Below are 72,089 nucleotides of genomic sequence, written 5' to 3'. Positions count from 1 at the left end.
CCCTAAATTAGACATCTAATGTAGATTCAATGAATGGTTTCCTAGTCTCCACATTGATTGTAACTGGAAGGTAGACATCTAAACTGATCTGAGTACATCATGTTTAGATGGCTAGTATTAGATGAGGTGAGTCTCATCCTTTGACTAGTTTCCATGGGAATGGGATAAGGTTGGGAATTTCTAAAATTTAATGCCAGCCAAACTGAGCCTGTCTGTGGCACTGGACAAGTGCTTCTTTGTTTAGAAAAAAATCTGTAAGTTTTTATCATTAAAATAATTGGTTTGGATTTTTTTTTATTCCATATATTACCTGTACTGAGAAGAGTTATTGAAGTTGATCTGTCTAGGGTCTAGTTTTTTCAGCAAAATTCTGATGATGTTGATAAATAGGACAAAATTGACCTATTCACAATATTTGGGGGGGAAAAAACAAAAGGTTACTTTCTGTGTAAAACTTTGCAATGCTTTTTTTTTTTTTTTTTTTTTTACTTCAGTTATTATGTAATTTGTGCAGTTTCAATGAGACCAGTGTAAGATTATTAATGTCATTCCTGTTGGCAGCATTCAAGCATCTAAATAGGTTGCATTCCTTCTTAGAGAAATAGCTGAAGATGAAAACTTGAGAATTTGATTTGGTTAAGCAAGATACTTTTTTGAATAGCTCATGTGATTATTCTTATTCTTTGTATCTCATAACATTTTGAATCTCTTTTGAGATGGTTATTGCATAAGTTCTGGTTAATATCTTTAAACATTATTAGTAGAATTCATGTGACTAAATACAGGTATCTACAATGAGATGCCTGCATCTGAGCTGGTCACCCTGTTCCCCCTTTGTAGTCAATGGAGAGCCAGCCAGTATAGTCAACAGAGCCCCGGGTGGAGCTGGGGACAAGTCATATCCTCCAGAGGTAGACATCTCTCACAAGTCAGATGAATCACATACCAAAATTGCATATTTCTCTTTGTTGACTCTGAAGAGAAGTGAGGGACATTAGCTTAGCTCCAAAGCTAACTAGGGCCAATCCTAACCTGTAAATCAAATTTTCTACAATTGCAATTTGGAAGAGCTTTACCAAATTCTGTGTAGCCACTCAGTTTTCCACAATCAGAGAGTTTCTCCCCATGCATTTTTTTGTGTCCATACACACCAGCTCTTCTTTAGGTGAGATTGAATGCTTAATTTTGCCTAAGAATGTCCACATTTTACCAGAAAACCCAATCTCATTTTATCCATCAGGGATGCCTTAAGTACATTCCATCAGAAAAGTCATCACTGAAATACCCTAAATCTCTTGACTTCAGATGTGGATGTCAGATGAGCACTAGTAGGGGGAAAAGTAATGGAGGTAGAAGGAATTGTAATATTTTATTGAAACATGGCACACTATGACCAGAATTCAACTTGAGATTATTCATTCACATTGTTTGCATAAATATGCCTTATTTGTATGCTTCTGTCCTCCAATTAAATGAAGTTTTTAATAGAGGGCCTTAAGGTCATCCCTTAGCTGCTTTCTCAAACATCACTTGGGTTTAATTACATGTGGGAGTAATCATACATGATAATAATTTAAAGCCCATCAGTTTATTCAGTAAATGTCAAGCTCAAGAGCTGTTATCACATATGAATGGAAACCTACTGCCCTTGAAAGTTTGTATTAAAATTTATAGTTGATTGTGGACTCTTAGGCTAAAGCTTTGTTTTCAAATATTATAAGAAAGGTTTAGCCACTCACCTGCAATTAATTTCAACCAAACTGACAATTCTATGAAAGATTTAATTTGTTTGAAGGAAGTTTGCTTTCAGGGGGGTGGCAATTCCCTGCCTCTTTTTAGTTTGCATTGGATGTAGGCAAGTTTTCAGTAGAAATTCTACCATTCCTATTCCTTATTTCAAACAACATTTCAGCAAAAAATAACCAGATTTTAAAAGTCTTTTTTCTTCTAATTAATGTTGGGAAATTCAGAAGTACCTACCCCAACAGAAATTATAATAGGTCCTTTAATTAGCCACCAGTAAGGAGAACCTTGATTAATATCCCAGCATCTGAGAAAATAACAGTAAATTCAGAAAAAGGCATGTATGAAATCATTGCAATCAATTAATATAGAATAATGTAGGAAACAATGACTTACGCCGTGTCTTCAAAGTAGAATTTTGCTAATATCCATATAAGGGTGAAAAGTGTTGGAAAACCTGTCAGACAATTAAACAAAATCTGTGGTTGTCTAGTTTTATCAATTAATCCAAATCTTGTCCACTAAAACTCTGCTATAATGATACAGATCACTCATTTTTGGAACTGGATTTAGTCTTTGTGGCCTATTGTTTATGTAACAGGAAGTGCTTTAAACTCCTAATACCCATGATGGAAACAAGTTATGGCATTGACTGTTTGGTGGTCGTGCATCACTATGATGAGCACAGAAACTACTTTGCGCATGATATAATTCTGTCACAAAGACCTAAACCTGCAACCTCTTACTAACATGAACACAATTCACCTGTGCGATCTCACCTGAAGTTAGCACTCGCATGTAGATAGCACATTTAAACCCAGGTTAATGTAATAAGGGTGTTTTTTGCATAACAAAATATTGGGCAATAGCATTTACCGAATCTTAAAATAATAGTAATATCATGTCCTGGTTTAGCCAGGATAGGGTTAAGTTTCCCCAGCAGTGGGGGGGAAGCTCTAGCCGGGTTATTCATATCTCATGCTGACGTCACATCCTGGCACAAGCGCGGGAAGATTCAGTGATCGCGTGGGTTGGCGCAGCCGGTTCTCTCACTGCTGTATCGGTAGATATTTTGCTCTGTTCATTGTTATCACTATTACTGCTATTGTTATTGTTGTTGTTTGTTGTGTTGCTGTTGCACTGTTGTATTAAACGTCTCCTTATTTCAGTCTCGGGGCTTTGTATTTCACTCCCTTTGTGGGGGAGGGGCAGCGGCCGCGTGGTCTCAGACCCCGGCAGGGGCTAAACCATCACATATCAGCATTTTACAAACACAGAATGTGATGCAGTCTACCCTAACCTTCCTAAAAAGGCACTTAAAATCTCCCTAAAACACCAAAAGTGATTCAGTTTGCTCAGCCATTTAGCCTACCTTAACCTTTGGTGGTACTATGCATGGATTGCCTCCCTGAACTGACCAAAAATTCCCTTGGGCAAGTGCACTCAACTATAGGAGTTCTCTGCTTTTTCTTTTACAAAGAAACTTTATGTGGGTGGCCACTTAGTTTCTGATTTCTAAGTCATCTCAAAGGTCTGAACAATTAAATTTGTTGAAGACTACAACAAAAAGGAGTGAGGATGTTGCTGTCTCATGCCTGCACTGTTATTTAGTGGATAGAGCTCCTTTAGTCATACAATTGCCCAATGCAAAAGATGGGCTATAGCAATATCAGGACTATAAAAATGCCTGCTGTGACTTCAGGTGGACCCAATCTCAGAAGACGACTATGTGGCTATATTCTGCATAAATAAGAGCAAGATACACCTAACTTTGGGGGTTTTTATAACTTCTTAAAGGTATCTGTGTTTTCAATAGGGAGAAGAAGGTTAAGTGGACAGATTCTCTCTCTCTCTGAGTTCCCAAATATACTGAATTTTACACTTATTTGTAGGGACTTTAGTGCTGCACTTTTAAAATGCTTGATTCCTCCTCACTAGTATGCATGTAAAAATAAAATCAAAGCAATGCCCAAGTTAGGCACTTCAATTAGGCAGACTAGATTCCACATCCAGTATTTTTAATGGGATGGATAAAGCCTTGTTTAAAATCTTGACTTGTATTAATTTTATGGAAAAGTCTTACTTTTACTTACCCCAGCCAAAGAGAACAAGCCACCAAAAATATCTTCTTCCATGAGAAAGGGATGAGAGAAGTAGACAGTTTAAGTAAAGAGCCTCTACTAGCAGCCATGTGAAATTGGTCATCATGAAGTAGTGACAGAAAACAACTGAGATCTTGCATTCAGTCTAGGGAACAGGAAGGTCATAGTTCAGGCATTACTTGTGGCTACAAGTGTTTGATTGGCAGATGTAGCAGGCATATGTAATCCTGGCTGAGATCTACCAAGAACAAGATCTCACAATTACATACATGTTTAAAGGGAGAGCTTCAAGAGTAATGTAGCTTTCTGAATAGCAACACTTTAACCGTCAAAATACCTTGGAATCTCCGCTGTGTTTTGCTTATATCTCTCTGTTAGAAATATAGTTTGGTCTCCTAAGCATGTGATTTCTCCCACAAATACACTGCCTTCAGTGTATTTTATACAAGTAGAGTCAAATGCTCCATAGCCCTTGGACAAATGTTCAAGGACCCACTTTCCTACTTGTGCTCAGTTTTAAATTCTTGTGTGGCCATGAGGAATGTAGAAGAATCATCCCATAAACCTGTGTTTGAAAACCATTGTCATATTACCGATATCTGTAGCTGGATCAAAGCTAAGTTGATTGCCTAGTACCTTGAGTGTCTTGTGGTTTACAATTCAGAACTTCCAGTCAGAACACGAAATCCAACATTTCCAGAAGAAACATCTTTTAAAAGTTGTGTTATGAGGTACTCAAAGATCTTCAATTTTAGGCTTCAGATTATAGAAGCGTTAACAGTGTAATGATACTACTTTTTTCTATGGCAAAGTCTATATCTGATTTAGAGTACTACAGGATCACAAATTGATGCATTCAGAATGTAGAAGGGCATGAGGTACACACTTATGGAGGTAAAACGTACTGAATAAAATAATTATATAATTTTCAATACCAGGTTAGAAGGAAAAAAAAGTAAGTAATAAAAAAAAAGCCATGAAATGTGAAACCATATATAGATTATATGCAAAAACATCAAGTGCCACAGTATCCTGCTTTTCATGTGCTTACTGTAGAGAAGTTGCAGTGATCAATGTCTTCCTCTTGGAAAAGGACAGCATCCTTAATGAAAATGGCAATAGCTTTTAAGATAAAAGTAAAAAAGAGCTGTACATGGATATAATTTCTGGGACAGCGAAGCCTCCTGGAAGGAAAGAAGAGAGGTCCTTCTGAGGTAATTGACTGACTTGTGCTGACAGTAATTAAAATATGCAATAAGCCCTTGTTTCATCTCAGCTACTTCCAGGCATGTATAGAAAGAACACTTTAATCCACTGAGCTCTCTCTGCAGGCAGAGATAGAAACCTTCCTCATGTAAAACAATTCACCTACAGTCTACATCTTAATCTCCTTCCTTGTTAGGTGGTGCCCTGGTCATGTTTCTGGTCTGCCAAAATTCAGGAATCTGTTTTATTTTGTGTTCAGTATACCTGAGCGTGGTACTTGTTGGCATTATATCTGGGCCAAGAGAAACCTGCATTTGAAGAATGATCTTTACTGATACAGTTCTGACTATGGCTAAATCACTCCCAAGAACAAGCATGCAGAGATATCCTGGAATAACTAGACAGTTTTCTCAATGAACAGAGTAATGATTACTTATCAAGGTTTTCTATATCCTATGCTGTGGGTGAGGTAAACTGCATTAAACACCTGTGTAGACAGCTTTATCCAGAATTAAAGAATTCTTTCTTAGTTTACCAAAGTTACTCTTATGAATTAAATTAATGCAGATAAGAGCTTTAAACCAATTTGGCAAATTTACTTTAAATTCTCAGTTAATTCAGATTAATTTTTGACTGTTATTAAATACAGGGTTTTGGAGGAGTTATACAGCTTCAACTTTATATTTTCCTTGCGAGATGAAAATTTTAGCTAATAAGCAAAGAGTTCCATTAAAAGCTGAATTCCACCCAGATCCAGTGATCTCAGGGTCACCTCATCCTAAAGCTCACTTAGAGCATGCAGAATTTTATTACTGAACTCAAATGACAACACCATTGTTAACTACAACTTTTTCCTCCCTATTGCTAAGTCTCTTTATTTCCATTGTTTCTTTCTTTCCCCTTATTTGGACTGGTTTGTTTCCCTGAGGTCAGAGTGGATATCAATAAACATATCTGTTGACTTCCAGACATGTGTTAAGAACCAAGAGAGGTCAAGAAACTTTCCCCAGAGAAACCTCATTCTCACAGCATAATAATAAAACTCTGTCTTGAAGAAATACAAGAAATAAACAAAGATTAATAAAATAAATCCTACATGGCAGCAAACATCAAATCTATGTTACATGAGAAAATAGACAATCAATTTTACTCTAGATACTCTAAATTATAACTGAAAATGCCTAACAGCTGGTTAGTTCAGTAAGAAAGAAATCTTATCAAATATAACCAAATTCAGAGCTTAACTTTCAAAACATGTATTTAATTGTAAATGTTTCAATAGTAATATACAGTGCCATAGGAACACTGATTCAGAATCAAGTTCTTTGTGTATATTCTTCTTGTAAATTCACTGAAGCCATAAAAGGCAAACACATATAGTTTATAAAAAATTACCTTCATTCCGTCTAAAACAAGCAAATTTATCTATTAGCTATTTAGGATCAAAGTGAGTTGCTGAGTTTTGCCAATAGAGAGACAGGGTTTATTTCCCAGTTCTGATTCTTCTTATACCTGGCTCAATCTGATCACTTTTAATTTCTAACCTCAACTTAATATTATTAAACCAATATGGCCTAAAATTTTTATTTTTACTCTTCTAGATTTCTACCTATACTACTTTATTATGTTTAATATTGTCTTAAACAGTCTAGGCTACTAAGAACTGTTAAAAGAACTGAGGTTAGAGGATAACTTTACCTACCTGAATGCAATAAGAACTGTCATGGCAATAATGAGTGAGGTGATTGATACACTGTATCCTACAGTGTAGATTATCTTTATAGTAGAAAAGTAGGATTGCTATAAAAGAAAAGAATTATTTGTTACATAACTTGCAGCCAAATGACAGCTGTTTTATGTATTCTGGCAGTTTTGCTTTGTTTGGTGTTTCCAATCTGTTCACATCCCTGACTGTCTTTTTTTCCCCTTTTAATCCCACAGAAAAATTCAACTGAAATCACTCATTATGTTTCTTTTGTGAAAACCCATTCCATAGCTATGTGGATACAGCCCAGTCTGATAAAGAAACATGTACTGATCAGTTTCAAGCTCATTCATAAAACCATAAAAAACCAAGCCAGTCTTCCACAAAGGCATTGTAAAAACTCTTATGCATTTTTATAAGCACTGCATTTTACACTGTGTTTTCTCCACAGCAGTAGCAGGACAGTCCTGCTGGCAGCTGGCTGCATGATGAATACAGAATTCTGTCAGCCTTTTCTCATGTTTCTCCACTTTCCTTTCTTACAATTTTGCCACCTATTCTTCCTTTCCATTTTTATTTTGTTGTGGGTTGGGTTTTTTTCTGTTATTTTTTTCCCCCTCTTTTTTTCTTGCTGCCAAAATCAATTATTGCTCAGTCAGAAAGTCAATCAAAATCCATTTCAATTTAAATGACATCTCTATCAAACATGATCTCTGAGTGAGAATAAGCTGACTTCAAGTAACACACATGGAAGCAGAAAATAGAATGAATAAGCTCTAGGCTGCAAATCTTTCCCTTCAGTCTAACATGGTCTGTCTCTTGGGTGTTTATTTAAATGTTTTTATATCCTAAAACCTACATAACTATACAGTGCATTGCTACAGTTCACTGTGGGGAAGGGCAGATACTTGTTTTGAACCTTAAATATAACTTAAGACATTATAAGCATGACATTGGGGAGGATGTTATTTCATTTATTTTAAGTGCTTAGAAATTAGCTGCCTACATATGAGCAGCTGAGTCTATAGTGAAACAAGCAGTGTGAGAGCATGGCTGCAGGACTGTACTGTTTAATTTTTAACACAATCCTGTTTCTTATGCTGATTCTTTTCTAGTTAATGAAGGGAAACAAGCACCCCGAAAAGACAATTCAACTCATTGTAAGATGAGACCTTATCACTTTCTGTTAGCAAGAAAAAGGATCTCTCACTACACCTGCCTTAACAAGTGCAGGTCGTTAGGTCTGGTTTAGTGGAGTGGAACATTTGGTACTGAGGACCCTACATCCATGTTGTGTGCATTTCTGAGTAGCCATAGTCTAACCCCGTGGGCTGAACTTTTATTATTGGTCAGAGCACACTAAGTGCACCCTGCATTTATCTTCCAGGTTAGTTTCATCCATAGAAAGCCAGATTATGCTTTCTGAGAGCATCCCTCAGTGTAAATGCAGTAAATGGTGATAACCAAGAGATTTCCTTGACAAGCTCACACCTGATTCTGACCAAAGCACTACTGTGTAGTAGTTAGTTTAGACTTACACAATAATTTTTTGAGATTGATGAAGTTAAATGATGTGGAAACCATGCATAGTGGCCTTTTATGTCTGATGGATGAACTGTGAATTATATACAATTATCCATGTAACTGATTATGCACAATTCCAGCCAGAGCTCAGAGAGGTCCCTCAGAGCTACAAAGCTAGTCAGTAAGCCAGTGAGTCTGGAAGGCACCACTCCATAAGAAACATACCAAAACCGTGTTAGGCTGACCTTAGTTGACAACTTCCACTTACAAATCAGCAATGAAAAACACAGAAAATAATCAAAATCTTAAGTGGAGAAACCTACAACTGAGGAGTTTACCTTGAGGTAAAATGTAGGCTACTACTAAAAAAATCCATAGACTCAATTAAGATTGTTTTTTCACCAGAAATGTAAGGAAGCAATAAAAGAGGGAAAGAAAGAAAAGAGTTACATTTCAGTGTAAGTATTTAATGCAGAGCAGCAGGTACTGTGGCTTAGATGCTGGAAAGGAAGTTTGAGATAAACAGCGTGATAGTAGTCAGTACAAACAGTAGTGGGAAGACAAGAGAAATCTCCCCATGATGCTGTAAAATAAATTCTTTCCAGCAAGCTGAATAGACTTCATCAACTATAGTACAAATGTTATTTTTATTCTCGCTATAATGGACAAAAAATGATAGTATTCACCAGACTTATACAAATAAACAAAAAAGTGCAGTGTTTAGCCTAAACAGAGGAAGGGCAGAGATCTACAGTTAGACTAGACAACAAATTTTTAATCACCTAAAGTGATTTCTACTTCCTTTCTCTCAGTTTTAACTTAGTGGAGATTTCTTCAGATTCTTTCCACTGAATTACTCCTCATTTTCTCTGCAGTAGATAATAAGATAGCAAAACTTGATCACAGAAGAGGCTTTATGTAACCATAATAATTTTCAGGATTGTGATATTTCCATTAAAATATGATGTAGTATTTTGGCTTGCTTCTTTTCTCTGGAAGAGGGTTTACAGGAAACTAAGCACATCTATATAATAACTTTGTATCCTTAATAGTTATAGATCAAGCACTATGTTTTCCCTGTACATATAACCTCTAAATAGCACCAATTGTGCAAATCTAGCTGAAGAAATATGTGAAATTCTGATCTATGTTACAGAGATTTTGTAACTTTTTTTTTTTCCTTGTTGAATTAAATATTTTATGCTGGGCAAGCTGAGAAACTAGAAAACTCTCTTGTCCTTAGATATTGCTGAGTTTGGAATAGTAGTGTTATAACAGCATGTTTGCTGTACTGATGCTGTGATGCCACAAAATTATCTTGCTGACTGATATTATTGAAATGCCTTAATTCATATTTTATGAACTTTTTGCAATATATCTCTAGCTGTTATGTCTGTGAGCAAGTTCAACAGAACTGCATGACTGAATGGAACTTGCAGCTGGCTTTGTTTTTATTACACTCTTACACCTTAATAATAAAATGTCCTTAGTAATTCTCCAAAATAAGTGACTAGAGTAAAATTTGAATTGCATTCCATATATGGTAAGAAATTTCAGCTTCAGCTGAGTTTCCCTTTGCAGAGGTCTTCAGGAATAGAAAGGAATCCTATAATGTCAGCAAACTACTCACATATATTTATTTAATTAAACTTACTTCTTCAAGTGGAACCTCATCTTCTACTGGACAGGCAATATGGTAAGGAGGGAATGGGACAGACCAGCCTTTCTTTGTGCAGTTCCTTCTTACTATCCCAGCTGAAACAGAAGCACCTACTTTTTCTAATGAAGAGACAAAAACACAGAAAACAAAAACCAGGAGAAGACCTCTTGCTGATAAAAAAGATATACCAAGAGGAGAGGATTATCTCCATTAGCATCTCACAGAGTTAATAGGACATTTTGTGTGTGTATGTACAGGTAGTCAGATACAAAATTTTTTACTTTATCTGGAGACAAACAATGGGAAGAAGTGAGAGAACTGAAGTGACAGTTAGAAGTGGAAAGGAGTAAGTAGGAAATCACATGAGGGACAAGGAAATCCACTGAAGAAGATTGGGAAGCACTGCTCCATCAGACTTCTGCCTCCTTCAGCTCTCACACCTCTAATGCATTCCTTCTCAGTCCCTCCTTCCTTTGGGGCTTACTCTTTCCTTACAGATCATAGGCTGGAATAAGCAGTTTATTCTATGAGGATAGCATGTTTCCATTAAAAGTTGTATGAGTCAGATGAAGGATAAGAGAATCCCAGGACAGGAAATGAATATACACAGATGAAAGGCATTTTTCTTATTCCACATTTATAACTAGCATGTGTTGGGTGAAGCAGAGGTTGGGCTTTGCAGGGTTTTTTTTCCTGTGGAATTGCCAAATCTAGGTCTTTCCTGGAAGGTTGCTTTCTCCTTATGGGCTTGCACTTTTTTCCTAGCCATATTCACCCAAAGAGTAGGCAGTCACAAAGGCATTAGTTTGCACAGTCTTGCTTTTGACCCAACACATATGTTACTTCAATGACAAAATTCTGCTTTGTATCGTCAGCTTTAGAACAATCACATTATTCATTCCTCTGTCTTTCATTTCATTCCACACTAATCAGAGTATAAATCTCATAAAGACCCATGCTTAAGTTCTGATCTAGACAGCCCCCATAGGAGCTCTGTAGAAAACTCACACAACAAGCTGATCCCAAAGCCTATGGAAACCAATGGAAATCACTCTATTGATTTCAGTGTTCTTTGGCTCAGAGCCTCATCACAGACAATGGGATTATATCCAGTTATGGATAATGCTTAAAATATGAGAAGAACTGCTAAGCTCCTTCAGAATCTACTGAAATCTTTGCATTAATGCTCTGATCCAACTAGAGAGCAGGAACTTGCAATGTTCTGTCTTCACCTCCCATTTTTAGAAATGTTTTTGCCAGGCATACAACACAACAATAGGAGTACAACCATGATAGTACATCACCTGGCTCCTTCATGAAGTGAAAGAGGATTTTTGGGCACGGTAAGGCAAGAGTGTCTCCAGCATCTGCCTCTGGCCAGCACAGTATTTTGTCCCAAGTTCTCTTGCAATCTCAAACAGAAAGTGAAATATATTTTTAAGCATACTTATATTTGAGGAAAATAAAAATTCAAACCTTTTTAAACTTTAACACTCCACCCCTTACATATCTTATAAAAATAGTTTAGCCACAATTTTTATTCTACAGTGAGAAATAAACACCTCCAGAGGACTACTTAATCTGCTTTAGTTAGACCCCTGTGTTAGACTGGGGTGGGTTTTCAGACATAATGAGTAAATGAAAATGTATTGTGGAAACAGGAGGGAGAGTGATGCTGGAATTAAGACCAGATTACAGTACTTGTTAAGGGGTTACCCTATTTTTAAAGATCAACACACCCTCACACAGCAAGCATGATGCCATGATAGCATCCAGTAGGGGAAGGAATAGGACAAGGACACAAGGATTCACTCAGATTGATTGACTGTTCATATTTGCATGTGAAAAAAATATTGAAAGAAAGAACTGAAAGGAATAGAAGTAGATGTAAGAAGAACTGACCAGAGAACAGGGATACGGGACAATGAGTAAAACACTCAAACATGCACATCGGCAGCATGGCTGTGTCCTGACTCTGGTAGGATGTTGCTTCTCTCTCACTTTTTTCATCCCTCACACATGGATACCTGCTGGTGTTGCATTTCCACTCTCTTCTGGGTCCTCCAGACATTCAGTCTCCTTTTTCTTCAGCTCTGTCATAAAATCACATTCTGGGTGGACATTCCCAGCAACCTACAGGGAGAGGAGTTTCATCTGATTACTAAGAAGGGGTTGGGTAGGATTTCATGAGACATTAAGTCCAGACCCACTTTTGCAACTAGAAAAGCTGTGGTAAGGACACAGAACACTAGCTTAGGGTTTAGCGGTCAAAGGGTGCCATTGTCTCTGCACAAATTACAAAGCTTTTGCCAAATGACCCTAGCTGAGCTCTGTCAAAGGCAGTTGAGCTGTGCTACTTTACATCAGAACAAATCATTAGGCTTGGAAAATGGTAGCTACAGCTCTGTACTTGAAAGTTTATAAGATTTCTCTGGCTATGTTCATAATGAAAGACCTCTTTGCTAAGGCCTGGGTTTGAGTGCAGGACTCATTTGTATGCTAACTTTAGCCCCTGCTAAATCTGGGCCCAGGGAGACAGAGTGCACTTGGACAGGCTCCTTTTCCTAACAGTGAAGGGCCCAGCACTGCAGAGTTTTGTTGCAGAACCCACCAACTCCTCAGCACAGACATGCCCCTTCCAACCTCTGAAAAAACAGCATCTTGAAGCCACATATAATTACTGCAAGATGGTCTTTTGAATAAGCTCTTCACTCCAAAAGGAATGAATCTGTTCTCTCCTTTCTGCCATCTGCCTTTCTTTACACAGGGTGGGAGGCAAAACTCCTGTCTCTGGGAAAAAAACTACACCAAAGTATTTGTTGGTTTGGTATGCTGGTGTAAAGAAAAAATTGGCACCCAGTGTTTTAACAGAAGGAACATTTTATTTATTTTATTCCTTATTTAGACTTGTACTTACATGGACACCACAAAAGAATGAGAATCCAGAATTCCTTGGCCACCAAAGGACAAAATCTTCATCAGGCTGTTACACACAACTTCTGTGGGTGTACCCACTGTGCAGAAGCACACACATCTATTTTTCACATAGAAAACAATATGTGCCTTGTCCAACCATAGCCATTGTCCCCAGTCCCAGAAGGCTAGTTGTCATCAGAGACACTCTCATCTTAGCTCTACGCCCTGGCCAATGATGCCAGAGTGCTCTGTATGTGTGAATATAGATATAAAGACACAGATACACACAACAGAAAATAAACTCAGGATGAGACTTGCATGATGAACAGGTGGCTGGCATATGGCTCAGTTTTGTTCCACCCGAGGAAGATTAATATTCAGGGAATTTGGAAAATAAAGAGCTGTCTTTCAGTTCATTCAGAGGGCAGATCTTATCCATTCCAATAAACTGGTGTTTCCCCTCCATGTTAATGTCCATTATCTCATGTTGGTCTGCAGAACATTTGAACTGTGTGTAAGCTAATGACTTGAGGCTCTCGGGTTGCTGGAGAATACTGGATTAATTGCACAGCCTTTGCTCTTCTGGGGTTTGGACCCTGGCAGTTGAAAATGGCACGTATCCACATGTGTGTCCTTCAAGGAGGTAGTCTTCTTCCTATTTACTGCGCTTTTAGGAGGATGTGGTTTTCCGGCCAAACTGACAGGCAGCAGTGCCATGGATCAGTTTAAGGCAGCAATGAAAAGGAGGGCCCCATATGCAAGGCTGGATGAAGTTTGGTGTATGTGAGAGGAAGGTAACTATGAATGGGTGAAGCAGAAGCCAGACATTGCCTTAGCCCCAGGAGGTGAAGATCTGATGGGTAGGATGCCTCAGTGATGTCGGCCCCAATCAGTAAAAATAAGTAGTCTAGAGAGCCCCTCAATTTCACTTCACTAAGATATGAAATACTAGTCACGATGACAGAAAATTGGCATCTGTCTTGAACATCTTTGCTCACTTGATATCTCTTCTCATGCCTACATATATTCTTCCCCCCTTATACTCACCCTGGGCAATGAAAGTCATCTATGCTGAAAAGCTCACTAGCCATCATGTACAGCAGCTATTGTAAAAAGTAGCTTTATTAGTCAGTAGAAAAAACAGTCAACCCATTTACTGAAAAACTATTTTACAACATTCTCTTGGTTCAGTGGACTGTGCCCAGAAAAACCTCAGTAGGCAGGAAATGTACCCATTTGCACAGTCCTAAATTATTTCTCCTGGCAAAAAAATGACTAGATTTTGCCTGTGAAAACTCTCTTTGCTCATTGAAATGTTCATGGCAAGAACAAAGCTTGTTTGCCTTATTCACCAGTCCAGGAAACCTTCATTTTCTTTTTTCTTTCTAAGTCTCCAAACTCATGAGAACACTTTACCACATGCATCTGAAATAAAAAAGTGAGGCTGATCAAGTGCCAGATATTTAAATTATTACCTCTTTCTTCAAGAAGACCTGACCTTAAGAGATGCTCTCACAGTTTATATTCAAGTCAGCACTAACCACTGTTTGAATAAACACTGAGAGCAAGATCTGTTATGACAGAAACTCAGGTAAAATAAACTAAAAAGATTTATTCCACTCCTAGGCTGTGTTCTAGATATATTCATCCCCCTAGAGAATTTGACTATATCTAGCAGACCTTTATACTTTCCAAACAGCTTTGAAAACCATTCCCAAACAAGGTGTAGAATCAGGTTCCAAACTACTCTGAAAACATCTATAGACTTGTTTAATCTCATTTCCTATCTCCTTCCCTTCTTTCCACTTCTGGAAACATCAAATAATGGGATAGAAGTATGAGCCATTCTTTAAGACAAGAATAAGTGTCTGTGTACATGATTCAGCTCCCATTGGTGACTACATCTACAGAGGCATCATTATCTGATCTAGTCATTTTAGGTTCCTTCAATGAGGATAACAGAGAGAAGCTAGCATCTTTGTGCGTAGAAAAACTTAATTACTTTATACATTTACTTTTGGACGGAATGAGCTATGGTTTAGACTCAATTCACTAGGATTGCCCTGACTGTTAAATCCATGGTGACTTTCTAAATTTGGGCTTCAGCACTGGTTACATGAACACCACTTACTACAGCCACTGACATTATGCAGGCTTGTGCACAGATCATTACAGCAGAGGTATTTTGCTTGCTGATAATAAGACAGTGGTTTTGGTTTATAGGATCCCTAAAGAAATGAAGGTCCATAAAATCTTTTAGTTTGCTGCTTTGGTAATTCACTTGTTTTAGTATCCTCCCTTCAGAAACTCCCTCTGTAGCTCACAGATCAGAGTCACAGAATGGTTGAGTCTAGCAGGAACATCTGGGGATCATCTAATGCAACTTCCTTGCTCAACACAAGGTCAAGTAGAGCAGGTTGCTCAGGGCTGCATTCAGTTGGGTTTTGTATATCAACAAGGATGGGGACAACCTCTCTGGGCAGCTTATTCCAGTGTTGGGCTACCCTCACAGTAAAAAGTGGTTTCTTGTGTTTAAATGCGATTTTCTGTATTTCAAGTTGTACCCATTGCCTCTTGTCTTTTCATTGCATACCACTGCTAAAGAACCATTCAGATTGCCTAGGAGTTGAGCTGTGCTCAGGAGAGATACCTCTCTCAATGGAGTAGAGGGAAAGTCCAGGATAACTGCCATCTTACTTTAGGGTCTTCAACAAAATATTTAATATTATAGTAGATGAACATGGGCTCCTCCACCACAGGCATCCTCTTGAGTTGGGTAGATGAGGCAAAACAGGAATCCAAACTCGGCTTCTTTCTTTTTCTGAATTCTGGTAAGTAGTAGAGGAAACATGAAGCAGAGTTTCTAGCACTTTTCATGGTCATTTACATCCATGAAGATGGACAGGTATAAAGTACCACTTCCCTGAGAACCACTTAACATATAGCAGGTGAGATCTGAAGACATGCCTGTTCCATAGATCTTGCTATGTAGCTACAACATTTTCACAAAGCTGAGCAGAACATACTTGCCTACTTTTAAAACTGTGCTCTCAACAATTGAATTGTTCACATTTTTAAGAGTCTATTGTTTAAAATGTTCATATGGAGTGCAGCAAACCTATATTCAATTCACTGCCAAACCTGAGAAGTTTCAAGTTTTTGTTTCTCATTTTTCAAGGGAACCAGTATCGCAATATGGCTTGTTTAGGGAGAAGGTTCCTAATCATGCAGAGTGAAACCTTTCTGAATCTGCACATGTATCTTTCAGGTAAAAAAATGGGATGTTCCTGATGAATTTTTGTAACTGTTAGCAGAACTTGAAAGAAGAAGAAATGGAGGGAGAAAAGAACAGATGGATGGCAATTTCAGAAAGCATCTTCCCAAGTCTATGCCAATCTGAAGATATCATTTTTGGATCAGCCTTTTAACTGATTCCGTGATAACTACTCTTTGTGGTTAGTGATGGGGAAACATAGGGCCTCTTAGTGGATCCAGATTTTCCAACAGTTTTGCATTGCCAGAACATCCATAATAATTCACTAAGGCAGAGTAAATTGGACAGTAAACTCACTAGATACCTTTAAAGGACTTTGACACGTGGAAGTCAGCTACACCTTGTGATGCTTCCACTACCATGAGAAAAATAAATGAATAATGGCTTAACTCCAAACTGATCAGCTGTCAGGGTCCTGAGGGGCCTTAGTGGCCCTGCTCAGCCTGCCCTTGGGCCTCCCCTTACTCTGCCTATGGGCCCATGACCACTTTTCAACTCACTGTCTGCCCTAAAATGCTGCAGGATGATGGTTGCAAGTTCCACCACACCCCTGCCCTGTCAAGTCATGGGCCCCGCAGATGTCTCAGCCTGTCCTCAGCCCATCCTTGTCCCCATGTTCCTGTCTGATTAATCTGGGCTATGTCTGAACCTGGGTCCCCTCACCAGGCCTGATTTTGACTCTGATCCTGACAGGCTGATATGCCCCCCAGTCTGTCCTGTCCTTTCACTAGAGATGGTGGGATGGACTCTGGCTGGCAAGGTCCTGCCCTGTCGGTCAGATTATCACTTATAAAATAAATACAGCTTAGAAAAAGAATTAATGCTTTTCTTGTAGTCATATTTGCACCCCATTTGGAGTTAAGATAAAGAAACAAGTATTTCCCCAATATTCTTTTTGGAAGGGTAAAAATTAGTAAAAAATCTTTTTGAGAGGACTACAGCTAGTATTTCAGGTTCTCTTCCTGAATAACTTTATACAAAAATTTTCCTGCTGATGAGGAAAACTAAACTACAAATTAAATAAACATTAATATGTTCCAAATAGAGTATGAATTTGCAGTTGCTATATTCATCAGTTAATGTATTAAATAAAACTGTGGGTTAGCACAACCACTGAAAATCAAGCAAATTTTTACTCTTGTTAGAGGGACCCTGCTGAAAGTCTTGTTAATGTGATAAAAGTAAAAATAAAAAAAACAACAAAAGAAAACCCTCTTCCAGACCAGGCTCTAAAGAGGGACATGAAATGCACATATAAGAAAGTAAACTTCTCTTTTTTTTTAATTATTGTCCACGTTTCCATAATATCATGTTAAATTTGCTGCTTGATTTATGCTTTTTCTCTGCTTTGTCTCATATACATCTGAACGAATCAATATTTGCATTCTTTTCGCATTACAGTAGGCACCACACAAACAATTACATCAAAAAAATCTCAGTTTAAGGAAGCTGAGAGTCAACCTCTTAAGCATTTAAAACATCTCCAAAAGTTGAGTACAACTCTTCCAGGGAAAGCATACTATCAAGTTACACCAACAATGAAACAGATGGTTGTTTTTCCACTATTTTCTACTCAAATAAGTGTTGTTTACTTATCATCTATTATAACTATCCTCTATTTTAACTAATTAGTACTGGTTCCTGTTACTCTACTTATAAGCAATAATACCTATTTGCTCCCACTACAGGGAAGCAGAGTTGTCACACAGATGGTACCAAGGAAACCATAGCTTCACATCAGTAAAAAGTTTTTGCAGTCATTTCACAGTGTTTTATTTCTCTTGACCCATAAAAAACAAGCTGTTGCGCTACCCCTCATGAAATGCTCCTTCAGAGAAGAGATTCTCAGGGAAGAGGAAAGCATATAGCAGAAGGATCAAAAAACCAAGATGCTGAAAATGTAATTACTCTCAAAAGCAAAGAAAATATCCTTCCCTCACTTTTCACAGACATTTCTTGATATCTGTGTGATCCTGAGTGCTAGTTTACTTATCATTGTCCAAAGCAAAATATCAGCAAGACCTCTAGACTTCTTAATGCATTTGGATATTTCTAATTCTACCATAAGCATTCTTGCTGGTTCAACTCATTTGTTACCTGTAGCATTTCAGATACTCACATATTAAATAAGGTTAATGCTACCAAAAAGACAGATGAAATTGTAACTTAATAAGACTGCGTAATCTGAAATTTAAGAAAATTCTATCAAAACTCAGCTGCTCTGATGTAACACCTCTCCTCCAGTTTCTTCTTCTTTGTCACAGTCTTTTAAAGCCTACACGCATAAAAAGGGGGCTTCTGCCAATTATGTTTTTTCTCCTTAGTAAGTGTGTGGTAAGAAAGCAGTGAAATGCAAGAATGTATAGATCCTACAACGTGTGTCCCTTCTGCCACTGTTCACACTTTTCATAGCATCTTGCCTTGTTTAACTGTAATCCAAAGCAAATAAAGAGAAAAGAGACTCATGCAAAATGTAAAGCTGTATCTGACCATCTGCTCCAAGAAGAAAATGAACAATTATTGAAAAACAATGAAGTAAAAGTTTTTTCATTCAATTACTTACAAGCACTGTCAGACTCAGGATGTGCAGAGCACAGTGGTATATAACACTAGGGTTCATGTTCCAAAGCAAGATTCAGACTTCACTTCTTTAGCCTTTCTTAGCCTCTTTCACCTGCTTTTTGACTTCCCTTTCTCCTGTCAGTTGCTGATTTGAAGCATTTATCTCTTTGCACAGAAGTGATGCAACAGTACAGTGAAATGGGAAATAAATATTAACTACTCTCTAAGCTGTATTTAACCTGCCTTCCACCTTTATAAAGACTGGGGTGGATGGATTGAGTGATTGATCCCAAGATTATAGGAATCCTGTACCTCCTGACAAGACCCCTGTTTCTTTCTTTGTAACACAAGATGATTTTAGGAGGGATAGACAGCTCTAAATGTTGCTAAACATGGCTGGCATAAGAGAAAGCCCCTCCTAACAGTTAATATCAATTTATTCTAATAAAACATATTTCATAGTGTGGCTTCAGTCTATGTGTGCATTGGTGTGTTTGTATGGAGTATAATGACCATGGCACTATATTTTAAAATACAGGATCAAAAATTAATCACAGGCATGTGAACACAAATTCTGTTGGATACCTGTTGGACATTGATTTGAAGGCACCATTCAAAAGGGATTTTTCTCATTTTGCTTCAGACTTCTGAAAGTTCAGTGTCTAAATCTGAACTAGTCAACTTCTCTAGTCAAAGTATAGAAATATGTACACTCAGCTCATGCATCTCATCCTAAGCTCTAAGTCAGGCCAGAAGAATCTCACTCTGGAAATATCCAGTCTCACTCAGAGCTAAATGCCTAATGTCTAGATGTTGTAAGGTCAGCTGTGCTCCAGACACACTGTGTGTATATGAAATTTGTCCATCAATTTATACTATCTTGAAGGACTGCAAATTCCATATCAGCATTAAGCAGATGTTAACATTGCAAAATCAGAGACACAAATATGAAATACCTTTAAAATATTGTTCTCCACTCTTCTTATATCATGTCATTCCTCAAAATCAATTCTTAACCCCAGGTCCCATCTTCCCACAATGGTCCATCCTACAACCCTGGTTTTGGCTCTGACACCGCTTTTTGTCCATCTTACCCACTCAGCTTTCTGCAGTTATATCAAATGACCTCTACATAGTTTGGGTAGGGGAATGCTGAGACCTTGGAAAGGAGCCTCCCAGCTCCTAGAATCACCACATCTATGAGGAACTAAAGTTGTACTTATACAGGGTGTGACTACAGTTGGAAAAATCTGTGGGGATGAAGCCCTCAGGACTTTGTTGTAGGTTGGATCTGTGAGGGAACTGAGTGTGTGCGGTGCAAGAAGGTGTCTTTGGAGAGCTGAAGTTGGCAAGCTTTCCTTTCAGTGTATGTATAAGGATTTATTTCATTTTTCCCCAAAGCCTTATACCTTGCCTAAATTAGGCAAGCTTTCACAGGGCTGTCTAAAACAAAATTAGAGCTATGTTGCTGCCAATTTTCATCACCTAGTTCCAGAGGATGAAGATACAGACCTTGTAAATGAACAGTTATAAGTGTATTTACCATGGGCAAATTCTCATATTTTTCCTAACATCATTTCAGAAGCTACAAAATCTCAAGAACTGAAACATTTCCTTGCAGAGGTGTAGCATGGAAAAATTTCAGCCCATTGTGTTAAATTTACCTTTTCATCTGGTAAAGTTATGAAAAAAGCGGGTAAGACAAACCTACAGAGTCTTAATTCACTATGCCATAAGCCTTCCAAATAACGTCTGGCAACAGTATTCAATACTTACTAGTGTTTGTTGATTACCTCATATTCCCATTTGAGGAGGTAGACAACCTGAATATTTACACTACTCAAAGTGCTTTCAGTAGTAAGACTACAACAGGGAGTTTTAACTATATTACAAATATTTAATATTGTTACATACCTTGAAAATCTTATAAAACCATAGTGACTGGTACTGCCATCACAAGCTTGTGCCAGCAGAGGCTGTGTTACAGCACTCAGACACATTCCCTCTCCTTTCCTTCCCAAAGAGGTTCCAGATTAAAAAAAAAAATCTTTGGCTGAGCATCCATCAGGTTTTCTGTAATGTATCAGTGCTACTGAGGTTAATAGTCTTTAGGCTATCCCACAAATGGCCTACAAATCATGCACCCTACAGCCATTTCAACTAGTGTTTGAAAAAGAATCACAAGCAGTCCTGTTTCAAATGAGTAACACCTCACTTTTCATGGGGATGCTTTTTTTTGTTCCACATATTAGAAAAATATGTTGCTTATGAGTCAGTTTTGGTGTACATATTAGAATTTTCCACTTAAGCCACCACATCTAAACCATTATATGTATTTATTCTGTGCTGTTGAAGTCATGCCTCGTAAAACCACAGAAGGCATTGCTTACCACTTTCCAACGTACCAGAGCACACAGAAAGCCCTATGTAAGACATTTGAAAAGTCTTTCATTTTTCAGGGAGAGTGAGCATTGGTATAGAGGGGTGTCATGCTGAAAACCACCACATAGGAACTCTGATCACCATGGGTCATTTTGGGAAACCTGGCTTTTCTGTATTTTCAGCCTTATTCTGCCAATCTGAAGCACAGACATTCCATTAAAATGAGTTCCTTCCTACTGTCGCTGTTCTGTGCAAATTTCCAGCTGTTTGTGGTTAAGGAGAAGGACATGTCTAAAAGAAAGTAATGGGTTTATGGGTCTTTTTTTTTTTTTCCTTAAAAATGACTATTTTTTCATTTAAATGGAAAGGTTTCCTCAGTACTTTACAGAACTTTAAACTTCTTAGTTTTACCATAAAATCATATCTGAAGGACTAGTATTCCACAGGCACAGACAAAGTTATCACTTCCTACCAGCTCTATCCAAGTTTTTCAGTCTTGAATACCACCACCCCTGCAAGTTCACTCCCACACTTCTGAGCAGAGGCGAGCATTTGATAGAACAGTAATTACTACATCTTCTCTCCACTCATCACCTCCATGATCAATGCACTCCCTATTGCATGCAGCTCCTCTGCCAAGTTGTTTCTAGTGGTGGCAGCTTGCCTTTAGGACAACATCACTGCAGAGGAGAGATTGAATATGCAGCAGGGGAAATGTGCTTCTCCCCATGGGCTTTCCAAAGGTGAAAGTCTGACATTTTCACAGTTCGCTCAGAGATTCTCTTGCTGCTCTTTGCAGAATGGTTTTAGATTGTGCTACCAACTTGTGTAGTTTGTAAGGTACTGGCTGATTTGACAACAGCTTTTTCCCTTCTCTCAGCCCTGCCACCCCTGTTTCAGCACTCTTCTCCCTACACATAGAACTACAGCCCAAAACTTATCTAAAACTCTTGGGTTTTTTCTGCCACTTTTTCTCTCTCTGCAAGATCCCCTCCATTATTGTAGCTCCAAGGACATTTACAGAGATTAATCCTGTACGGTTGAAATGTGGTAATTTTATTTAAACTATTTTTGAAAATGTCTGTGGAAATCTGCATTGTTTGGACTCAAATCTGATTTGATTTCTGGAGGTTGTCATACACTGAATAGCAGAAAGAATAAAAGTAAACTACCAAAGCTAGATGGACTCACTGAACAGAGTAGTTGGATTTCCCCAGGTAACAACGGCAAGGGTGTTATTTTTTTAGACTACCCTTGTCCTCTCTTCATAACCTTGAGAACTCAGTGTTTATATACACCCGATTTGCCTTAAGCAAGACTCAGGTTCATATCTTTTTTTACCTTAACCACCATGCTACTGCAGTTACATGTGAACAGAGGAGAGTAAATTGTGTCTTCCACCAACATGCATGGCTGGACACTGACTCCTAGAGTACAATGTGCTGGGGGGTGATGGTAGGGCTAAATTTCACCCATGGTATGAAACATTAACCAGCACAATATAGTCCAAAATTTATGAAGAACATTTCCACAGCAATTAATGATATATAATTGTCTTATGATGATGGAAAGCTGGAGGAAACCTTAGTATGATAAACAAATATTTCACAATCTTACAATTTACCTACAGAAAGATAATAACAACAACTTATTTTATTGACATAAAACCCCAGGGAACTTCCAAAGTTAAAAGTAAACAATTCAAGTTAAATAGTCAAGGCTTCTGAGACATTATTGCTAAACCTTCATATTTCATAAGGATCATGTCCAGAAAAAGGTATTAGAATTCAGCACTGAGAAAAGGACTAGAGTTAGCATTTTGTCTTGAACTTGTTAATCCAATCAACAGGGGCAAAAGTGAAAATGGAGTCAGGACAGTTTCTATGGTCTACCAAGGTCAGATCCACAGTCACACACTGTCATGATAAAGTTTGTAATAGTGAAGGCAAATCTACTGTGGAATAAAGAGAAATTTCAGGTTTTATTGTTGTCTCCCAGAGGCTCTTATTGCTATGACAATTCTTTAAAACTATTGAAATTTAGAGGAAAGGTGTGGGAGGAGAGGGGGGGAGGAAGGTTGGGTCCAAGTCATTTAACCACAGCTCCAGGAATAGGTAATTTTGTTGTGCAGACGTGACAGATAAATGTTCAGTTTCTGAGGAAAAGGGTATGTTTGAAACAGGGCAACTTTAGGCAATCCAGAGCTTCAAAAAGTTTTATAAATGGGGCCTTGAATTATCATTTAAACACTGAAGAGCAAAAATATACAGTCATAATTATGCAGTGGAATTAATTTTTCATTGCAACCTAGTGTAAAAGAGTGAGAATTTTTCTTACACCATGTATGAAATGAGCAGATGGATTTTAATTAAAGCTGTTTAAAACACAATGAAAAATGTAGAGTATTAACTCTTGATCACATTAAATTAGATTTAATTTGTTTAAGCACTTGCATACTAGGGGTTTGCACCAGTGTGCTTGATTGATTTGGTTTCCACTGGGATAAATTTTCTACCTTGGCAGTAGGGCTATGGCACAGTTACTTGACCACAGTGCTAGCTTCAGCACTTCTTTCCTTTCCCCTTTCAACGTTCTTTGGGCTGCTTACTCCCTGCCAGAGCTATTTGTGGGCATAGCAGGGAGCTGGAGCAGGGAGCTGATCCAGACTAGCAATAAACATTTTTTCCCCCCAGGAGAATCAGTTCCCCAGCCCACCTCACCATGTCTCGTAAATGCTGTCACTGTAATGGAGAAGGCAGCCCCTGGTAGAGGAGCTGGGGCCAGTTTTAGGAGAGGGAAGGCGCCACTGAAACAAACCTGAAACCATGTCTTGCGGCTACCTAGGGAACATCAGGTGATGTTTTCAGACACGCGTCTTGTCATTTGAATGCTGTATTTAAAACTGCTCTTAAGGGGGAAAAAAACCAAAAGTTTTTGCATGCAGAAATAGGAAAACATAAACTCATGCACATGATCTGTATGAATGATCAAAATAGGCTGCTTAGCTTTTTTTTGATGGCAGCCTGTTAGTGAAAAACTACAGATTGAAGTAGATTCTCATGCACACTTATTGCCTTCACCTCTGGTATCGTCAAAGGTTTAATCAGTGATATTTGACTTGATTTCTTTATTTACAGGTAAAAAGCATCTGCTTGTTACAAAAAGTTGAGGCTGCAATTCAATGGTAGGACTGTTAGTATACATATAGTAACATCACAAGAAGTTTTTTATTCTGCCAGGTAGTCTACAAATGTCCCCATTGATACAAGCACATTTCATAAATTTTATATATCAGATGTTCTACAATCACCCAGAGCTGAACAAAGTTTTCTATATTTTTTAATAGGGCCAACAGAAATTTTGGAGCATAGTTGTTTTCTATTTCACAGAAAAAGCAAAATAGAAAGAAAAAAAAAAAACCACAAAAACCAGAAAAAAGCCCAAACCAAACAAAAAAACACAAACAAAACCCAAGTTGAACATAAAATGAAAATGCTTTTTTTAAAATAAAAAAAATCTCTGAGTATAAACATAGAACAAAACTTCAGGTTTTCTTGTAATGATAAGTGAGAAAAATTAACATATTGTTCACCTTTAATAGGCTTATTTTCAATAATGAGGTGGGAAGACCATTATCCTCTGAAACAGTTTTGAATGGTCATTTCATTGACTTGTCCATTGATTAACTATTGTCTAATGTTCACCATGGGTTGTCTATCATGCCACAAAAATGACCAAAAAGCTTAATTTAAATTCTAATAAAAATAATTTTTTAATCAAAAAGGTCAATAAAAATGTTCTCTGAAGAATTTCCATGTATCTTATAAGTTCTACAGAAGATAATTTTTGAATCTCTGGTATTGTCCATGAAATATTTTCTGTCTTGAATTGTTTCCTGGTTTCCCTTGATTTCTGTTATTTGGGCTTGACGTCAGTAGATGAATGCAATAAACACTTATTTCCAAAGCTAGTTGTCATCTGGAATCAACATAAAAGGCTCTGAAAATTTTCAGTTGAAGAAATTTTTTTCCCTTTTTAAGTGAAAGGTTGTCTCAGCCAAACAGAACATTCCTTTCTAACACAAAATACATTGACTACTTTTCCCAGCTGTACAGAAACATGATTCCTGTGTGGTCCAAAATGGCTGTCTCTTTTGCTTCTCATTTAATCAGTTGCCAATTAAGACCTTACAAGATCTAAAAATGGTCCTTACATTCATCATCTGTCATTATCTGCTGGTTATACTCCACCAGTGCCTTACATCAGAGAAGGAAAGTAATCCACTTTTAACATTAATAATTTCAGGATATAGTATAACTGAAACAGCTGCAAAAAACCAATACAGGGCTGGAAAAAATCAAGCACACAAACACAATCTATGAAGCTGTTGTTTACAGAGCAGGCCCCCAGGAAATCATCTGAGGGTCAAGATAGCTAACAAAGTGAGTAAACTATGTCAGTGATGCTATAGTACTGAAGAAAGGCAAAATTATTTGGTATATAAATGAAGATATTACTTATTTCTTACATGAAGCAATATATCATGCTGGTAAGCAATTTGACTGATCTATGATGAGGACTATTTTTGAAGTGTTTTTCAAGAAAGTTTTGGATCTGATGGAAATAATCTAGAGGCAAGTAGAGGATTTGAGGAGAGGCCAGGGAACTGCAGCATAGGGGGAAAGGTCAGAAGGAAAGCAAAATGGTTTTGCCAGAAAAGAAGATGAAGGGGATATATGACACATCTTGTATTACAAAAAGACCTTTGGAAAGGAGACAGTAATAATTTTGCACATGTCAGATAGGACAAAAAGACACTAGCTGAAACTGCTAAAGGAAGATTGTGGATGGAATGTCAGGAAAAATCTTTCTGGCAGTAAAATTGTTAAAGCCTTTGATAAATCAAATGAAGAAAACATGGGGCCTCCATCTTTGAAGGGTTTTTGAAAAAGATCAGACAAACATCGATGGGAGTGGTGACTGAGACTGCCTTGTGGCTGGAGAATGGTTGATGTCTTGAAGTCTCTTCAAATCCTGTTCCTCTGTACTTTGATGGACTTCCAGCAGTCACAGGACATTGATTCTTGAAGCGCACTGCGGACAGAGCTGTCTTCAGGGGTGGGCAAAGTAAATGGCCTTTGAAACAAATGAGAATTTGAGGGGAGAAAACAAACAGTTTATAAAAGTGTGATATTTTCTTTTCCATACCAGTAGTCCATTTCCTGCTCAAACTGTCAAGAACAATGGATTTAATTCTTCTACTTTCTTTTTTTTTTTTTTTTTTTTTTTTTTAAGATGTTCAGAAGCTAATGGGAGAAAAGACCAAATTTTCTTTCCATTTTTTTCTAGAAAACAGATTAAAATCTGTCACTACCTCCCATGCCTTTGAGATGAACTTCACTATGAATTTCATTGTGCAAATGTTACAAACTTTGTAAATCACAAAACGTCTCAATGAAGAGAGGAAAAAGAGTAAGGTATAAACATGATACTACTCTTCTGAATTAATGGAGCAGTTCCTGGCAAAAAAAAAAGTGCTAGTCAGGGTGAACAAGAATGTCAGTCATGCTCTTAGTAAGGAGCAAGCCCACGTGTACTTGATGCGCAATAATTTGAAGAGTAGCAACCTGTCCTTAGTTTTTCCCTCTTTCAGAGTTGTTCTCCTATATGAATTCATCTAATCTCTTTGGTGTAGTGAATGTGTATAAGGGGACCTTGGCTGGAAAGGTTCAATGGGACAATATTGTTAATGAACACAGTAGATGGTGCTGTTCTTGGGTGAATTCTGCTTGTTTGGCCATGATAAGATGACTTTTCTGCATTCTAAGAAATCTTGTGAAAGCTCAGGTCAACATACTGACTGAATTTTCTCCTAGACCTTACACAGTGGACTCACGCAGCTATCAAAAATATCTGTGCCTCTGTTCTTCCTTTTAATGGTGAGAATAACAGTGAACACAAACAGTGTATAGGAGATATGATGTCACATTATGATGAAGAAATTTCTGTGCTAAAGTGACTTATTGAATCTGTATATACGTTATTAATAGAAAATGTGGAAAATAAGACCATTTTCCACAGATTTAAGACAGATTTAGGAAAAATGTAATTACATTAGGCTTTTCGGACTAATGTTAATACCAAATAATGGCAGAAGAGCGTGCAACAAAAGATGTCCTAGGTATTGAGTGCTAAAGCCTGATAAAGAATAGGACCATTATTAGTACAGTCACATACAATAGAGAGAATCATGTATAGCAAGCAGTAGGATGTTAATAATAAACTAAAAAACCCCATAGAAACAGTTATTAGTTGCCTTTATGTTTTCATGGAATATGCTAGTAGTGAGGTATTATTTTCCTAACTATGCTCTAATTAACTCCAGCTGTCCTGACCAGGTACTAAGCAAAAGTCACTGATGAAGGCCTTCAATTAAGCAGGTGGATAGTTATTTCATTACCAGACTTTAATCACTATTAAAGATTGTTATTACTCTTGACCAGGAAGAAGTTTTGGCAATTAAAGCTACGTTGGAAAATGTAACATAAAGTGTAGCCCATTCTTTTACAAAATTGCACTTATTTCTTCCGAGCCATTGCACAACATATTTTCACCTTGGGAAGGTCACTGTTCTTTTGATTGTATCATTGACCAAAGGTTAAGATAATAAGTAAATCCTGATCATCCTAATGATGGGAGAAGTTGAGAAAAAATGTACTAATAACCAACACCTGTAAGGGCCTTTTTTTTGTCTTTTTTTTTTTTTTTTTTTTCCCCTGACAAAAAGCAGAACGTGAGTACTATACATAAAAAGGGATTTAGTTAACCATGGTTGTTGGGAAAGGCAGGACTCCCTGGTTCTGATTTACTCTCTGTACTTCCCATTAAATCTTATTCTTTTTATTTTGAGCACACAGAGTACTGGTGTCTCATGACCTGGAGTGAACAGCAGTGTGATTGGACTCTTGCCTATTAGGGATGGCTGAATATCTTTTTTTGGCAGTGACTTTTTTTTTTTTTTTCCTTCCTAATGGAAAATTGCCTCCTCATACATTGAAAAGTTCTCCATGGAGTTTAATGTGAGTTCAGACATCTGGAACAGGATTCAGTTACCTGAACATACGTGGCTATTGATATCTGAGATGTTCTGGTTGACCCTACTTAACTTCCATCTGGATAGGAATAGTACAGGTGTTCCCTAGATCCATCGATGCGGGTGTCTTCAATACCCTGGGGTTTCTCAGATGTCAATAGACATCATGTTACAACAAGTAAAATAAGCACCTAGGCCAGAAATTTCTTCCCCTGCATACATATATTTAGATGCTGAAAATAAGGTGCCCAGATCTCAGTCTGGATCTTGTCTCTAACTGTATTGGGTCTTGCTGGGATTGAGTTAATTTTCCCCACAGCAGCCCTCATAATGTTGTGTTTTGTATTGATAGCTAGAAAGTTGTTGATAACACACCGGTGTTTTGGCTACTGCTGAGCAGTGCTCACACAGCATCAAGGCTGTCTCTACAATATCACCCCCTCACCAGTAGGCTGGGGGTGGGCAAGATCTTGGGAGACGACATAGCCAGGACAGCTGACCCCAACTGACCAAAGGCATTTTCCATACCATATGATGTCTGCTCAGCAATAAAAGCTAAGAGAAAGGAGGAAGAGTGGGGGTATTTGTTATTATGACATTTGTCTTCCGGAGCAACTGCTATGCATACTGAAGCCCTGATTCCCAGGAAGTGGTTAGACATCACCTGCTGATGCAAAGTAAAGAATAAATCTTTTGTCTTCCTTCGCTTCCACATGCGGCCTTTGTTTTTACTTTATTAATCTACCTTTACCTTGACCCACGAGTTTTTTCCCATCTTATTTTCTCCCCATTCTGTCCTGCTGAGGAGGGAAGTAATAGAGTGTCTTGGTGGGCACCTGGTGTCCAAAACATGGACTGAACACAGCTAGAGAGTGAAAAGTGGAATGATCATAGGGAATTTCTGTTGTTGTATTTGTGGTGAAGGGACAAGGTGTGGATTGTGTGTAAATTGTCCACTTTCATTCAGTGTTGTAATGCTGTTATTTTGATTTTGGTGTGAGGAATTATTTTTCACTGATATGAGTGAAGTTTTTGAAGGTTGTGTGATGAATGTGGATTTTAGTAATAATTCTTAAATATGTGATTCACAGAAGCAAGGGGTGGAATGCATTGGATTTGCATGGCAAGGTTTTGGTAATAGGGGGCTTCTGTGAGAAGCTGCTAGAAGCTTCCCCTATGTCAAATACAGCCAGTGCCAGCTGGGTCCAAGACTGACCCACCACTGGGCAAGGCCAAGCCCATCAGTGACAGTGGTAGTGCCTCTGTGATAACATATTTAAGAAGGGGGAAAAAAACCCTGCAAAACTGCAGACAAAGAGAGGAGTGAGAATATGTGAGAAACAACTCTGCAGACACGAAGGTCAGTGAAGAAGGAGAGGGAGGATGTGCTCCAGGTGCCGGAGCAGAGATTCCCCTAAAGCCTCTGATGAAGACCATGGTGTGCCCCTGCAGCCCACGGAAGTTACTGGTGGAGCGGATCTCCACCTGCAGTACAGGGGGAAACCCATGTCAGAGGCAGTAGATGCCTGAAGGAGGCTGTGACCCCATGGGAGGCCTTCACTGGAGCAGTCTTCTGGCAGAACCTGTGGACCATGGAGAGAGGAGCCCACGCTGGAGCAGGTTTGCTGGCAGGACTTGTGACCCCATGGGGGACCCACACTGGAGCAGTCTGTTCCTGAAGTACTGCACCCCGTGGGAGGGAACCACACTGTAGCAGTTCATGAAGAACTGCAGCCCATGGGAAGGACTCACATTGGAGAAGTTTGGGGAGGACTGTCTCCCATGGGAGGGATTTCATGCTGAAGCAGGGGAAGTGTGTGAGGAATCCTCCGCCTGAGGAGGAAGAAGCAGCAGAGACGATGTGTGATGAACTGACTGCAACCCCCATTCCCCATCCCCCTGTGTCGCTCGGGGAAAGGAGGTAGAGAAAATTGGGAGTAAAGTTAAGCCCGGGAAGAAGGGAGGGGTGGAGGGAAGTTGTTTTAAGATTTAGTTTTAATTTCTCATTATCCTGCTCTGATTTGATTGGTAATAAATTAAATTAATTTCCCCAAGTCAAGTTTGTTTTGCCCATGACAGTAATTGCTGAGTGATCTCCCTGTCCTTACCTCGACCCACAAGACTTTGGCTATATTTTCTCCCTTGTCCAGCTGAGGAAGGGGAGTGATAGAGTGGTTTCATGGGCACCTGGCATCTAGCCAGGGTCAACCCACCACACTAACTTAAAAGTCCACTTATGATGTGGTGCTTCTATAACAAATGGAAAGCAACTCACCTCCACAAGAAAGGTCAAACTTTGAGTGAGTTCAATGACCTATTCTGCTTGCTCTGAGACCTTAATCTCTAGAGACATAGAAATTATTAGTCATATTTATACAGTGTCTAGTAGAATGGGGTCCTGAACTGGAAGAGCTAACCCTGAGCACAGTCAAATAGTTAAGTCAGTGATACCCATGTGGTGGTCATGGTGTTGACTATGCAGCATTAGCAGCAGGACAAGTTAAGTCAAGTGTTCACTCTTTGTGTTGCATGGACTACAGATAAACCTGTGCCTGTGGTTATTCACCAGATGGTTTAACACTAAAATGCTGGGCCAAAAAGTAGGGGTTCTGGTTGCATTGGTTACAGTAGTAATGAAAAAAGTAAGAAACATATTATTATTTTGATTACACAGTAGTAACTGAGGAATTACACAACGTGGTAATTCAGGAATGACTAAAGAGAAAGGGGAACCATAATTAACTAGGCTATCTTGCAACATAGACCCTTATTTGAGGAAATGACATAATAACATGGAGGTAATCTCTCCTTACAAACCTAAGTACTATAGAAATAGTTCTCAGCTCAGACAGCTTGTTCATCTTAGGGAAGTACTGGCGTAACAACTTTTGAAGGAAAACAACAGGAAATATATACATATGAAAGTATATATGAGTGTGTACATGAGATAAACTATGATTATGATATATTTTCAAGCTTTTTTGGAGAATAAATTCTGACTGACTGTATTCCCACTAGCCATCAGATTCAATGTCTTTTCATGTACAGGTTTGAACTGCCTTTCTAGAAAGCTCAGGGTTTTATTTTAATTTTGAAACTACATATTTAGAATCCTGCAACCATCTTCAGGGCTCAGCAGAAAGACCAAAGGTGAGATCAACCCAATAAACAAAACTTTTGTTTTAGCCATTCCAGCCTCTTCAGAGAATTCAGGATATCTATGATCTATTAGTTATACTGAGTCTGACCCGTGACTAGCTCCATCAATTAACCAGCACTTTACACAGACTCAAGGATTTCCTCTGTGAGATTTTTTTTTTTTCTACAAATTTTCTATATTCCCACTCTTTAGCACTGTCTTTAAAAATCAGAATTGGTCAACATCGTTCTTTTTGCTTACTCCACAAAGCTTCTGGTATCTTCCAGAACTATATATCTTCCTGGACTATAGTTCTGAGTAAGGAAAAAACCCTCCATAATTGAAACAGAAAAGAAAGGAAGATACGTCTGTCAAATAGTTGTGAAACTAGCTCAAGAAGTTTACCCATGGACAAGTTTTGAGCCTTGTGCCTTTCCCACAAAATTGAACTGTCGCTTCTAAGCGAATCTCCTCAAAAAGAAGTTGTCCCACACCTGATGAATCTCTTTGAAGTATCTTTTAACGTGTTGTTATATCAGCCTTACATATCTTCATATTTTATAGTCTCGCACATATATCTGCTCTCTTAAGATGGTGCCAAACTGTGACCATTTGGACAATACTAGATGGTAACCACTGATAAACAGAGAAGGGGCACTTCATCATGGCATTTCTTTCCACTGTCATTTAGACTAACAAGGCATATCTACACCTCTTTTTCTTACAAGGGATTATCAGTTTACTTAGCTTACTGGGGTACAGACAGGTTTTGGAGATTTACTGAAATTATCACAAGATATATTCTGCCCTATTTTTATATTTGCCATATTTTTATGACTTTCAGTGATGGACAAATAAGAGGAAAAAAAAATTCCAGTTGTTTTATTACATAGTCCCTCATAGACACAGGGCATAACAACAACAAAACCAAAATCAACCAAACAAAAAAAGCAGGTTTCTCTTGGATTATCCATAACTGCAAATACCAGTTATGCAAGACTCACTCTAGCTACAATAACTGAGGTAACTAAGTATTTTAACCCTAATCTAACACTACAGCAATAAGGATTTAATTCTATGACAGATGGCTGTTTAACTACAAAGATCTGCACTGATAGTGATTCACATTCTCCCTTGGCAACCAACTCCACGGGCTATTTTTTCTTGTAGTTGTGAGGTTTTTCCTAATATTTGATCTAATTCCTCCCTGCTGTCTTATAAGCCCATTTCTTCTGACATAATGAGAATGATTGCCTCTTATGTAACATCTTTTTTAGCCATCCTCAGTTAATGACCAATCTCCCTTTCTCTCTGGAATCACACACACAGTTCTTCAAGGTTTCTCTCTGAGACCTTACTTGCCCAGCTTCTTCAGTCTAACAGCTTTCTCTGAGCTCTCTCTGATCCATCTGTCTTATTTAATAGCAAATTTTCAGTGTTTGTAAGCATATTGTGACAAAAAGAAGATACAACAGAATTTTAAAAATTCTGTTGAATGCCATGTAAAACCAATGTCATGTCAAAAGCTTCTCGCCATTAAGACCTAAATGTGACCAAAACAGCCATGACACTTCATCCAGAGGTGGGTTAAAGAGAATAAGAAACAACCTGGAGAATTTTTCACATTATTTCAATGTGCAAACAGCAGCTACAGCTCTGCCCAACAGACACAGAGCAGTTCATGCAAGGATTCAAGGTGTACTGTACATCATTACCTTCATTCATGCAAACTCACTGAACTTGAATCTGCGGTAGCTGAGGTATCTCAAAAACTGACAGAGAAACATATGCTTGAAAAAGAGGAAGTGAGATACAGCCTTGGGTTTTTTATTTCTTTTAATGTCATGTTCTCCACAGTAGATATGCTAGCAGGGACTTGCGATGTATCGTATCATAGAATCATAGAATCATAGAATGGTTTGAGTTGGAAGGGACCTTAAAGATCATCTAGTTCCAACCCCCCCTGCCATGGGCAGGGCCACCTTCCACTAGACCAGGTTGCTCGAAGCCCCGTCCAACCTGGCCTTGAACACTTCCAGGGAGGGGGCAGCCACAACTTCTCTGGGCAACCTGTTCCAGTGTCTCACCACCCTCACAGTAATTAATTCCTTCCTTATATCTAATCTAAGTCTGCCCTCTTTCTATTTAAAACCATTACCCTTTGTCTTATCACTACCCTCCCTGATAAAGGGTCCCTCCCCATCTCTCCTGTAGGCCCCCTTTAAGTACTGGAAGGCCACTACAAGGTCTCCCTGGAGCCTTCTCTTCTCCAGGATAAACAACCCCAACTCTCTCAGCCTGTCCTCCCAGGGGAGGTTCTCCATCCCCTCTCATCATCTTCATGGCCTTCTCTGGACCTGATCAAACAGGTCCATGTCCTTCTTATGCTGGGGGCCCCAGACCCAGGTGCAGTACTCCAGGTGGGGTCTCACAAGAGCAGAGTAGAGGGGGAGAATCACCTCCCCCGACCTGCTGGCCACACTTCTCTTGATGCAGCCTAGCTGGCCATACCTGTAGCATCATGGCTGTCAGCTGACTTGAGCCTGCTGCTCTTTTGCAGCTCCCTGGTCCCTCCTGCTCAATGAAATGATCATGTTTTGTACAACTACAGGATTTCCAGATCAGTGAGCTGTCTAGAAAGATCTGACATTTTTGTTCTAAAGAAAGTGACTACCATTATTTTCTCCTATCTAATCAAAAGCCTGCAGGAAGTTAAACTGCGGGCATTATCTTGATTTTGTGGTTTTCCGAGCTTTGTTCCTTGTAAGGACAAAAGGAGAGGGTAGGGAATGACTGAACCATAGTACTGGGAATGGACAGTATGACCAATTGACCTCTGAAATAGCAAAAGTCATCAAACTTCCCATTTGTTCTCTGATCAGAAAGGGGGAAGTGTAGTAATTTCCCTCTCTCATTCCCTTCTTGCTATGTCAGGATACCCACATGCTAACAAAACACCGCTTCCATACCAGGATGGGGGCAGAAACTTGTACAGGAAGAAATAAACTGCAGACAAAGCAGAGTTGTAAACTTATCGAAGAAGTCTTGTCAGAAACAGGAAACCATTTATAAATCTAGTCCACTTCTGGGAAATTGGTGGTGTAGGATATTGCGATGGCAGAACTTGTGGCAACAGCAATTCTCCTCTGGCATGTTCTTGGAGGATGAGCAAGGAGGCTCAAAAATTTCCTTATTTATCTGCATCTTTCATGACACATAACAATGAGGTGCAGTAATCAGCATGAATACACAGTAATTTAAGATTCAGCATTCATTGTGTAATAACAATAAACAGCATTTCGAGTGACTGACAATTACAGTGAGATGTATTATTTTTCCCTGATGAGTGCAAAGAAACACACATTTCCCCCTTATGTGAACAATAAGGAAAAAGCAGAAATCTGCCTTCCAGACTGATTCACCATTCTGTTAATGACACTGTGCGTATCTCATTTCCTGGGAAGTTCCAAGTAGTGAAATCATTCTTGACACCTTGTCCCTACACAAGAACTATATGTAAATTTCACACCAAAGTGACTGCATGATCTGAAGTCTGGATGAGGGTAAGAGGGTGAAGTGTCAGGAACAGCTTGATTTGTGTGACACAGGATGCTTGAATGTCTCAACTGGAATGAGTGTCTTCAGAACTGTAGACTTGGTGTTGACAGCAGGCATCTCACAATGGTTATTAGGTCACTTCTTACCTCTGATCACACATGTTCACATGGTGTTACTGAAATTCTGAGTGAGTATCAGCAGAGAAAGAAGTTGTCTCCAGATGGTAAAATGTGTAATATAAGTTTTGAAAACATTCTAGACAAAAGGCTTGGTTTTTGATTTTGGTGTTGGGTGGCTTCCCCCCCCGCAATACACATATAATCAATTTTAACTTGGGGGGTGTTGGGTGGCTTCCCTGCCGCAATACACATATAATCAAAACTTGGGGGGTGTGGGGTGTGTGGTTGTTTTTTGTTTTTGTCTTTTTAGAGGAAAGAATATTTTTTTTCCTTGTCTGATACCATAATATGCATTGGCCACGCTCCTTTATAAACTTTTTTCCAAAGACTGTGTGACTCATATTGTTTTTTTCCAAGCGTATTTTCCACTTGCTATAGAATAAACAGCTTTTTTTTTTTTTTTTTTTTTTTTGTCTCTTTTGGAATCTCATTTGCCCAAAAAGAAAGCAAGGGTTGACCTTTCAGCTGCTGCCCTGATAAACTGCACCTCTTGCTTGCACATCACTTCACTGATAGAAAAGGGTGGAAATTTTCTCTTAGGCCACGTTATTGACCCTCAGCTCTATGATAAGGCATTACTTACTCTTTGAAGGAGACTATCTCAGGATACCCCAGTCATAATGTTTTGTGAATTCTTACTAATCAGCTGGAGTCCAATGGTTTTCAAGCAGAAAAGTTTCTCAAACTTCATTTGTCATACAAGCTCTAGTTCATGGGGTAAAAGGTTCTTGTGCTCACTGACTTGTGCGAGATCTAATCTTGTAGATATGTTCTCACCAGCTATGAGAACGAGGTAACTCACCCCTCGATGTGTTCATCTTACACTAACAGTACATACATGGGCCATTACTAGTTGTTGGGTGACAAATTTACAGCCCTGCCAGTTTCACAAGAACATGTCTGTTTGTGCGTAAATCCCTTACTACTGGATCTATCTATAGGCATTTGAAAAGGTGAGAAGTTCATTCCACTTGACTCAGGCAAAAAAGCAGACTTGTGACCAAAGCTGAGAGTTTGAGCAATAATTCTCAGAAGGGTGAAGAGGAACAGCTGTGAAGGAAGAGAGAGTGCTGTTTATACAACATGGTTTATTGTAAACCATCAGTGAGATCAGAGCAGTGCCAGCACAGTTGTAGGAGGGCACAAGAGAGTTGAAAACTGTATTTAAAAGGAACAAAACAAGTAGTATATTCATCTTCTCTGAAGCACTTGTGAAAGTGAGAGAGTTATTAAAATATCTTCAGAAGGCTTAAAGAGGGCAGAAGTACCTGATCGCAGTGTTATCAGAGAAAATCAGGCGTCTTAAATAGTCAAATATATGATGTTTATTGATGTGGGGTTTTTTTTCTAGCCTTCCAGCTTGGACAAGGAAATTAGAGTAACTCAGCTGCATACTTCTTCAAAACAATGTTTTATCATTTCTTCTTTTTTCTTCCTTGGTAATAGCTCTCAAGAGAAGTCGATACACCATTTAGCAAGTAACATGTTGTGGTCTTTTGTCTGCAGCCCCTACAAAGAACACATTTTGAGTAACGAAAAAGAAAAATTATAGATAGGATATTTGATTTTTTTTTTTTTTAATGAATTTGGAACACTGTGGAGAGGAAAGAAGAAATCTCAGATCAAGTGGGACAACAGAGTACCCATTTAATGAGTTACACATTATATTGTATGATGTAGATCTTGCCAAGGCATTGACCTGATCTTTGTCATACCTTTTTATAATATTAAAACCAGCTTCAGAACTACAATGCAACAAGGATGATGTTTAAACTCTCAAAGCCAAAGAGATTGATATTAACCTAGAAATGCTGGCTATAACTTCATCCTGTGTAATTATATCAATAAAGTTACAGCAATAAACATGATCTGAAAACTGTACCTCAGAGTATTTGCAAGTCAGTGAGTAATCAAACTTCACAGCACCTTTGTGAGGTAATAAAAAGTTACTTTTGCAGTTTTAATATTAAAATATTCTGAGAACTTGTTGCTAGTGTTGCAGTTACTGTATAAATACAGGCAATTAATTTCCATACGCATCCCTCTGCTTTGGCATAGAAGTTCTATCCAAGTCAGAGAGAAGGAAATTGAGGTAATGACACATCACAGGCAAGGTTTTCAGAAATATGAGTGAATTAGAAGCAGAAGTCCTCAGAAATTAATGCTGAGGTTTGAGTTCCTAATTCTGCCCACTGTCTTTGAAAATCTCACCTCAGGGGAAGAAAAATCAAACTTGGGTGTTGGTCTTCTACATCCCTATTTAGATGCATGTTATGGTTTGACACTAGAGTTCTGCAAAGATCCTCCTTTTTATTTTTGTTGTTTTTTTGGGGGGTTTGTTTTTTTTTTTTTTCCAGCTCATACTTGGACATTGCTTCTTTTTTCTTCAGGATAGTAAATATTGCCTAACATGATTTGTCTGAGACCAGAAGTGAAATTGGTGGCTAGGCCAGAAACAAAATCCAGGGCCCTTCCTCCACTCTTATTTTCTAGACATTAGCTCATATTCTTTGAAAACTACATGCTGCAACTTCATTGCTATCACAGTCTGCATTAAGCTTTAATTTGAGATGGCTTGGCTTCTGTTGTGATTAAATTGAACTCTTATCATAACCTAAATACAAGTTCTTGTGTGTTTTCCCAGAACACAACAATATTGGCTTAACACCAAGCTGGCACTCTGCACCCTAGACCTTGGCTAGGAAATTATATCTGTAGATACGTACACATGCAAACCTATACACACATGCACATACACCCTCACACACACACACATCTGCACACTATTTCAAGCACTAAGATATGACAGTGACAGAGGACACTATCTGGAAGATATATGGAAGCTGAAAATTTATTTGAGATGTAAAAAACATCTTGATCCAGTTTGAAACACCAGTCTCCACTCTCAGTGGCTGTAAGGCAACTGAAGCCTTTCAGAGATGAGCATTAAGTAAGTCCATATAAGAGAGTTGTTCCAAATCTTTAAATAACGTTTTTTAAAAATCATTATTTTTCCTTTAATTTGACCACAGTCCTGGTGGTAGCCCCTCCTTCCCCAGCTCCTTTCTTTGATGGCTATATTTATTAAAGGGAGGCAGCCCCACTTTCCAACTTTTTGAAAGTAGGGGTGGAGAAAACACACTGGACAACCCACCCATCTGAATGTCCTGACAAGTCACTTGAGTGTCACTGTCTCCTTATTCTGCTTGTTTGCAGGATTTGTTTTTTTTTAAAGAGCAGAGCCCTTGAAACTGGATAGTAACATGCTGTGTCTCTGGATGCCAAAGGGACAACACAGAGTTACTCTGTAAAGAAGTAGATCGGCTGTCCTCCCTGCTCAGAGGGAGAAGGGCCTAACTGAGAAATGCACTTGGATGGCATTGAAAGCGGTTTGTCAAGTCATCAAAGGGTCTCTGCACCTTGTGGGAGATGGCCTTGGAGAGGGAGGAGGGAAGTCTCCATCTCAAGACTGTCTCTGTCACACTGGGAGATTAAGAACTAGCCTTTGATAAAAATCAGGGAGAGGAGGGACATCTCCTGGGAGAAACCTCACTGTGTCCAACACACTTAGGCTGACGTGATGGCATTTTACACTGGCAAGCCCTACTGACCTTATCCCGGTATCTTCAGGCTGCTTCTTGATTGTCTTCAAAGGGCACATCTCTTCTGCTGAATCACAATTTTTTTGTTCATGCCTCTTTCCCAGACAATAAAAACGATGCTTTGCAAGAAGCACCTAGAGGAACTAAATGTAATAAATCCCCATGATGCAGGAGAGCAATTGTCTCACAGGGTTCTGACACACAGCAGCTGTGAAGTCTGAATACAATGCACTTTCCACTACAGTAAATCCTTGCTTGGCAAAATTTTTCCGTCAAATGACTTATCTGTGTGGGCAGCAATACTTCCCTGTTGGTCTCATTCTTCCAGCCTCTCTCTCCCACCTCAACCATTGTTAACCTTTCAGTCACAACTGCAACCTAGTCTAGCAGTCGTCATTCTTTTTGGCCCCATTTCAGACAAATACTGTTTTTAAGCTATCTGACAAAACTGTACCAGGTTCACAAAGCCTTGAAATGACTTAATCCAAGGAGAAAATGTTTGTAGCTTACATTTGCTGGATTAAATATGGGTTTTAGATTTCCTGCCCCTCTTTTAGCTCAGACAAGGGGTGTGTTTCCCAGTGACATAATGCCAGCAAGGAACAGCCTGAGTAATATATCCACCATACGGTGTGCTTTTCTGCTGCTCACAGATTGCATCTATAATAATCTGCAAAAGGCTCACAGGCTTCAAGTCCTGCCCTGACTGATCGGGGATGTGGTTTTGTCTTTGCGCTTGTTCAACACAAATGTTCTGCAGACCTCCATCATCAAAATCATCACTTGCATGTCCTTCACCACTGCGATTTCATTGAACATTTGTCACTCACTGGACAAGATGTGAGCTTTGCCTTCAGGTAGATAAGCTTGTGCTATGTCCCCATTTCTTTATCAGCCTCATTTTCATAGGCACTTCAATTTCTAATGAGATGGCTGGGTAAAAGCAAGACATGAAACAGGATATCTAGGTATTTTAAACCAGCTGTGCAGCAGCTAGTAACTTCTACAGTGTGCTATAGAAATGCCCTTCTTAAAAATTAAGAAGGAAACCCAGGCATATAAAATACTTTAGGGTATCTTTTTCAAACCTGATGTATTTAAGGAAAATTGCTTTCTTCTGTGGCAAAATAAAATATAAATTAAAAAAAAAAGAGCACGATAGAACAAAAGAAAGGCTCTATCATTTGTGGTCCCAGTCAAAGTTGTACATCTGGGAATGCTACTGGATTTTTTAACAGGGAAAATGAGAGGCTGATTCAAGATAAATAAATGCATAATACCATCAAACAATGTCTACAGCAAAGCAGACACCAGACAGCAGATACATATATTCACATGTTTATGTGTTCTCCGGAATACTTTAGGAAACAACAGATAAACTTGATAAATTTAAGCTTTTGGTTACTTGCCTCCTGCCTCTGAAATGGTTTGTCTGTCCACTTTTCTCATTTCAGTCTTCTCTTCACCCTGTCTCCCCTGCATCTTGTACCTTTAGTAATTAGCTAGCACTTATATATATATATATATATTTCTTTTTAGGAGCAAGGGACTAGGGGGAATTTTTCTTACTGAAATATCCATATTATAGCACACGGTTATACCATGGTCCCAAGAAATCATCAAGGAAAAATATAAGGTGAAAGCACCTTCCATTTATATGGTAATAACTGGTGTACCTCAAAGGACAGCATATGTTATTCGCATCAAAGCATAAATTAGCCTAAGAGGACCAGTCTGGATTCAAGACAACTATTTGCACAGCCTTACACCCCAGTTAGTCCCAGGTGCTGCTCTTTCACACCTCTACAGAATCCACAGTTAGACTCTGCCTTTTCCATCTGCTGCTTGTCTACCCTGTTGAGTCCAACATTTCATTCCCCGTGATTCCTCAAGCCCTGATATTACTTCTTGTATCACTTGTGGAGGTGATTGGTGAGAACTTGGGGTTGGGAACCTGGAGGTGCGTTATATCCAGCAAATGAAGAAACATTAGAAGAAAGAGCTTGAGAGAAGTGTAAAAAAAATTGCATATGTCTCTCAAAGTCAGGTTGTTCACCAACTGCCTGGAAATTATGTTAACCAGGCTGCTCCATGGAGGCTGGCTGCATTTCGGGTCAAGGCTCTTGAAGTGCTAATCATGCTTATCCTTCCTTTTGGTTTCTACTCCAATATTTGACTCCTAATTTTCCTTACTCCCAAATGTCTCCTTTCAGCAGTCCAGGTTTAAATCCAACTCTATGCCCAGCTCCTTTACCAAGTAGGAGTATGCTGGAATTACCAGTCTCAGTGATGATCTGAGATTTGATTTTTGAGTTTGATTGGGGTCAAAAAAGAGGAGCAAGAGGGAGAAGAAACTTCAGTTTCAGAAAGGTGTTTGATACTGGATAGAGTAAGCCCAGAGCATAGACTGTGCAAGGGGGATACTATGTCCTGAAATACACGAGGTGCTGGAAGCCCTGTGAGAAGGGTGGAAGTGGAGCTGCCCAGTTACTGTTTGTATAGTGTGCTGATGGATGAACCACATCTGCTCCAAAAGTTAATGGGGACAGATACTACAGAGCTGGGAGAACAAATTCCTATTAAGGCAGTGACAAAGATGTGAAATACATCATCATCAGGGGAGGTACTAAGCAAAAATGGGACTGGTCCAGTGACATATTTCAGTATGAAGCAAGAGGAGAGGCAAATCATATCGGAGTAATTGTTAACAAAGAAGATGATATGAAATAAAAAAGATGGAAATATTATGAGGTGTCAGAAAAAGAAGAGATGCAAAAAGGATGCAGCATTTTGACAAGGGAAGTTCTTCATAGTGCAGCAAATGCAGTCCCATCTCCAGTTGAAGGCAACCAAGCAGAACAACCTTTCTAAAAGTATCTGAAAAGAATCAGAGAAAAGTTCCCGCTGCGGATCATTTTTCAGTCTCCAGTTCAAACATACCATGGCCTGTTTGTTCCCACAGTGCAGGGCTGACCTTAAAATCTTTCATGAGCTTTTGCTAACTGTAGCCCAGTTGGTTGCAGCATTCCAGCCATCTGCTTCTATTTTTAAAACTCCAAGTTGCAGACAGTTTGCTTTAGCTACCACTTCTCTGGGGATTGCTTTAAACAGAACTGCACAAAACAACAAGGCCCCCTGTTAGCATCCCTGAGATCCTGAGGGATTGAAATGCAGCAGCAAAGGAGGCAGGCCTGATCTTGTGCAAATAAGAACCTTTAATGGAAGATCCATTCCTATGAAATATCAACTTTGGAGGGGCTGGGAGGCTTCACGCTTCAATACATAGCCACCTGGCAGCAGTTAGGCCAACTGAGTGAACTACCAGTTGAATTTGGGTAAGGAAGATGTGGAAAAAATGGAACTTTTGTGTCACCTTCAGAGAAAGATTTCTTGGCTTTAGGTGAGTGTTGAAGACCATAGACATGGACAAAGTTCTCTATTCAGAAAGTTCACTTGCCTTCCTGTTAGAAACATTACTTTAAAAACCCAAGTTCCAGGTTTCTCCTATAACTTAGCAGCCCATAGGCTGCCCTTCGTGCTTACATGTCCATTAGAGCAGGTTTTGGCTTCAAGCATTCCCAGAGAATGGCCTAAATTTGTCTTGAATAATCTGATTCAAAATATTTGCAGAATAGAGTATGAAAAGATATTGTTATTACTGTCCCCATTCCCCCCCCGCCCCGAATTAAAAACCAAAACCAATACAAAACAGTAAAACAGATCTGTCCAAATCATGCCTATGAATATAATATCAACTGTAATCTGAGTTTCATCAAAACTCACACAAGAACTGTGATACATCTTCACTGGTATAACAGAAGTTGGAAAAGTGTGTTCCACACAGGCTCATTAGTAATTTTATATAACTTTGGCCCACATACATGCTTTTCCATATGTAAGACTACATACACAAAAGTTTATACACCTACACATACACACTTTTTACTGAGTCACATGAAAGTCATACACTACTCTGAGAATCTAGCTTGGCACAGTGTGCCTACCACAACAGTGTGTGATTCCACTGTTTTCCATAACTCAGCTATCACTGAATTCCCTACATTGCCAACTAATTAAGTCTGCAGACCTTGCAACTCTTCCATTTCTATTCCATTATCTTTATGCATGCAAAATATTCATGTGAATTTACTAAGCTAAGTTCATAGGACTAGGCACAATTTAAACCATTTATGTTGATTTATATTTGGAATAAATATGTACTGGTGAAACCTTCCAATTTTTCTGAGTCCATTATTAAAATTTAACAATGATTCCAACGTTTGAATGGTCTCAGGAAACAGCTATTATTTATCAAGAAGCCAGAGTCAGGGCTTCTTAACAATATTGTACAAAACTGACTAATTGGACAAACAATCCTTTAAGGAAAGAAAGAGGTTATTGTTCATACAGTGAAAACCATAGCATAATAATTAACCACTCTGAATGTTTTGACAAAAGGTCAAATGCAATAGAAATGCAAGGTGCTTGAAAAGTCATGTGAACAGTCCTCATGTGACAAGACAAAATACTTGAAAGAGGACACAAACAGAACTCGAACGTGTAAATCTGAAGTGCCTAAATCACTTAAATGTCTACACAAAGCCTAGATTATCTTTAAGGTCCCTCAAAACCTGAAGTTTAAGTTTAAGTTTTAAAGTTTAAGTTCTAATTACATTGAAATTACTTTGAAATTTAACAGAAATGGACTAACATGGATTAGAAAGGAATAAGACCTACAAAACCCAGAGTCTCACTGCATAATGCACACTTCAGGAAGGACTTTCCAGGCTTCTCCACCAGCAGCAGACAGGTTAGTGCTGCTTGGACGCAAAGGTAGTGTGTCAAACTGGCATATCATAGATCTTTCTGGCTCTCACGGATTAAAATAAGTGTTCGAGATTCACTCCCATGCCCAGCTAATGAGAAGCCAGAGTTGAGATCAGATCTCTTACAGCAGACTTGAAAGTGCTAGTGTCCACTCCCTAGTATCACAAAAAGCATTTTACACTACTATGTCAATGCAAAACACTGTAAAGCCATATAGGAATGTAATTTAGCTCTTCTTTCACTCCTTGAACAATGCTAAAGTATTTTGGAGTAAAGCAGATCTGGGTCCAAGACAGAAAATACAGTCACAGTACAAATGAACTCTCTTCCCACATGGCAGTGATAGGATATAAAATCTGCAGGCCCATCATTTCCCCCTCTTCCCTTTAATTCATGCCAGATTCTTCTTGTTTAAAAATGTGAAATAGTGAAACAAGAAAAAGTCAGAGATTTCCAAGGTAAACTAAGTGTGTGTTGCAGCTTGTCATTTTTATAGTCACATCTATCTTTTGGAAGGATTGCTACCTGCAAGTGCTCCATTTACTTTTCAGGAAGAAAAAAAAAGGAAAAAGTATGACTGTTTCCAGCAATTGCATTCAACAGCCACTTTTTGCCAAGACTTGCTGTTTGGCTCTCATGCTAGGGAACATGCTTTTGTTTGTTTATAATGGCAGAAAAAAAAAAAAAAAGAGAGAGAATTAATAGAAGGTCCCTCCAGGTTTTTATCTAGGAGTAAGGATACACCCTTTAGAAAAGAGAACTGACCACAAGCTGAAGGGAGAAGAGATTAAACGGAGGGATCATCTTTAAGTGTTAGTAGTTCTTCTCAGGACCTTGAAATTTAAGCACAAAAGAAAAGAAGAGGAAGGGGAAAGAAATTTCTAGACACACAAATGGTACAAAAATGGGCAAATAGTATCACTATGTTGATAATTTTCTACAAGCTTCTTAATTCCTGCTCTAAGACAAGGATAGAAACAAAACAGAGGAAATGGCACAATGAGGGCAATTCATGGCAAATTTTAGAGCATGACAGAACAGGAAGTTCAGGAGATCATGAAAAGGGGAGTGTATTGAGTTTCTGGAGTTCTTTTTTATCAAAATCTATAAATCTCATAACACAACGATTGAAAAAGTTGAAGAACTTTCATTCAAACAGGCATGGCTGAAGGGCAGTAGGTTATATAGTTCAACCAAGGTAAAAAGAGAATTAATCTTTTTGAATGTTAATAAAATCTACAAATCAGTTGCCTTTTCTGTGGTGTGTCACTTCCCTCTATTCTTCATTCTTGTGTTTATTTAGTGCTCGGTCTCTTTACCAAATTCTGAGATATACAGTAATTTATCACATTATTACAGGCAATAGGGCTGACATTCACATCTGAAAATGACTATAAGTGAGGTAGCTATCTGTCTCTGCCAATTGCTATTACCTGCCCATCTCTCTGTGCAGGATTAGACAGGGTATAGAAGAACAGGAATGGCCGTGGCCAGGCATTCATGTTACATGGAAGCAGCCAAGACCACAGGGCCCAAGAAAGTTCTACTCAGAAGCAAAGACACACAGCAGCAAATAACTGATCTGGTGGTAAATTAGGTTTTTATCTGATGATAAATAGTTGGAGTCAAATTTTGCTTTCCCAAAATAGCTAACAATGACTGTGGCTTCAGCAAGAATAGGATTTCACTGAGAGGGTTTAAGTGAAGTTGCACTGCTGTCAAATCAGAATTTAGTTTGTTAACTCCCTTTGTAGAGCTGAACATATTAGATTTATCTAACAGGACAAGGGAATCTCGAAGTCAATAAGAATTGTGCCTTCTCAGGAACATCATCCATAGCCCTATGTGGCATAGGATTTCAAGAACCTAAAGCGATGTGAACTCATAGATTGCTAATGTCTAATTATCAATGAACCTATTTAAACAAAAGTTTGATTTCACAATTCAGCTATAAAATGATGCAGTTGTCTCCAGAACAAGTTCTGTGCAAGTAATTTCTGTAACATCAGACAACTTATATACAAAAAATATGGTCCTTTCAAGGAGATCAGTCTTGAGTAAAATGAAACCCAGAACCATTCTTGCAACAGATGTTTACTAGAGCCCAGGCTTCAACTAAATCATAACAGTCATATTCTTAATATAGTTTTATTGTGTGACTCTTGGCATGTCCAAACTTCATCTGGGGAAAAGGAGGGAAAACACTGAAATACTAAGAGAAACCCTATTAGTGTTATTTTAATTTTTCAAAACATTAAGCCATGAATTGTGACCAGTGCAGCTGGTGGATATGGAAGGACAATGGAAGTTTCCTGGCTTATTGGCTGTTATTATGTTATGTTTCAATCGCCTTTCTTTCCTTGCACGTGTTAAAAGTCTATGTAGTCGAGCAACATGAAATCTAAAATTAAATTGCCACAGTTACAATAGGGAAGGCAGAGCATGTATTTACTTCTAAAGATAGATGACTGAAGTTAAGAACCATATCTCCTTAGATTGTCTATAGAGTCAATGGATCAGCAGTGGTTTCACCAGGGACAAATTCAAAACACCTAAGTTTTCTTGTGATGGTGCATGCAAAAACCAGGTGGTACTTCGTCAGCTGTCTAAACCATGGAGTGAGTACATCTTCACTGCTGGTGCTGTCTACCCCTGGGATGACAACTGGCCCTCAGACAAAACAAAGTGGATCATCTTTGCATGCTCAACTTTGACCAGGAAAAGTTGGGGAGAATGCCAGTTGGTATGGTCCATACAGGCACTGGCAATTGTATTCCCATACTTGGGAATATTTCCCTGTACTTTTTCATTTACTAGCATCTGTGTAGCCACTCTCTGTGGGTATTTGATATGCTAAGGCCTACTTGACAGGATGGCTACTGAGACCATGGCAGGTAGTCCCTAACTAATCTATGAAAGCATCTACTCTTTATCATCTTTTCCTATTAGAATGTGTGATAAATACAGAGGTTTGTCCCTGGGAATCACCAGGGCACAGACGTGGTCTATTTGTCCATAGGTCAGGAACTAATAGTGCATACATCATGGGAGTTGTTTTGATGCTTCCTCTTGATATCAGGGAGATTTTTTTTGAGTTCCTGAGTCATCACATGTGAATACATTTGCCCACTTGACATTTGTTAGTGTGTTTCGATGTTTGCTGCTTCATGCTTTTAATTCCTTTGCTGAGTACCTTCCAAATATTTTAATGAGTTGATGATAACTTTTAAGTGTGCTTGTCTAGCACAAAACAAAGCCATTTATGCCAGGAGTGGGAAGACCATTAGCAGCTATGGCTTTGCATTGCTTAGAAACTGCTGTTCTCATTTCACGATCTAAGTACCACAAAAGCACTTTAAATGTACCATTAAGCTTTTCCTTCTTTAAGAAGAAGGGAGAGGTTTAAGCCTGGAATTCTATTGAAACATGGTTTCACTTAATTTCCAACGCTTTACTGTAAATTGTTTAAACATTATCACTGTGAACAAATACACCAACAAATCACACTTCATTTACTTTGACCTGGTTTTTGGTTCTTCACTAGTGAAAGAGTTATTGTACATCTTTTATCCATTTTATTTATTATTGTGGTGATCATAAGCAGCAGCTAGAGCAGCTAACATGGCACAGTCCTATTACACACCAAATAGAAAGGCAATATTGCTTGTCTTCAAAGTTTGGTCTTTGAAGTGTAGAAAATAGGCCAAATTATTGCTCTTTGTGGGTGTAGGCTAAGGAACAAATTGTGAATCTCACATTTTCTCCATCACTATATGTGTTAAGTTACCTCAAGCTTGTCAAAACAAAATATTTACTGTGGGTGACTTCTGAAACTGTTCCAGCTCATAGATTCTGCAAGGAAAAAAATGCTTAATTTTGGGTCAGTGGGTGCACGAGGGTACCAGCAAATAAAGTTGATAAAAGATTCTGGAAGGTTGGCACAAGGTCATTGTATCCTGATTCATTTCTAAGTATAATTTAGATAGAGTTTACATCCAGGTGAGGGCCTGCTGTACAGAGAAAACTTCCTTTACCCAAAGGTTAGCATCAAATCAAAAGAGCACTCAGGAGTGGAAAAGCAGAAATTGTCTCAGTCTCACAGGTTGACACCTGAATGGTATAGAAAATTAATTTATGTTGTGTTGCAAGGCAAATTAAAAACAAGAATCATGAACATTTTGTGTGTTAGCACAACTGATTTTGTTTATTTTTAAACCACCCCAAAATCCAATCATGCTGTATGAACATAGACAATACACAGGATAGTACACCAAATGTAGACAAGAAGAATAAAATGTATTCTGTTTTATTTTGCTGGTGATTTTCCTTTTTATTTATTTTCATTGTACATCTGCTCAACTTGATGCAATGATCCAATCTATATGGATCCCCCTGTCAACCGTCTCTCAACTCCTATGTCCACACTGTCTCTCTAAGAGGAGGCTTCCATCATATTACCTCTGGGATATTTGTCCGAATGGTAAAGTGTGCAGCTTCTTATGTAGGTTCCTCTGGGCCTCATTTTTTATGTAGAACTGTTTAGTGCAGAACAAGTATACCAGCATGTATCTGCTTTAACTATATTCTATAGTTAGTAGGTAAGACCAGCTAATGCTTTGGGTTACTTGGGCAATCATAAGTAGCACACACACAAAAACAAAACCAGAAAATAGTTTTCCACATCGTTTAGAGTGTTAATTGTCTTTACGTTTCCAGTGTCATTTATTTTGCTAAGCACTGCTGCAATTCTTTCCACTTGTCTTATGCTCTTATTTTCTTACAAAACAGTATACTAGGCTTTCTGTATAAAACATATATATAAACATTTATATATATATATATATATATAAAAAAACAAAGCAAAGACCCCCAAAATGGACTTACACACAGGTATACATTTGTCCCTCATTAGAAAATATACTGTGTGTATCGATTTGTTGTCCCTGAATGTCAAAGCACTATTAGAATGGGATAAGGAAGAAAGGGGCCTCTTTATTTTCCTGGTTTGTTTTAAAATGTACAGTTAAATTATGTAAGCTGAACAAAAGCAGAGTAGTCACAGGAACAATAAGATCCTGTTTACATATTGACACCATGTGGTTCTTGTTGCAGTTGTTATTACTACTCTCTAATTTGACTTCTAGTTATTACTTCCCAGGAATTAATATATCTATACTTTTTTTTGTCATATATTCTCTCCCCTCACAATGACCTGGACACAGGTTCAGGGAGAATGAAACACTAGGAAATCCAAATGGATCCTGAGGCTCTGGAGATTCTTGTCTTGCTTAACTTTTCTGGTCCTCTTTCTCAGAGATTATCAACTATTTAGAAAATTATGGTTAATTCTATATAACAAGTAATTTTTAGTGGCCTTTCCTTCCAAAGATGCTTTTGGGTAATGATTTGAGATAGTTTTTCACATACACTGTTAGCCTTAGACACCAGCCTTGCATATTTGTATAAATACTTTTTTTCAGGTATAAGCCCCCCATTATTGGTACAGATAGTTCTCTGTCCTCGGTATCTATTCTTTCAGCAAACAGACTCATCATTTGAACTACTTATCATTATTGAGCGATGTGCTGGGAGAACAACCCATGCTAAATACACCTGAAAATTTGGTGGTGGCAAGGAAGATGTTATACTTCAGCCCAATTTATTTAGTTCACAAAACAGTGTCTAATGACTTCTTGGCCTGAAGACTTTGTAATTGAAAAACCCCAGATATAAAAATGTTATTAAGATTAGGGGCAAAAAGGGAAAACCATATGGAATTTTTTTAAAAAGAAAGTACTGCTTGCTGGTTTACAAAGAGTCTATAACACTGATAAAATCTTCGGAAACCAATGTTCATTTTTTTTTTCCCTTGTCCTTCTTTATTTTGGCTTCATTTCAACCCGGGAGTTCATATCATCTCCCTCCAGATCATACTCTTCCACTTGGCCGCTGGTCCACACCTTCATGCGGTCAGTCAGGTCACTGCTTCTGGGAGCCAGGATGAAGTCATAAATCAGGGCAGCACTTGCTCCTCCAATGATTGGGCCAACCCAGAAGATCTGAAACACAGTTCCCAGCCCAGTTAATAAATGTATCAGGTAATACTTCATTTGAAGATGTTCTGAAAATCTCCTCTGAGGATTTTCACTATGAAATTTACAGCAAAAATATTAAAACTACATCCTATCATCTGAACTTTTACTTAACCACATGGCAAGAAAAGAGGAATTTCTCACCATGAACTGGCAGTAGACCAAGAGATTAATAACTGTAATTATGATTTAAAGTCCTGGTATTCAAAATTAGATATCTACCAGTAAAACATCTCAGTTACTCCAGAGAGATTTGGCAGGGGGGCACAATTTCTAAAAGCATCGAGGGCATTAGATTCCATTCTCCCACTAACTTTCAGTGACAGATGAATTACAAAGTAATACTTAGCGACAACATAATTAGGGGCTTAATTTGTTACTAGCTGTTATTTAGCTAGTGATATTGCTGTAATTTTACTGGTCTAAATCACTTAAGGCAAGTTTGGAAGGAGAGGTAATAAAAGTATTTTAGTAGACAGGTTGATTTTATTAGAAATAACAGATGATTTTGAGGGATTTGTATGGCCAAAGAGTTCCGGAGTCTGAAAACATGTTTTCTTTTATTCAGCAATATCAGTGGTTTAATATGAATTATTACCTCTATCTCCTTCTCTCTAAAAAAATAATTTTTCTATGAAGTTCCAAAAATACTAGCTACTAGCTTAGTTACATTATCTTAGTACCCCAACAGAAATGTTTAAGTGGGAGATAATGACAAAATTTCCCCAGTGTCCTCCTTTTACTCTTTGCATTAAAGTGGCATCCGTATCCAAAATTTTCACAACCCATTGTATTGCCACTAAATTTCCATGAATACTTATGCAACTGGCTGCCAAAATCATGAGTAGGAGAGTTGGAACAAGCTACATATTAAATATTCAAGAACACGTACTCATTTAGGGCTTTTATATCAGCCTTCTTCATTGATCTTTAGTGAAATAAGTAAATTTTTATGAAGTTCCTCACTTTAACCACATTTAACCACAGGGAATAATCTAAAATTTATAGTGTTTCCAGAGAACTTATCCATGAAAGCACATAAGCAGACAGTTAACTTTAAGATGAACATTATATTAGCTTCCAAATATTGGATGATTCATTTCAGTTTGTAAACCTGATTCAGAACCTTCCTAAATTAGGTTTTACCAGATTAATCAGTAACACTTTACAAACTCAGTTTAAGCAATAAACACTTGATACAGGATTCTGTGTAATGAGTATTTAACATTTAAAATATTTGAAATAAATAAACATAAGGGAAATAACCCAAAAAAATCTACTGTATTACTTTGAACATATCACTCTGAGGACTTTGTGATCTGAGGCTGGTCAGGAGCAAAAGGAGATTATCCTTTGTTAAATGAAATGGAATGAGACAGAACTCACTGACTTAGTGATAATAAGTGTTTAAATGGTTCTGATCTTGTAGATTATGCATATTCAGAGACTCTTGTAAGCTAAAAAAAATTTATTCAACTTACCCAGTGATTTTCAAAGTTGTTGGCAATCAGCGCTGAGCCAAAAGATCTGGCTGGATTAATTCCACAACCGGTGTAATCAATCTAGGAGGTGGAAAGAGAAGCAGTGGTGAGGCACTGATGCACATGTGGCATCTTCATTACACAGGAGGGCAAGTGGCAGCCTGTAGCATGGTTTGGATGCTAATAACAGCTTCATTCATCCCACCCACTATTCCTCAGAAAAGGGGAAGACTGCCATGTGCCTGTCCTGTCCCATCAGGGAAAAAGGTCCTACTTCAGTGACTCCTCCCATATGTGCAACCTCATCACTTGTTTCCACATCCACATGGCTCAAGAAAGAAGGGCCATACATGTTGCAGAAACAAGGTCAATCTCTGAAGAGGAAGAAGAAGGAAGAAACTATCATCTTCCTGCCTTCACTGGCCCATCCTGAGGTGGGACATTGCAGATATCAAGTGTGAGAGCTAAAACTTACAGCAAGAAGATGTCCCAAGGCAACAGAGAGACCGATGGCCAAAGGTGCTGATCCTGAGACATCATTTCTTCTCCGGTCTGTGGTGGCAAGGACACACAACACCAGCTGGAAGGTAGCAATGATTTCGATACCTAGTCCTTGGCCCGCATTGATTCCCTCTGAAAGCTGCATGGTGACAAAAAAGAAAATGTCACTTGATATTCCTACATGACTTCAACCAGTATGACAGAGTTTTGAGGGATCTACTTTCTCAATAGGGAAGCAGAGACCTGCACAGAAATTTGTCTCCTCAGGTTACTTTTGCTTAACAGAGGGGAAAAAAAATGAAGGAAAAAAAAAACTGAACAGAAATTAGTTTTGAAACACTCGTTGCTGTACTCAAGTCTTGGCATAACCAGCTTTTGTTCATGGTTCAACATGGTTGCATGGTTGCTGCATCCAGCCAAAGTGAATGCTCAACCACTAGACACAATGACAACATAACTGATCTACGTGTGCTAAACAGATAAGCCAGAGATTTGCCCTCAGTAGAGTTTACCCATAGAAGTGAACTCTTGTGCCTTGAGGCATTTATTCATTGCTTCTGTGAACGAGAATCCTGGGATCATATTAAACATTGCTCAGCTTGCCTTCAGCAACAATTGCTAAGCAAACAGGGGCAGGAGGAGAAAGGAGCAAATAATAAGAAAAGTGCATAGTTCTGGGTAGCTTGAAAGTATTTATGTCTGTTATTAACAAGTCACATTAATCTTCTCCCACCGCTACTTATTTTTTGTAATTCAGTGTGAACTCTTCAAAACAAGGACTTCATGTGGACAATGTCCTGCAAAATGCTGGCCCCATGGGCAGATTTCTGCAATAATATTAAGACACATACACTGTGTTTCAATTGCCTGAAAGTATGCATCTAATGCCACTTGAAATACCCTGAGATATCCACAGAGTTCATGTGGGTCTGGTAGATGTGACACAAGTCCTACAGAAGACCAAAGGTATCTAAAATGTCTCTAGATGGCAATGTTTAAGCAATATATCTTTAACTTGGACACATAATTAACGTAGTCAATGGAGATAAGATCCATTCAGCTGATGAAATGTAGGTGATCATTTGAGAGTCAACTGAATAGCTGTCTTTTATTTTGTATTCACTAGATCTCATTTGACTACAAGAGTTTAGACACTTAACTCACATGTAGACTAATTTTAGGTGTCTTAGACTCAAACTGAATCTAACGCAACTTCTTTGGGAGCCATAAAAAACCATCCCCAATTTGGGAATCCTAAGGGCCTGATGGGGAAATATTTCAATTTCCTATTGAAGTAAAGCAGATTCCCTAGAAAAACTCACACTGGCAGACGTAGATATTCCAACTGTATTATTAATCATGAAACCAGCAGAGTTTCTTATTAATGTAAATGCTGTATAATACATTGAAACCACAGTAACTCACATAAAAGAACATTATAGAGTAGAAATGCTGTCATATTTCAGGAGTACTGTTAGAAACTTTTGCTTAACAAGAAACCATGGAGCTAAACCATTCAATATTATAAAAAGTTTTGAATTATGCTTCTAATTGCTATATTCAGTGGTATCTTCGTTAAGACAAGACAAGCCTATATCTGAGCTGAATAACTTGGTGTTAAGCAGAAATAACTACACTGCATGGATAGGATGAAACATGAGCTTGGACACAGGCCAGAGAAACTGAGAATGTGAACGACTCAGAGTAGGAAATAAACTTGTGCTCAGGAATAGTTTTATAAGCAGGTTATGTCATCTGTCATAGTCTCTGCATTAAAAATTGTTAGGTCACACATGGCAAAAACATAACTAAATGCTATTGTGACCTGTCCAGAACAATGAAACTATGGGAAATCATGCTTTAAATCTGTTTTTGTGGTTTTATGCTCTAATTTTCCCCAAACTAATATTTGAATACCTTAAAACTCAAAGATGTTTAGTTGAACTCTTTCACTTTCCACCTTTGCTATTCACTTTTCTTGTTTCTTCTCTGTAACAAAGCAGCATAATGTCACACAGAATCACAGAATCATCTAGGTTGGAAAGGACCTTGAAGATCATCTAGTCCAACCGTTAACCTAGCACTGACAGTTTCCAACTACACCACATCCCTAAGCGCTATGTCGACTCTACTCTTAAACACCTCCAGGGATGGGGACTCCACCACCTCCCTGGGCAGCCCATTCCAATGCCTAACAACCTGTTCTGTAAAGAAATACTTCCTAACATCCAGTCTAAACCTTCCCTGGTGTAACTTGAGGCCATTACCTCTTGTCCTATCACTGATTACTTGGTTAAGGAGACTCATCCCCAGCTCTCTGCAACCTCCTTTCAGGTAGTTGCAGAGGGCAATGAGTTCTCCCCTCAGCCTCCTCAAATTCCTAAACACTGAAAAAAAATAATCTGAGACTTCAAGCAGCATAAATCTGATTAGCTACATTAAAAGTAATGAAAACATACTGATTTCTAAGACCTGCCAATCTGAAACATTAATAATATATATCTTGTTCTTTAATATGCAGGACTGATATCTGTTGTGTTCACAGATAGAAGGGAATTCTGGTTGAGATTGTGGGCATTTTAATTCCTTCAGCATCCATACAGTAGAAAGTGAAATCAGTTACTGAAACCTTCAGCATTAATAGGACTTACATGTGAGAAATACAAGTCTGACATAAATATATACAGATGAGCTGGCAGTGAAAATATCATGATCCAGAAATTCATGCTGAATGCCTTATATATCACTAAATTAATAATCTATTACTTTTGACATCCCCTTATTAAAAAAACCCCACACACCTTTTTTAGCTGCAGAGACAGTGGGATTTGTGGCTTTCAAAAAATTAGGCTTCAAATGTATCCCATTGATATCAAAAGTAATAGAATCCTTTTAAAAATCTGGACTATAGACTCTCTGGAAAATCCTGTCTCACACTTGGAAGGTCAAATGATCAAACTTAAAAGGCAAGTGTATTGGCAAACAAGTGAGTGATATGCAAATGCTCAAATGTGGATAAGAAACTAAATTCTCTTCTATCATCATGCAACTGTTACACCCCAGAGAATCTAGATCTGAGGTCTGACATATCAATGTTAATATTTGAAAAGGCCTTGGCACTTCAAACAATTGAACACTGACCTACCATTATTTTTTCCCTTCATTTGAAGGACTTCTATAAAAGAAAAAAGACAGTAAGAGCAAAATTATGCCTTTAAAACCTGTGATAATTCTTATCCTTGAGAGGAGGAAATCATATTCTTCCTTTCTCTCCAGGAAAACACATCTTACAGATGACGTGACTTGAGGTCATTCTCCCTGTTAATCAACACTTATTGATGGGCCGTGTGGAATCAAAGAAAACCTGGAAATATCATAGGAAACCTTTTGCTTTCCTCTAACATGTAATTTTACACAGCCTGCCAGGGACGTAAGATTCCACTGTGAGAGCAAGGACTCTGGGCCATTTTCCAAAATGAGGCAAACCAAGACAAACCTTGGATGTCCTGCTTTGCTGTGGTCTGTGGATCTGCAGGGTATAAGTGTAGTATCACAGACGTTCATTTTTGCCTACTTGTCGGAGCTATAGTGTCACTACAACAGCAGCCTGGACCATCCATGGCACAGCAACACATGGAACAGCATGAGTCTTCACCACCCTAACCACATCCCAGCCAAAGCATAACATGGGTAGTAGGAAGGTGCATTTCCTAGAATCAAGTTAAAATGTACATATATATGTACATATGTATGTATGTATGTACATATATATATGTACGTATGTGTATTTATATTTATATTTATATAATCCTTGGTCACAGTGGATTTGCAAGCATTACCCAGATAACAATGAAATATGAAACATTTTGTGCCTTTTGAATCTGCTGTTTTAAGCTCTTGACAGAACCAGGTAGGTGTAACCAACACAAGTTCGTTACCCTTTCATTGTATTTTCCATTAGTTATACTGGTTTTTTAAGGAAAGCTTGAATTTTTGTAGAATACCTGACTCCTGAAACTTCAGGGCAGTCTAAAGCTTAATCCTAATCTAGTAGGAAGTAGTATGATACATTACAGAGACCTGACTACCTGAGGCTGTCAATAAAACAAAGGCAAAAATAAACTGCTGGTCTTAACATCTAACATTCTGCTACTGAGAATATCCAGAATATAAAGTAACCATATCTCTGGTTCTTAAATAGATAGAATAATGCCTTGAAACATAAGACACAGCCACCTCCACTGTAGTGTCAGGGTGAAGGGGTCCCTTTCTAGTGACCTGTACCCAGACTGCAATGACTTTCTTCCCTGCATTGGTAGGATGCTTACAAGCAGTCACAACAAGGCATGTGGGCTGACACTGCATTTGTCCTTGATTTATCTGCTGGAAAATCTCTGATCTCTTCTCATCTCAGTCCAATAACTCTTATATGCCCTGCATTTTATGTCATGTTCATTAAGGCAACAGAAAAAATGTCAGAGATAACAGCACAGTAACTCCCTAAGCTTTTCATGCCTCAGACTTGTGAGGCTTAAAGAGTGGATTCAGTGCTTTAAGGAACCAAATATGCTCTAAGGGATTGAAACGAGCACACAAGCCCACATTCATCTCCAACACAGTTTCCCACACCACAGGATTCAGTCCAGACTTCTCCTCCTATTTTTTTAACATAAATTGTTCCTCTAAACCTTATTTCTAAGTCTCTGTTTTGACAGGAGAAGCACCAGAAACACACCCAAGAAATGGGTTACATCATTGGCAAGATCTGAGAGTTATATGTAGACACATACATCCGATCACCTGAATTAATCCTGGCTGCATTAGCTTGCGCTGAGCAATTCTCCCTTGACTAATAGCACCCAGACGATAAGCAGAAGCCTACAGGGAGACACCCCAGGTGAGGTGTATCCTTCTGTAAGCTGAATTCTACCATTAATATTTTCACCTGAGTTCACTGTGAATCTGAAGTTTGTGGAAGAAAAACCCACTGGAATTCAGTAAATTTATAGAAATACATGTCATTCAGAAAGCTCCTGAGGTGCAACTGATTGGAACCTAAAGAAGCACTTAGGGCATGCTGAAGTTCTCTGCTTTGTATTACTGAACATGGGATGAGGTACAATACCTGTTCCCCACTCAAAGATTAGCTTTATCTGGTAATGCTACTGCTGCTCCTGAGCAACCTGGTTTGAATTCAGTGCTGACTCTGCTTTGAGCAAGAGGTTGGACTAGAGACCTCCTGAGGTCCCTTCCAAGCTGAATTATCATATAAGAGACCTTGTTTTTTTCGGAAAGGTGGGAAGGACTGGGACAGAATTGCCTCAATGCTGCTCTGGTTTGGCCAAGTTAATGTCTAAAACCAGCTGGTGACATATGCATATAGTGGAGCCACAGTTGCTGGATCAATCACTGCGACAGATCTGCATTGATATAACCCATATTGGTGAGTGAGTCAAGAGACACGTAATATAATCAGATGAGGACCATTAAACCTGAGGGCAAAATTAGTGGAAAATCATTACCGCGAGAGTAACTAAATGAGATGAACACCTGCTTTTTGGTTTTAGGAAATGGGTAGTGGTCACGTTGCTTCCATTTCTCCACATCAAACAGGAGATGGGATCTATGGAAGCTTGTTTCTCAGAAGTGCCATTAACTGCCATGTTTAGCTGACTGACTTCCACAGCTTTGAGCAGTAATTTGTGCAAATTAATGGTATGTTTTCTTTCCTTTTGTTTTTCTTTTTTTTTTTTTTTTTTTTTTTTTTTAAGAGCAGGATATTTATTAGTTGTCTGCCTTCAGAAGAGAAATAGGGACAGGAAATTAAACTGGCCCAAGGTAAACCCAACTGTGTACTTCTCTAGTGGCTTCATATTTTTCTCATTAAGAGTAAAAGTATATCAAATTCAAACCTGTTTCCCGTTATATGGATAAGACAGTTTGTTATGCAAGGTGGTTTCATCACATGGTGCTATGCTCCATCTCATCCAACAAATCCTTAGCCATGAATTGTATCTTCTAGGATACAGCTTACTTTCATATAACAGGGATTAGTCTCTCGTTGTTCCTGAAAAATGATAGATGTCTGGAAATGTAGAATTCTATTTTTCAGTAGGGGAATGTCAACTTTCTCCATTCTTATGAAACACTTCACTGCAAGCTGTGTTGCCTGATGGCTTTTAGAGAGAGAAAAGTTAAGCCACAGCAATTTAGTGACAGATACAACATCACTGATGGCTGGGACTTCTCTTCTTTGCATATCACAGCCATCTCCTAGGTAAGGCAGCCTTTGCAGAACACCAGCAACAGCATGGTTTGCACAAATAAGAAGCATGTTGTGGTCTGACTATAAATGTATTACCTTATATTAAAGTGTTTTTAATATTCATGTTAGGAGAAGAACTATGTTGTCCTGTTAACACAAAATCTAGCATTTTAAGGAGCTGTGCTGCAATAAATAATATCTTTATATGAGACAGACCTCTTTCTGTGTGTGTTGAATTCAAAAAAAAGAGCTAACAACTTGCACCAGGCCTGCTGCTTTCAGAATTCCAAATTATTAGCTTATCTCTGCCATGACAGACTTTTTTCTTAAATTAAGTTTTTCAGCATTTTATTCAATAAAATTCTCTCTGTCTTACTGCATTTTCTTTCTGTAGCTTAAACTTTCCCTTCTTTGAAATTCCTTATTTTTTTTAATAAGGAAAACTCTTCACATTAGTTTAAATAGTTCATGCTCTCTTTTTCATCCCCATGTTGTAAGTATTAATTATGCTGCTTTATACCAACTAACACATTTAAGTGTTTAGTTGGACAAAGTTGTTTAATGCAATGTTCTTCAAATCTAATCTCACAATAAATCTCCCTCCCTCAGAAACCCCTTCCACTATCTTGCCTGTAACTTTGTCTGACTCTTTTCATTCTTTCAGCTCCAGCTCTGTCATGAAAATAACTTGATAATTTCCATCTTGATTACATACCTTTATTCTGCTGGAAGTCTGTCCCAGATCTCAATAGCTATAAACCTTCCTTTAACTCACAGTCAAAATGTATTCAGAGACTTTATTCCCAGCTATTTAACTACATTTATTCTCTTTCCTTGCTACTTAACAGTATCACTTTGAAATGGATGTTTCTATACCCATTATTTGAGTGTTAGGGATTCAGAGAGCACAAAAGTCTCACTGCTTTAGTGAGTAGAGATCTAAATACTTTCACTTAAAACTATATGACAGGAGCACTCAGAAGTAGCTGCTTATGAGGCAAAGAATTAGCACTGGATCGTATCCTAGATCAACAATAGAAGCATTCAGCTGAACCTAGGGACAAAACATATTGTCCTCTGCTAGATTATCCTTCCTATAAATACAGCCTTAAGAGCTCTAAAGGGGACTCATTCAATTCCCAAAGCAGAAATCATATTTTCCATTCTTTGGACAGCAGACACCCTCCAGGAACAAGACTAACCTCCCTCCTCCCACCCCACCTTCAGGCTGATGAGAAACTAGCCAGGGCTTTGTGTTGCAGCAGCCTGGTATGCCATAAAGAGAAGAGTGATGGTTTCATTTATATTAAACCAGAGCACATAAAGTTTACATGTGAGACCAGTGACAGACAGTAAAAAAATTCAATTCCTCTATAGGATTTCCATTTAGCACAACTAGTTAGAGGTAGAACGTTTGTCTCATTTACATTTTTACTTTTTGATGTGCCTCTGGGAAAGTTGATTTGGGGAAACATTTTTTTAAAAATCTTGCTGCTGAGAAATAAACAACTTCTATTCAGGGGATGAGGAATGTTGAGTTGTTTTTTTCCTTTACCCAGCAAAAAACCAAGCAAATAGTTCATTTTCCATAACACTTTTGAAGCACATTTATACCATGGAGCTATTTATGATCTCCTGTATTGTCAGCCCAGAAGGAGATGGTCTTTTGAGGGGAATTTTGGGCACATCTGAATTTTGAACCTAATAGAATCTTCCTCTCTATGTTAGATTTCCACAAACCTCACAGTATGGTTGTTGACAATTACACCAAAGCAATATTTATTTTATACTTCTAGACAAACACTCCAGCAAACCTGTGAGGTTTTCAAACTTTCCAAGTCTGAGGTAGTTCATACGGTCAGTCTTGTGCAGAGCATTGAAGATTTGGCATTTCCACGGATTTAAAAACAGCTCTGAATATGTGCAATGGATTTCAGGAATTAGGGGAACAATTCCAGCTCCTTCATTTCTCCACCTTGTTCATCAAGCAATAAGTCATATCAAAGGAAGAAAAAGGGGCCAAACCTTACTTTATTCATTCCTCAGTCCAAATACAGTCATCATTAACTTCAGGAGAAGTAGTGCATATGTGTAAGGAAACATGTTGCCACAGTTCTGCTTTGAAAACATTCATTGACTTCACTTGGCACAGAATTAGTGCAAGATCCTGGAAAAGTTTGGTTTTCTGTGGTACCTCTCAGTGGTTCCTGGAGAGGGGATGCATGAGGCTTTACCAGGAAAGTACACAGAGTAATTTTTTGCTCCTTTCCTGTCCACAAATGCCAAAAAGAGAAACCCCTTGCAGAGATTTCAGGACATATTTTTGCCCTTCTGCAATATGTTTCCTCCAATATGCCAGTCAGGCCCTGTGTATTTGATATAACAGGTGAATTTTGTGCCAGTGGAGTTGCAGCAGTTAAACACCAGCACTAGCTTTGGCTCTGGGTGCCAGAAATATCAGTACTTTCCCAACAGGTTGCACATTAATAAATACACAGAACCACATGCTGCTCCCAGACAGGCCAGAAAAACCTCCAGGAAACATTCACTTGCTCCATGACATTGGTATTATTATCCTGGAGGTACTGAGGAGCACAGCCACAAACCATAATGTCTCATTGTGCCAGGTACTGTATCAGCCCTCAGTGAAAAGTGTGCCTCTGCTTCTGCATATTTGCAATAAAGAGGCAACAGCTTAAAGACAGGGAAATACAGAAACTGAGAAATGCAGATGCATAACAAACAGATAGTTTGCTATCTATGAAGTTGAGCACAAGCACAATAGTTTGGACTAGTTTCCCTAACTCTGGAATGGAGATTTTTCTAAGAATGAAGGTTTCTTTGACATTTTCAATTGTGATACCAGGTAAAGATCTCTCTGTTATTGAATTCTCTCAATTAAGCTAGAGAATGGACAAATAAGCAAAAATGTACTACTGCTCTAAAGAAAACAGGCAATTTCCTCTTGAGAAAACAGGAAATTTTTCAAGGGCTATTTTTTCTTCCTTTAGTACTTGTGATGTGTTTTAGTATCCTTGCTTTGAAAATGCTTCTCTTAAAGGTAGCTATATACAGCCCAGATAGTGACATTTTTTGGGATTCTCTGATTAAATAAATGCTATTCCCGACTCACCTGAAGATTCACATAAACTGCTGAAGTACATGAACCCTGCTACAATGACTTATATGTTGGTTTTAACATTGAATCAATTTAACCAGAGGAGATCCATAATATTCTTTCTCATGTTTATTGTGGAAATTTCCATTTGCTCTCAGGCTGTGGTCCTTGTCATGTCAAATCTTGATTTAGAATAGACACCTACTAATAGATTTTTAAAAAATTTTTCTAGTTAATTTAAATTAGGAAATGAAATTTGGGTTTACCTCATCTGAAGAATTTTTCTCTTTATCAATCTGTCTTTGGTGTGCACGTATGTGTGGAGGTGTGTATACTCATACACACAATATATCCAAATACATATGGCATAATGCATAGAATGCTAAGGAAAAGAAAACAATTTTAACTGTTTATTCACCAGTCAGGAAGGATGGTAGCAAAATGAATTTCCTTGTATTTCATGCTTAATCGTACTTAGTTTGACAGCTGGTCAAACAGAAAAAAATCATTCTCCAAAAATCCCAGCAATCCCCAATCCATTTGAATTGCTATATTAACTAATCTACCAAATTAATAATGCTTTTAGGTCTATTGCAACTCGTTATTTTACAACCCTCTGTGTACCCCTTTCATCATTTTCTATCATTTCTAAGTAGAAATAAATAAATATGACCTTTAACCTGAGGCTTGCAGAGCATTTTTCAAACAATGCACCAGTCATCCTTGGATCTTCTGGATGTGGACCCAGTTCATGCTACAAAATCCACTTTGAACCACTCTGTTCTAGCACCAAAAGTCTGGCCTGCAGGTGGATGATCACTAAGGCCTTGTGCCAGAAACGGCCATGCTGCTGCATCCCTGCATGCTCTCTGCCAAAAGCTATATTATTATAGAAGAACTAAGTAAATCTTCGTAGAAATGGAAATACGAAATAACTTCTAAGATCCGAGATAAGATTTAGAGCTGTAATCCCTGTTATCCCAAATGCTCCAGAGGATGGGTGATAACCATCAGGTTTACATCTCAGCCCAGATGTTTCTGCTGTCACTGTGTGAACACATTAGAAAGCAGCCAAGACTACGGCCAGTTTTGAGCAGGTGCCTTTCCTGTGCTCCACCTGCCTGGCCTGGGCTGATTCAATACAATGCTGGCATGCCATAAAAGACTGCTGCTGCAAAATTGAAATTGAATAATGAGCTATTGTTGTGGTACTCTTTGTTAAGAAATAAAGATCTCAGACTGATCTCATGTACAGGAACCATTTTGCTCACTCTATAAATGCAACTTCTGGTCCCTTGTAGAAGCTCAAGTGCTTAAGCGTGCAGATGTCGCAGCACAAGCAAGGTTGGCAGGAGGTGCCTACATTGGATTGAAAACATGGAGGGCAGAGAGCAGTGACAAGGAGAATGAAACTCACTGTACTGAAACTTGAGAAAAGCACAATATATAATCTGCACTGAGAAAAGGCATCCAAGGATTTTTATTAAGCGCTAGAGGTCAGAAGCTCAGCTGCATGTCTCGTCCATCCAGTAGCACCACTGGAACTGCAATTTTCCATACTGACTCAGAGGAAAAGCGGCATCACTTAGTCAATTGTCCACTCACGCTGTCAAGCTCTCAGTTTATTTTGGAAGTTCTTCCAACTCAACCCGACTTTGTTTAATTTGAGGTTGGAGAACAGACTCATAGGGCGTGAGCAAAAAGAGAGAGGGAAATCACAAGCTAAACACTGAATCATCAGGGCCAACCATGCAAGTTCCACTCCCCATGGTGAGAGGCGTTGGTTTGCAGACTGGTGCACTGGTTTGGGCCAAATGTGGGGAGTCTGGTGATTCTTGTTTGTTATCCTCTCCAAGGCAACTTTCTAAAGGATGGGAAAGATTCAGTGAGGAATATCAAAATGAAAACATCAGTACTGACCCACACACACCATTAAAAAGTGTGGCAGGTCTCAACTTTGTGAGAGGGAACTCCCAGTGCAGGGGAAATTTTATGTTTGCACCAGAGGTCCCTGTGCCTTGGAAATTTGTGGGTTAAAAATCACCAACACTGATGATAAAATGATACATCTGCAGAAGTTAAGGATGCACACATTGTATGTCCCATCCTATGTTCCAGTCTCCTGGAGACAAGAGATTGTCCAGCTTTCAGCTTTCCCAAGTAGCAGAATAAGATTGGAACTGAGGGACACATAGACAACAGAGAAAAAAAGACATCTCCAACATAGGGGTTCAAAGCTTCTCTGCTGCTGCTGGACCACAATCCAGCTAAGTTGAATTACTTATGGAAAGGGGACTCATTCTGTAGTGTTACTTTGGTGAGGGTGGAATGTGTCTCAAAGTAGCAGATACTGCCCTGGTATGAAGAATCAAGGACAGCAAAGAGTGCTTTTCTCCTTGTCTTTGAGAAAGGATTTCGAGTTGGCCTCTATGTGTTTATCACCAAAGGGCAGCACACCCTTATGTACACCAATTCTTCTGCTATAGCTGATCTAACTCTGGGGACACTGCTGAGCAGCAGCGGCAGAAATACAGCCAATCACACTGAAATCCAGAGGGTGTTCCAGCAACAAGTGTCTTTCCACGGCCCAGGAATGGTATCTATATGACTATTCACCTGTTTTAAGAAAATGCTCCAGACTTCTGAATCCACTAACCATAGATCTCTTCTGGCTTTTCCAGGAAGTTCTTCAGTTACACAAACAACATTTATCAGTCCACTGTGTGTTTTTTAAAACCAAGTCCTTCTATTTGTTATTCTTGGTTGGTTTTCTTTTCTCTTTATCTACCCTGAGCAATGCTACCTTCAGGTCTGTTTTCTTTGCCTGCAATTTTTGATCCACTTACTTACAACTTTTAAAATAATATGTTTCATCAGAAACTTCAGGCAGAGTTTTCAAATAGTTTCCAAACTGTAGCCCCAAGACTTAGGGGGTACATTTACTGGCATTCTAATCAGTGTGCCAAAGTACAGAAATTATGATATTGTAAAGCAATGTCTGCATTTTCCCAAACTCTGATTATTTTCATGAAAAAAAACCCAAAACCAAAAAACCTGAGCTAAAGAAATTTTCTAAGCGTATTTTTAAAAGCCTCAAGATAATCACTGCTGAACTGCAAATATTGTGTTACCTTACATTACAGAAGTCTCCTCTCACCCGCCTTTCCTGCTTGAGCTCTTTGTTGGTCATTAACTGCCTGTGATGAATAGTTTCTTCCATTATCCAAACTACAGATCTGTCCTCACTAGACAATAGCCAAATAATAAAAAATAGACAAATGCTGGCAGATGAGTGCACTTTGGATTAGGTATTCTCTATTCTTACATTTTTACCTAATGGGAATTTGTAACATGTAGTAATCTAATTGACAAAAAAAGATAAAAGATGATGTAAGGAAAAATATTTAAATTCTTAGAACAACAAAAACACTGCATACTCCTCTTTCAGCTTTTTCAATTCTCAAAGTTTTACTTTGGCACCCACATGGCTACTAAAATATATGGGAAGCTAAGTGTCTTAAAAGGATTCAGTAATCTGAATACCTCTGAATATTGTCCAAAATGTCTTATTTGGAACAAGCCAAAGTAACTAAAAATATTTCTTCACTTCAAACTCTTCATACGTGACTGTTTAGCTTGTCTTAGTATAAAACAGACCTTAATATTGAATATGTTAAAGCAGCATCCTGCTTTTTCATTCCCCCTTCCTTCTCTTTAGCCTTGCACCTTCCATGGCTGTTTTTTGTGCTTTATTTCCTTGCATTTTCCTTTTTCCCTTTGAGCAATGACAAAGACATAGATTCATCCTACTTCGTTTTGGATGCTTAACAGAGACTTCCAAGCCTGGAGCCTCATCATGACAAAGAAGAGTTGTCTGTCTCTGGAAGACAACTCAACAGATCTAAAGCCTTTGTCTCTCTGTGAACTAGAGAAAAGCCTTTGGAAAGGGGTTACTCACTTGGCTCCTGAGTGCAGGACCTACAGTTGGGCAGGATAAATCTAAGTTTAGGCATGAAATCCTAAATTACCCAGCATCCCCTGGGGACACTGGATAACCACTGACTCCATTAAACTGCTCCCACATTTTTTCTGTAAAAAACACCCCTCCAACAGCATGGCAGGGTCAGAACAAAGGACACAGTCATGCACGTCCAAGCCCTCTTCCCAACCTTGTCAAACAAACAGCACTCCCTTTCTTTCTATTCCTTTTCTCAATAGTGAATCGACACCTCATTTTCCACAGGAAGGGCAGGAAGACAAAGCAGCTGGCAGGGATGACAGCTCTGTCCCTCTCCTCCTTGTCTACAGGTTAAAAAGCATTATATAAGAGCAAATCACTGTGGTTTCTCCTTATGGTCTATGTGCTGAAGGAGGCAGTGTGCTCTTGGTGCTGGGTTGTAATTTCAGGATATGCCCTGTTGTGATCAGCTCTGCACAAGGACAGCCATTCTGCTATTCTACCCTGCCTTGGGCTCTGACCCAACTCCCCCCTCAACCCTCACCTCCCCTCCCCAGACAGTCCAAGCTTGTCAGTGGGAAATGAATGGATTTGCTTTCCTCTCTAGTTCTTTCTTGTAAGGGAGAAGAACAGCTGCTGCTGCCCTCCCCATCCCCAGGGATGTGAAAGGAAAAAAATCAAAATTCTGAGTATTTGACAATGACAGCCACTGAGACTGGGGTTTTTAGGAACTATTTTATCCATTAATTCACACACAGAAGCAGTTGCCAGATTTGCAAAATTGGTATGATGGAGACTTACACTTACCTGGTTTTACCTACAGTGTATTTTATGGCCTTGAAAACAATGTATTTGATTGTATTCCAGAGGTGTTCCTCAGAAGGGAACAAGGCTTTCACCCTAACACGAAATTTTTGAGATTTATGAAGTAGTCTCCTGAGCTTACTAAAATCAGTGACTACACTGATCTTTCCTGATCTTTGCTGATCTTTCTAGCAGTCCCCGTAGGCCCTTCTCTTCTGAGATTTTCCTGTGCAGAGCTCTGAATTATATCCTTGTAGCTTGGAGAGATACTGACTGAGGAACAAGAAGAATTTGGGGTGATCATCTACACCCCCCTCTACAAATGGAGAGTTTCAGGGTTTTTGAATAGAGGAAGGAGCTAGTCATTAACATTTTGTGGCAAGCAAAAGGGAAAGACCAAACATGAGTGCTACTGAAACCAGACCTCCCCTGTTTAATGGCAGTTGGATGATTCGAGGAAACCACTTGGGTGGATACCCTGTCCCATGTGGTTGAGCAGTTCCCTCTGCCAGTGGTTTCAGAGGAAAAGACCACATATCACACACAGCCATAGCCTTCTAGATTTAATAAAATGACTTGCCCTTCTTCCCCAAAATGTTTTGGATTAACCCATCAAAATTTCCAAAACAGTGGCACAGTGGCACAACCTGCGGGCACCAGGCTCGAGGGAGGTAAACAGCCAACCCCCAGAATAACATGAGGGTGGATGATAGTAAGATGCTCAGGAATCACCTTCTTAGTGTCAGATTTTATTATGTTTTCAAAAACTGCTTCATTTTCTGAATTAACTGTAATGCCACAGAATGCAAAAATATATTACTTTATTTGCTAATTTAATTTTTTTGATCCTTTCTTCTCCTTTTGCTTAAATTTCTGAAGAGAGACTGTATTTGCAGCTCTATGTCCCAAATATCACTCTAAATTTAAATGAACATAAGATTTCAAATTGGCTCAAGTCTTAAACTGCAGTAAGGAATATTCTGCAAGAAAGAGGCCATAGAAAATATGTGAAATACTTGTTCTTAACAGAATCAGGTGAAATAAGTGACTAGAAGGCAATTTCCATTAGTACTCTGTGTACTGCAGTGGCTGTAGCACTGCCTCTGACAGTGGAATGATTTCAAGTTTAAAAGTGTGTCTATCCTTTTTTCTCCATTATGGTACAATGACAATAGTAAAATGGAAACATTTGGAGGAGGAGGAGTTGTGGTCAGGCAGTATTTATGCAGCATGATATGAGCACCAGTCTGGGAGAGCGCTGAAACCTACACCCCTTTTTAATGTAGCTGTCTCAAATCTTTCTCCAGTCTACATCTGTAAATTCAGGGGTTTTCCCATTTTTGCCAGCAAAAGGAGAAACACACAGAAAGTGCAACTGGGATTCTGTGTCAGGCAGGATCTGAGCACTCTGCCTAATGCAACAGGTAATGCACCTTTGGTGATAGGGTTTCTCTTGCTATACATCTCTCTCGCTGTTCCCATAGGTTTTTATTACAGTTGTCATCAGGTTACACAAACTATTAATTAGGTATTGAAAAAGAACCACATTCGCAGAAGGAAAACCAACATTAGTGTATGCACATTAATCAACATGTTACCTGAGACCTTCAGAACCACAAAAAGGATTTGATCATGCAACTGCCAGTGATTTCAAAGTTAAATTGCTGTCAAAAGGCACCTTTCAGCAACTTTGGTGTACAAAATTTATCATAAGCAAAACTGCTTATGACCATAATGTCCTAAAACTCCAAAATGGGGTTGGGGGGGAAGGATCATCCCTATAACATAAATCCATCCTACTATCATTCAGAACTGGATCCCCTGCTACGATAAGCAATTAGCTGCCTGAGGTCACCATCAACACCACCATCAATACCACACACCACACACACACATATTTAGTAGATTACAGGTGCTAAATTTCTACTGGAAAAAAATTTAAGGAGGAATTAAAAGTTTCTACTTACCGAGTTGAGCCCCAGGAGGTTTTTTGGGAGAGAGGAGGTGACTCCTGACAGAATAGCTGTGGCCACCACTGCCCCCAGACACTGGGCAATGATGTACATGAGTGCCTTGAAGATGCTGATCTGACAGCTCAGCAGGAGACCCAGGGTCACAGCTGGGTTCAGGTGTGCACCACTGATGTGACCCACGCTCTGTGCCATGGTAGCGATGGATAACCCAAAAGCCAGTGAAACCTTCACGTTGTCCTGAGACAATGTTTTGTTGCTCGCCACTGGGAAGTTAAAACCCAGAGCCGAACCAATGCTGATAAAAATAAAAAGGCTCATGGCAAGGAACTCAGCCACTACTGCTCTCCAGAACATTTTCTTTTTGAATTCACTAGCCATCTTTCCTCTCTCTCTCTCTCTCTCCCTCCCTCCTCACTTTCCCTTCTCCCTCTCTCCCTTCCTTTGCCTGATATTTTTCCTTTGAGGTCTGAAGAGAAATCTGGAGAAAAAATGCAGTCCTTGGATTATTTATAGGGCTTTGGGTGGTCTGTAGGAGGGAAGGGGTGTTGCACAAAAGGAGGAAAGAACATCTACATAGATGCTGACTGCTAGATTGATGTAAGACACTGTATGCCTGCCAAAGTTTTTTCTTCTTTTTTTTTTTTTTTTCCCCTCCCTTAACAGCATTCGATCTCTGCAGCCGTTTTTAAGAGGCTTTTTAAAATTCTTGGAAAAGTCTTTAGGAGTGCCTCAGGAATTTTACCCTCACTTCTTTAACTTCTGTATCATCATTCAGCACATGGAGTGGAATGAAAGCTTTTACAAGATTTCTGTCTTGAGCCAGACTGAAACAAAAAGGAAAGTTATCTGTGCAGGCTGGTAAGTTATCCACGCTGAGTTTCACCAACAACATCCGAAAGTGGTAAATAAAACTGACAAGTAAATCCACACTCTAGAGACTTAAGTATCTCTGTTTCATTTGAAAATGGGTAGAAATGTCTCTTCTGCTGGCTCTGTAGAGACTTGGACTTGTTTCTGATGCCAAGTCTGACGACTGTACAGACAAACACATGTATTTACACAGGCTCACACAAGCTGGTGTTAAGTGATGAATGATAGGGATCAGTTTTGATCTCTATGACCACTATGTAAATCTGACATAACACTGCAAGTAAGCTGGAAGCTTTCTATAGGTAAAATTTGGATGATGAGGGGCAGTTGATTTGGGGGATTGGGGTTTTTTAATTTTTTTTTTTTTTAATTTATATCATTTCTTCATTTTTTTTCTTTCAAGCATAGAGGTGTCTCAAGGTTTCATTAGGCTTGATCTCCCACACTCCTTCTGACTGGCAGGAAAAAAGCCAATTTGGGGGCTTCCTAGACCACGTCCTGCAGTGAAAGAAAGCATATCTCACAGACCCTGCTGAAGGTCAGCTATCCTGTTTGTCACCAGGGAGACTAACTGCTGCTGCTGAGCCACAAGACTGACCAGAGACAGAGACAGAAGGGGAGAGCAAGGGATAAGGGAAATTACATGCTTGATTTTGCAGACAAAATGAATCTCTCAACAGTGTCAGAGTCTTTTGGAGGAAAAGGTCTAACTGCCTCTGGTTTTATCACAGCAGGACTTGTATGCATACCTCAGATTAACCCCTGTGTTATCAGATCTCTGCCTGTTTAAATGGCTGTTAATCAGGGCGTTTACTCTGACTTCAAACTACGCAATATCTGATCCAGAGTCAGAAACTAACTCCCCAGGCACATATCTTGAAAAACGGGTATTTAAAAATAATTTTAAAATGGGTATTTAAAGTCAACCTACTTTTCTTCCTCCTCTTTTTTCTCCCTCTTATTTTAATGCACCCGTGTCAACTTCTAAACTACTTAATTTAATTCAAGGATTTTTCACTTGGACAATATGTCACTATGAAGATAAAATCAAATATACACCTGGATAGTATTAGACAGTCAATAAGGTTTTTCTGAATATATTCAGCTTTCAAAAGATTATTCAGATACAAAGCTGAAGACTGTTTAAATAAAAATCCTGATGTCTGCAGCTTGTCATCCCCAAGTTTTTATTCTTTCTAGACATCACATGTTCTTGATTTTCCATATAACCAATTTTATTTCCTTCTGTTTTATAATACGCTTACACAACAGAACTGTACCAGTGAAAAAAGGAAAAAGAAAAAAAAATGGGAACAAATTAATTATTAGTTTTACCCTTCCTACTACAGTGGGACTTCAGTGAGGAACCATGTGTCAGAGAAAGCAAAAATCAATTTTAGCTGAACATGGTATGTGGTGGAATTTTAATATATGATACAATTGATTCTAGTTTTATTCTGTTCAGTGAAACTTTTTATTTACTGCAAACTTCAAGTCTCTGAGGCTTGAAGATCTTAATTGACCAGCTTCTCTGGTCTTACCAAGCAGATGGTCAAGACACAGGGCATATATTACACACCTCAGGAAACTAGGGAAATCAGATGGACAGTTTACAAGAGTTTCCAGGTGTCCCAAATTGGCACCTGTGAGATGGAGCTGCCTAAATATTCAGCTGTGTCCACAGGAGATTACCTCTTTACTCACTTCTTCCTACCATTACGATGGGGATGGCCAACCTCTGTACCAATACTGATAAGGTGAGAAGGACTCCCTCAAAGGAAAATAGGCTGGGGAAGTATTGTAAAATGTTTCCCTGATTTATACAGTATCCTCTAGGTATCCCTGACTGGCCTGTGCCAAAGACAGGGAACCAGGCAAGCAAGACCTTTAGTCTGACTTCAGCGTATATGAACAACACACAAATTAAATGTGCCTTGAGAGTAGCAGGTTGGTAACCTCCATTGAGAGTTAGCTAATACATTTATATTTTCATTCTGGGACTCCCTGTTGGTCTCTTCATAACCCTTACCCACATCTCATTTTATATTTGTAACTTGATGCCACAATAATTCAATCAAATTGTCTTCAGACAGAAAAGAAAATCATCTGAAATAAATTACAGACAGAAACTGTTACATATAAACAGGGAAAATACACATCTGAGAGAGAAGTGTGGAACTATTAGCCAGTCTCACCCATCTATGCTCTGATGTGAACAAAATCATGATCATCACTGCTGTGTTGTTACTAATTGCTTGCATGGTGGTGATACCCAGGGCCCCTATGCCTTCAGTGTTGTGCAAAAAGAGACAGCAGAGACAGCCTTGTCCTGCATGTAGAAGAACCACCAAGTAAGGGGAACAGAAGGAGATGTGAACAAAAGAACAAATATGCTGCACAAGAAGTAGAGGGAATTGGCAGAGTGGACAAATTAAATCAACAGTATAAGTGTAATGAAGAAAGAGGAGAGAGAAGACGTGAGTAGAGCAGCAAGACATCAGTTGGACCTCTTGAGAAATGTCCACCAGATTTAATTGGTGTCCAACTTGTCACTTTTCCACAAAATCCCATCTTACTCAGGCTGACAACAACGACCCCAGCACTTGGCCAAGTAATCAGAGGTCTGTATACCCAGTCCTCATAAACCACCAGGAACCAAAAAAGGGCAAAATCCAGTGTCCTGCATATCAGATGAGGTGGGTTTTGTACAGACAGTTTTTCTAGGCATAGTTTTAGCTTATCTGCCAATTCACACTTTAAGGTAGGGTTTGGTTTTTTCTGTAATTATGTATCCAGACATAGAGAGAGATGACTGCTAACCTTATGTGTTTAAGACAGGCGATGAAGAATATACCTGATGGGAACGAGAGGGATAAAGTAGTATTTTAGTTGAGGAGTGATGCTTCACAGATGATTTAAACCAGTGTACTCTGCATAACTCTCTAATTTAATTATACTAGAGACAGCTGAGTGAAAAATCAAGCTCATAGAACTGGATACTTTAATTGCCAAGATCCCAGGACCAACTCAGTTTTTGTTTGGAACAAACCAGGTTTTGAAAGGCTGTAGAACAATCCACACTTAAACATTTTAGTCAGAAAACAAATGTACTTGTTTAAGTGGTAGGCTTTATTCTGTGCTCCTACATGTCAAATTGCTCAAGAACTCCCTATTATTTGAGCAAGAAACAAATGTCAGTGACTGCAAACTTGGTCTTGCCTAATATGACTTCTCTGGAATCTTCCACTTAGGTGAAGGAACAGTCAAAGTTGAAGGGCAGAGGGAATATATGTCAGTCCAGCAGTCAGATGATTGGAAGAACCAGGAGAACTTCAGCAAGCTACAATTATTCTTCTCTTGAGAAGAATTAGTTATTCTGTGACCCTGCTAGCCAAGTCTTTTAGCAGGCAAGTGGCAATTGCTAAGGAAACTATTACTCACAGTTTCAGAGACAACAGCAATTCTTACTTTCTGCCCATAGACTTCTGCCCCTCCAAGACTTCACTGACTCTCACTACCATGGATAAAAGCAATGTCATGAAGCAGGGAAGAGCT

General features: G+C 38.7%; 2 protein-coding genes across 2 annotated transcripts in view; both read right to left on the bottom strand.

Moving 5' to 3' along the window:
* The window catches only part of GHRHR (growth hormone releasing hormone receptor), a 23,092-nt gene extending 4,342 nt beyond the window's left edge, over positions 1-18,750 (bottom strand). The window contains 10 exon segments of the mRNA XM_074892669.1: positions 311-402; positions 1,981-2,050; positions 2,140-2,200; positions 3,837-3,990; positions 4,897-5,029; positions 6,754-6,851; positions 9,935-10,035; positions 11,245-11,352; positions 11,968-12,073; positions 18,694-18,750. Coding sequence (XP_074748770.1) covers positions 311-402; positions 1,981-2,050; positions 2,140-2,200; positions 3,837-3,990; positions 4,897-5,029; positions 6,754-6,851; positions 9,935-10,035; positions 11,245-11,352; positions 11,968-12,073; positions 18,694-18,750 — 980 coding nt within the window.
* Positions 18,751-47,648: 28,898 nt separating this feature from the next.
* AQP1 (aquaporin 1 (Colton blood group)) lies at positions 47,649-68,142 on the bottom strand. Its single transcript, XM_074869592.1, has 4 exons — positions 67,659-68,142; positions 51,521-51,685; positions 51,046-51,126; positions 47,649-49,531 (listed from the first exon to the last, which is right to left on the bottom strand). The coding sequence occupies exons 1-4, from the start codon at positions 68,040-68,042 to the stop codon at positions 49,352-49,354; spliced, it is 810 nt and encodes a 269-aa protein (XP_074725693.1). The 5' UTR covers positions 68,043-68,142; the 3' UTR covers positions 47,649-49,351.
* Positions 68,143-72,089: the final 3,947 nt, after the last annotated feature.

This window comes from Strix uralensis, chromosome 1 (genome assembly GCF_047716275.1).
Source record: "Strix uralensis isolate ZFMK-TIS-50842 chromosome 1, bStrUra1, whole genome shotgun sequence".
In the NCBI taxonomy this organism is placed as follows: Eukaryota; Metazoa; Chordata; class Aves; order Strigiformes; family Strigidae; genus Strix; species Strix uralensis.
This window is presented reverse-complemented; position numbering and strand designations above follow the sequence as displayed.

Excerpts from the sequence above, each read along its gene's own strand:
- AQP1 (XM_074869592.1), bottom strand. The coding sequence starts at position 68,042 with ATGGCTAGTGAATTCAAAAAGAAAATGTTCTGGAGAGCAGTAGTGGCT. Across the intron at positions 51,127-51,520 it reads CCTTGGGACATCTTCTTGCT|ATTGATTACACCGGTTGTGG; the intron begins GTAAGTTTTAGC and ends TCCACCTCCTAG. Across the intron at positions 49,532-51,045 it reads ACAACTTTGAAAATCACTGG|ATCTTCTGGGTTGGCCCAAT; the intron begins GTAAGTTGAATA and ends ACTGTGTTTCAG.